At 38.6% G+C, this 72,089-nt stretch overlaps 1 protein-coding gene across 1 annotated transcript; it reads left to right on the forward strand.

The window, feature by feature from the left end:
* Positions 1-2,403: 2,403 nt before the first annotated feature.
* Positions 2,404-36,209, forward strand: TTC8 (tetratricopeptide repeat domain 8). Its single transcript, XM_087952056.1, has 14 exons — positions 2,404-2,709; positions 10,815-10,935; positions 15,480-15,543; positions 16,827-16,986; positions 17,928-18,017; positions 19,921-19,965; positions 22,315-22,400; positions 25,115-25,202; positions 26,115-26,225; positions 29,413-29,552; positions 31,780-31,954; positions 33,308-33,430; positions 34,371-34,454; positions 34,935-36,209. The coding sequence occupies exons 1-14, from the start codon at positions 2,596-2,598 to the stop codon at positions 35,049-35,051; spliced, it is 1,518 nt and encodes a 505-aa protein (XP_087808182.1). The 5' UTR covers positions 2,404-2,595; the 3' UTR covers positions 35,052-36,209.
* Positions 36,210-72,089: the final 35,880 nt, after the last annotated feature.

The following is a 72,089-nucleotide window of genomic DNA, read 5'->3' on the forward strand; positions in this document are numbered from 1 at the left end:
ATAAGTATTATGGTACAAAGTGGCCATTTAAATGCTGCTTATTTTCATACATTTGAAATAATTTTTAAATATTTTTTACTTAAAATATGAAGGAATTTCAAAAATATAATACATCCTTTCTCAACATTCTGTAATGAAGTAAAAATCAAGTGGTAATTATAAAAAGTAACACTGAACACAACGCATACAAAAAATAAAAATATAACAAATTGACACTTGGACATCACTTTACAAGTCTTCATACTTTACTTGCTAAGAATTTAGCAGCTGATACAATCATATTCTGTTGATATCAGCTGATGGAAACACAGTAAATTAGATACCTATCCAGAATCCTTCCAGTGAATGAGTTCAATTTCACTTGATTGTTCAAACCAAATTCAATCTATAATTAGTACAATGATATAACCATTAAGGTATTCAGTACAACTGTGATCATTAATGACAAAAACAGCTTGATACACATACACACTTTTCTATTCATCCCAAAAAAAATTCAAGAATATATTTCCATTCCAAAAGGGATTGCTATACTAATCTGATGCAGGGCTGTCAAAGTGGCAGCCCGCGGGCCAGATGCGTCACATGCAGGCCATGCCCACCTCAGCTCCGCGAAAGGGAAAAACATTCAATATGTCATGTGACAGCAAGGTGACACTGAAAGTTTGACATCCGTGTACTAAATTATCATAAACATTAATAAAGTATTATATTGAGAAAATCCTGTACAATTTGTCAATCTAAGATTGCAAACATCAGCTGAAAGAAGTCCTGGATGGCTTTTCCTTTTCAAAAAATGCTCGCATATGCACCTGAGTGTCATTTAGACACATGTCTATATATACCTGACAAAAGAAACTATTAAGATTCTCCATTTATAACATCAATGGACCCCAATTATCTCTCACATATGGAAATATAAATACACCCATATGTATACAGTATTTTCTTCAGAAAGGAAAAAAGAAAGGAAAGAGAAAGAAATGGAAGAAGAAAGAAGGAAGGAAAGAGAGAGAAAGAAAAGAAAGATAAATTTAATTAGTTTTGGGGTGGGGGATTAAATCCAAATCCTGTTTGACAGACTCTTTGAACTCAGTTCTTGTTTTTTTGAGCAGATCATAGTTAAGGAAATTGCACTTTTCTTTGATGTGTGAAACATCACTAAGTTATTAAGTAGGGCTCAGATAGCGGTAAAGGACTGTTTCGGAACAGGACAGAATAACAGAGTTGGAAGGGACCTTGGAAGTCTTCTTCAGGCAGAAAACTGTACCATTTCAGACAAATGGTTGTTCAATCTCTTCTTAAAAACTTCCAGTGTTGGAATATTCACAACTTCTGGAGGCAATTTGTTTCACTGATTGTTCTGTCAGGAAATTTCTCCTTAGTTCTAGGTTGTTTCTCTTCTTGATTAGTTTCCATCCATTGCTTCTTGACCTGCCTTCTGGTGCTCTGGAGAACAGTTTGAGTCCCTCTTCTTTGTGGCAACCCCCAAGATATTGGAACATGCTATCATGTCACTCCTAGTCCTTGTTTTCATTAAGCTAGACATACCTAATTCCAGCAACCATTATTTATGTTTTAGCCTCCAATCCCCTAATTGTCTTTGTTGCTCTTCTCTGCACTCTTTCTAGAGTCTCAACATCTTTTTTACAACATGGCAACCAAAATTGGATGCAGTATTTAAGTGTGGTCTTACCAAGGCACTATAAAGTGGTATTAACATTTCACATGACCTTGATTCTATCCCCCCCTTAAAGCAGCACACTGCTGGCTCATATTTAACTGATTATCCATTTAATTTTGTTAAATAGAGCGCAATGTTCAAGTTGGTCAAGATCCTTCTGTATATGAAGCCTATCTTCTGGAGTGTTGGCTATTCCTGCCAGCTTGCTGTATTCTCCCTGTTCCCACCCCTTTTTATCCATAACAATAGCATTAAGCAGAGAAAAATTATCCCCCGATTTTCCAAGGATTTTGCGTAACACACTGAACCTACAAATTAACCACACAGTACATTCTCATATCATACACCAAGCAATAGTTTCACGAGTTCGACTTAGGTAAAAGTAATAAAATGTGTTTATCTTCCTAATCAAAGACAATAATTAACGGCTATTGCGAAATAAAATTATGTTAATTCTATTTCTCCAAGTAATTTCCTCTGCAGTGTTTGTGAAGTTCAAATCACGAACTATCAACATATGAAATTTGTTGGTTCTGCACTCTACAAAAAACTGCAACTTTAGCATTTTTCATGCCACATAACGAGAGGAAACAAGTCAGAAACCCCTAATGTTCCCGAAAAAGAGAAGTGAATCAAGAACGAAGGCAGATAAATCAGACGTAACCCGCAACCCCGGAAAGTTTCAGCAGTGATTGCTGGCGCTGAAATGTTTGAGTTTCCTTGCTAGCCTGTTCTCTTCTCCGAGACAGGCGAGAAACACCCTCTCTGGCCCTTCAGGCAGTTGCTTAGTCGCCTTTGCTTCGCCAAGGACCTTGATTAGCGTTGCTGGGCAAAACTAAGCCGAGACGCCGGGCCTAAGTAGGAGGGGAGGGGGAGTGTTATCGTGGCGTTATTTGTCGTTTTCCTCGCTTATGGGGCTGGAAATGGACCCCTTGCTCCACGCCTTGAGTTATTTCAGGCGGAGGAAATTCCAACTCTGTTCGGATCTGTGTTCCCAGGTGCTGGAAAAGGAGCCTGGCGATCAGGTAATGAGAGACAGGGCAGGAGCTGGACGCGTGGATGTGATGTTTGCGAGGTCAGGAAAAATGTGGAACTGGGCCTTGGGTGGATGCCTTGATTTACTAACCACTCTCTCTTTTTTTGTATATCTGCAGATCTTTTTGCTTTTCGGCGCGAGCGTTTTTTAAAATCGTGTGTCTTCCTTTCATTTCGTATTCTGTGTGGTGAATTAGCTGGAATAAGATAATAATCCATAGGGTTTTAACTCCAGCAGTGCTCATAACTGGAATCCCTACCTCCCAATATGTCAATTCATAAAGGAAGAAAGATTCTAGTTTATTAATTTATAAAAAAAAAAAAAAAAAAAAAAAAAAAAAAAAAAAAAAAAAAAAAAAAAAAAAAAAAAAAAAAAAAAAAAAAAAAAAAAAAAAAAAAAAAAAAAAAAAAAAAAAAAAAAAAAAAAAAAAAAAAAAAAAAAAAACAAAAAAAAAAAAACCCCTGGCCGATGCCCCTTTAACAACCACTCATTCAGCCACGGTTCAAACTTGTGATGACACTGAACAAATGGTCAGTCCTTAAAATTCCAGCTGTTGCAATATCCTGAGGTCCCATGGTTTCTGGCTTCCTACAAGCAATCAAGCAGCAGCAGGAGGTTGCAAATGATGATCGATCACATGATGTCCTCACTTAACAGTGATGCAGGGTTTAACTGGCAACTGGAAATGCTACCCTGTTTCTCCAACAATGCGGCCTCCCCCAGTAGGAAGTCCCAGCATGTTTTATAGGCATGAAATGAAATTAAGGCCTATATTAAAACATGCGAAATGGGGGGGAATGGTTTGCCATTAGGAAGTACTTTTGTTGCACACCTGGATATGGTGCTGCCTGCATTGACCCCGATACGAAGTCCCCCACCAACGCCAAGGTCAACATCCAAGCCGTCGCCGCCCGCCCACCCAAAGATGCAAGGGGGGGAAATTAAGTCACCCCCGAAAAGACGCCCTAGCCATTTTTTCAGGACTCAAAAAAAAAATAAGACCCAGCCTTATTATATGAGAAACACGGTAGATATGCTGTCACTAAGCAGCATGGTCATGTGATGTGCTTTATGACTTGCTTAGTGACAGCAATGTCAGTTCCGAGTTATCATTAACTGATGGTTAATGGAATGTGTGGATGACTGGGCGACAAGGGAAAGAAATACAGCCTATCTGATAAGAGAAGGGAAGCCTGCAATCAATTAATGATCAGACAAAGAAACTTAGGAACCCTCACTCCAATTGATCAGACTCTTAAAAGTGTCTGCAGGCAGTTTGTACTTTTAGACTTGCAAAACTGATGTCAGCCATCCCACGTAAACCAGACAGGACACACAACTAGGTGAGCTAAATGTACTTTATTATGAGGCTAAATTAACAGAACCTGGCATGTCTGAAGTTACAAACATACTATAGTTTCTTGGCCTATGAGCTCTAGTTCTGTGTTAGGCATGAAAGCCAGCTGAGTGACTTTGGGTCAGTAAATCAGCCCAACCCATCTCACAAGGTTGCTGTGGGAAAAATAGGAGGAAGTAATATTAATATGTTTGCCATCTTGAGTTATTTGTAAATTAATAAAGGTGGGATGAAAATCTAATAAATAAGGATAGCATGTAAGGCAGGTGCAAAGTATTGCCCCACCTGTTGTATCACAAGAAGTTTGTTCAGAGGCCTTTATTAGGACTGTCAGATCTAAACTGCAAAAATCCAGATGATCATAGAGAGGAGCAGAGCATTATCAAAAACTCTTACCTGGCCTCTATGCAATAATGCTAAACGGTGGTTTATTTAACTGTAATTTTAATAACTGTAGTAGTCTGATACAAACAATGTTTTTAAAAACATACAAATTACAGTTTCTTTATACTATCTTACTCTATGTCAAAACCCAAACCAACCACATTGTATCTGAGCTTGATGTGTAAACTGCAAATAGGTAACTATCTCTCATGATGTAATTAAAACTAAAATGTTATATATGATAAAAGCTAATTACTTGCATATCTATAGCAAACATTGAAATTGATAAAGCCAAAGTAACAATATGTTTATGATTATGTTGTCATTTTCCACCTAGAGATTCTCATAAATTTGGTTAACTGAAATGCAGAACCATATTAAAAAGAGCCACAGGCCAACAGCATAACCAGGTTTTGATGGCCTTACAAAAAAATTAAAAGGGATGTGGCTAATCTAATTTCAGGAGTAAGGATGTTCCATAAGGTGGGTGCAACAACAGAGAAGGTACTTCTGGGGCTCATCAATGTAGGTCTTTAGCTGTTGGTACCTGCAGCATGCCTTCTCTGTGAGATTGAGGTAGTCCGTTGTAACAAGGGGGAGGCAGTTCCTCAGAACTCTATTTAAACGTATTCTGCTGAAAAGACAAAGCTATTTGTTGCAGAAACTGGTTCCGAACTATAATTCTTTTAAATATATAAGTGACTTATCCATACTACAGAATTGCTACATATCTTACAAGATCTTCAGAGCGTTAAATGCTGAAATATAAACATAAGCACTAGATCTATTTCTGATGATAGATAGATAAAGATAGATAGATAAATTTATTGTCATTGTGCTCAGGAACCTGAGAACAACGAAATAAGGTGCTCTTTCGCAACATACAACTAAACAACACCAAAAGACATATACAAATAACAATATAAAACAAATTAAAACAGATAACAATTAAAAACTGTACAACCAGGATATATATATGTTAAGACCGCCAGATTCATAACTCTGCATTTAACCTGATCACAGCACTTGGGTAAAAGCTACGTTGAAATCTACTTTGATTGGTTATGGATGGGTGGTGCCTAGTGCCAAGTAATGTATTATGAATTTGGAAAGAAAGTGAGATTAAGCTGCTCTTCCTAGAGTAATCTTCCTTTTTTAGGCCAGCAAGCTATCTAAATCAAAACTGCCCTCACAAAGACAAAAGCTCTGCCTTTAGCATGCTGTAATGTTCATTCAGTGATTATTCCTGTCCTGTACACAATAAGATTATACACTTTTGATAAAGCAGTGTTAAATCTATGGCTCTCGTATTATATCACCCTTTCTATATGCATAGAATGCATACTTATGTTTCACCACTTTCTTTTAGGAATTGCTAAAAAAGGGCATTCTGGTTTTTCTAAGTGTACTGTTTTAATGTAGACTTGCTATTTGTCTTTCTAATTCAATTTTGTTTTTTGTTTTGTTTATATTTAGTATACATTCTAATTTTATATATCTCTTGTTTTCAGCAAAAAGTCCATAAGGGATTTCCAGTCACTGATAAATATAATTGTTGATCTTTTTCTAAGCAATTTTGCCATCTCTGCTAAGTCCTCTCACCTTTACCAATCATTTCTCTGTTGTGAATATTTAAGAATCTTTCCATTTTTTCCGCATTGAATAGTCTGGCAGGGTTTTGGGGTTTCTTTCTTCATTCTCTTTCTTTATACCTTCATCCATTTTGTCTTTCCATAGCTTTAATGACATAGTCCTATTACATTTATCTTATTTTGTAAATCACATTGGGTCCCCCCGCTTTTGATATCAGACAATCAACATAGGCCTGGTCTGTTTATTTTATTCCACATAATACCAAAAGCACTCTTGCCAAAGTCTTTATCTTTCTTTCACATTAATACTGTCCCCTTTATCCATTTATAACATTCCTAGTCAATATTTTGCTGTTTTTTTTTTAAATTAAGGCTTTAAAAAATGTATGTACACTGAGAGCATTTGCACCAAGACAAATTCCTTATGTGTCCAATCACACTTGGCCAATAAAGAATTCAGTGTGTCGGTGTGTAAGGCGTTGTTTTCCTCTTTGTTTTACTTTCTGAAATTCAGAAAGAAGGCTGACTCATCTAGAAGCAGCTATATGAATCCATTCTTAAGCATGATCATGTTGAAGAGTGCATTGTGACTTCAATTAAAAGTGCTTCTGATACTAGAGAGCAGGATTCAGGAAATGTAGCAGGATTTCCTTTTAAGTAAACATACTTTATTTAAAATTATTTTTGTGAAAGGATCTAAATCAGCTATTACTGCCAGTAATAATCTTTCATTAACCTTACTAAACTCATTGTAGCTTCTTTGTTTATAACTGTAGCATGACCTAAAAGGAACATGTTTCTGTCTTAACTATCTTGGTTGATCATCCTGATCGCTTGCCTAATCTGATTATTGTTCTTTATGTTCCATGTGTCAATTTAAAGACCAGGAAGCAGTACTGACTTATAGTACTGGAGTACATAAAGAAAAATAGGTGAAGTATTTATGTTGAATTGCATAATTTTATGGTTTTCTATGCAAATGTACATGTTTTTATTTTCAGATTTTGATTTTAAAGTTTCTTAGCTCATCCTAATATTTCACTGCTGATTTTACTTTCATGCCTTTTGAAGACAACATGAGTAATAATATACAATGAAAAGGTGGAGAGGCATTACCAGACCCTCACTTGACACCCCCCCACCTGACCCGTCACAAGACCTGCTGACCACACGAAGCCCTTATGAACAGAAGCACACTGACACTGACATTCCCTAAACTCTGCTGAAGATGTTACCTACCCTGGTAACAAAACGTTTGGAAACCAACCCACAAGATTGGAGAACAAATCTTCATTCTTATAAAAGACAGTTAAATGCTTTACTACTTAACAAATGTTTAAATGTATTTCCCCAGCATTTTGTTCCCTTATCAAAACCGATAAAATTCTTTAGATTACTGCAATGCTCTCTTGCATGAGTCTGCCCTTGAATTGCACCCAGAAACTTCAATTAGTCCAAAACATGGCGGCAGTTATGAGTGTCCTTAGGTTTGCACTTATAACACCTCTGATGTGTCAGCTGTATTGGCTCATAGTTTCCTTCCAGATGCAATTTAAGGTAAATATCACATTCATATTAAATATCACATGTGGCCTAGTTATCTGCAGGCAGGACCACCTTTCCGTTAGGATACCGATCCATCCTGCTAGGTTAAATATTGCCACCTTGTGGGAGGTAGGAAGTGAGCCTTTTCTATGGCTTCCCTGCCCTGAAGTGTTGGCAGGTGTTTACTTCTCCAGCCTTCCATAAAGCACTGTGTCAACCCTGGAGCCATCTGAAGATTTGGCTTTTCTAACAAGCACTGGGATAACATGAGGTGACTGTATATTGGAAGCTTGACTTTGGTACCAGGTTTTTTTTAATGTGTTTGGTTTTTATAATTTTAATATGGTTTTTATATTTTAATTTTTGATTTGGAGCCCCAGAGTTTGTTATAAAATGGACAGATACATAAATGTTTTAAATAAATATATAAGCCTGTGAGAGATCTTGCAAATAGTATCAAATTCATTTGATACTTCTTTGTTCCTCCAGACAGACTAGTATTTAAAAAAAACTTACCTAGTAATTTATACAACTTATGTATTCATTTTCTAATAAATTCTGGGAAAAATATATGAGATTAAGCACTTCATTTATTATATTTTATTGATTTAATATAAACGTTTAAAATTGTTTACTTAGACTTAGAATAACTTTTATTGTCACTTTGAATGTACACTGATCAGCCTACATTAAAATGAAATTTCATTGCACACAGCTCTCAAAGGATCACCACTTCCAATATACATTGCATAAACCTGACAAAATAAATCAATAAATAAAAAATTATGCGTATACCCACATAATGACACTACTTTCAAAATATATGTATTTGAATCTGCATTACATCTGAGTTTATATTTTGCCAAAATATAATTTTTGTTTGATTTTTCATTATGTGAATACAGCTTTTGTGGTCTGTTAGTTATGATTTATGACAGTACGTTGTGTTTTATTCAATAAACCATTTTTAAGGAAAACTGGATTAGTATGTATGAGGCCTAACTATATATATAAAATTTATAAATCAATAATTGTTACTTACTCAGTGACTGAGTTTATATATAAAACTAAATTAGGACATTTGGTAAAAGAAAAATTAGTGGCCAAGTTGCACATAATAAATCACATTATGGCTTAGGACTGAGAAATAACAGGCATATATATATATCATCAAGCTGCCTCTTTGCCAAGAGAAAGGAAGGCCTCTTCATTTTTCGTTTATATTAGGTATACTTTTGTTTTAAAAAGAAGCAAGATTCACTAGGATTCTGTATGATTCCCATTTCACAATTTTAGTATATATTCGCTGCCTTGAGTTATTTATAAATATAAAGGTGGGATAAAAAATGTAAAAAGCATTATACGGAAGCAGGGTTTTTTGGCTATCAATGTTTTCATATATTGGGACTATTAAAATCCTCTCAACCTTTTGGACATATTTAAATGACTTCATATAATTAGAATTGTATTACAAAATAAATATTATATAGGCTCAATTTATTTTGATACAAAAATTGTATTTTCAGTAGTGAATGAATCAGTACAATAAAGCAGGCCTGTAATATATGCTCTTCTCCAACCAGGTCCTTTATTAAATTTGTTATTTGTGCTTAAAGCAGATAAATGTCCACAGTGCCAGGATAAATTAATGCACAAGATCAGCATATTATTCCTAGATTGATGTGTTGTTTCTGAAGATGTCTGGAAAGAATGGGGGAGGAGGCAACTTGGGATCTTAGTTGGCTTCATTGCTTCAGAATCTGGCTGCTAAAAAAAAGCTTACTAGGAGTGATCACATGATACTGTATGAAGCAGCAGCATGCAACATAAAGTCAGACTGATTTGTATGGAGTTCTAAAATGCATATATTTATTTATCTATTCAATTTCTATGTCAATTCATTCTCAGTCAATGACTCCTGGTGGCTTACAATTCAAAACATATGACAGATATATTAAAAACATTTCAAAACAATAAAACAGTAAGACCAATAGCAACTCTAAAAACATCCAAATTAAATATACATATGAGGAAGATGTTTGCCCAGTTAGCAATATAGCTAGGAAATGGGACCCTTGATGCATTCAGCACCCGAGGGTTAGGAATACAGGTAGTCCTTGACTTACAACAGTTCACTTAGTGACCAACGTTACAATAGCACTGAAAAAAGTGACTTATGACCATTTTTCACACTTAGGACCGTTGCATGATCATGTGATTTACATTCGGATACTTGAAACTGACTCACATTATGGTTGCAGTGTTCCAAGGTCATGTGATCACCTTTTGCAACCTTCTGACAAACAAAGATTAACTTAACAAACATTACTAATTTAACAACCACAGCGATTCACTTAACAAATGTGGCAAGAAAAGTCATAAAATGGGGCAAAACTCACTTAACAAATTTTTCACTTAGCAACATAAATTTTGGACTCAATTGTGATCATAAGTGAGGGAATACCTGTATAGCCAGGTTTTTAGGGCCTTGAGAAAGGTTCTCCGGAGGGAGAATGTTCCATAGAGCAGGGGCCACTGCAGAAAAAGCTCACCTTCCGATCCCCATAGCCAACATTTTTGGCTGACGGGATCTGCAGCATGCTCATTCTTCTCGGCTTCGTTGGATGGGTACAGATGCTTGGAAAAGGGTGATCTCTCAGGTACCCTCATCCTAAGCTGTGGTGGGCTTTAAAGGTAACCATGAGCATCTAGAATTGCACCTGGTGTTACCTATGCCTTGTACCCAGCATCATTTACTTTCTGCTCAGCTACACAAATCCTTTTATTTCCCTATCAATATGTAATTAAATATTCAGTAGTATCAACTACAGATTCTGCCTAATTTGAAATGGAACACTTTCTATTGCTTATAGGTAAGGGAGGAAGTAGAGTACATGATAAAAACATCCCCCCCTTCAAATTTAATATTGGGAGTGGCTGAGCGTTTGTGAATGCGTTCTTTGCATTCTTCTTGAGGTCCTCCTCACATATTTCTCTAGATGTTCTGAGATGTTTTCTACATAATTGCCTTGCATTGAAGACTATAATGCAGCCAAGACTCAATATCCCAAAGCCCATTTGCTTTTTTTCTTTTCCCACAAGTGTGAAATAATCTACTGCTGGCCTATTGTGTTCTATTTGAATTTTAAAACATTGAATGTATTTTGTAGACATTTTAGTTTACTGGGCTTTGTTTCCTCTCTGTCTTTATTTTAGGCTGCATGGTGTTTAAAAATGCGAGCGTTAACAGAAATGGTTTATGTGGATGAAATTGAAGTGGATCAGGAAGGCATAGCTGAAATGATGCTGGATGAAAATGCAATTGCACAAGTTGCACGTAAGCTGCATTTATATTTGCTCCAAAATATCTTACAAGAAGCAATTCATGATTCCCTCCTGATGATACCAACATTCCTTTTCAATGGTTCATTTCTTTTTCCCCTAAAGCTGATCTGTGAAACGAGTGGCTGCTATCAATTAAACCAGTGGTTCCCAAAGTGGGCGGTATCACACCCTGGGGGGCAGTGGGATGCCTTAGGGGAGGTGCTAAGAGGCAAGGGGGCTGGCAGGGGGGCACTAAGAGGCGGCAGGGGGCGTTCGAGACTCTGCAGGGTCACCCCATTGACTGTTGCACTGCTCAGGAGCCGCCGCCTCGAATGTGGCAGCTCTGCTGCACCGCATTGTAATGGGCTCCAGGAGGAGGAGGAGGAGGAGGGGATGGAGTGAAGTGCAGTAAATTTGACTGTGCTGCACAGGTGCTGCAAGAGCAGCAAACAGCCATGGAGCCGGCTGTGGTGGGGCCTGGAGGGTGCGCACGAGAGGAGAAGGAGGGGAGAGGGAGGAAGGAAGTCTCCGCCTCGGCTTGCGCTCATTCCTCAGCCAACCTGGATTTCCAAAAATTCGCCAAGAAGAAAGAAAAGAAGCTTCTCACACTCTTGCAAAGCCCTGCATGCTCTACTCTTCGCTATCCTTTTTTCTTCCTTCCTTTTGGAAATCCGGGCTAGCTGAGGACTCCCCCTCCTCCTCCTCTTGTTCTTCAGCCAGCCCAGATTTCCAAAAGGAAGAAAGAAAAGGGGACAGCAAAGAGCCCAAGGAGAGCACGCAGGGCTTTCCAAGAGAGAGAGAAGAGACACAGACAGGGAGCGAGAGAGAGCGAGATACACAGAGAGAGAGGGAGAGATACAAATGGAGGGAGAGAGATTTGGCTCAATTCAGCTCTGTCTGCTCCCCTCTCTCTGTCTTTGCCCAGTTTTGCAAGGATTCAGCAGCGATCTTAAGCAGCAACCTCGTAGCACTGTGAGGTAAAAGCCTGACTGTCACTCCTTTTGGAATGCAAGGTTTCCAGAGACAGAAAGAACGTGGCCAAATTTCCTTACAGTTATTCCCTGGTTGTGGGAATTGGGAAGAGGGGTGGGGAGTGGGGGAGAAGGAGGGAGGAAGAGGCATAGAGAGAGAAAAAGAGAAAGTTAGAGGAGAGAGAGAGAGAGAGAGAGAAGGAGAGGGAAAGAAAGAAAGAGATGAGAAGGAGGAAAGGGAGAGGGAGATAGAGGGAGAAAGATAGAGATGGGAGAGGGATGGAGGAGAGAGAGAGAGAGAGAGAGAGAGAGAGAGCAACCTGTTCCCCATAGAAAACACAGAAAACCACAAACCTGGGGGGGGGTCATGTGACTCAGTAGGAGTGACATTGAGTTGCCATGCCCACCCATGTCTTGGGGTTCCCGGTGTTTTGTTTTCTGTGGGAAACAGGTCCAAATGGCTCTTTGAATGTTTAAGGTTGCAGACCCCTGACCTAGGGGGAGGCAGAGGAAGGGGGGCTTTGACCACATGCCCAATATCCAGGATCCTGCTCAGCCAAGCCCGCCCCTCTTTGTAGTTGCCTTGCCTGACAGCAAGTTCACAGGGTGCCCCTCCTGCCAGGGATCAACCTCCCAAACTGCCCCCCCCTCTCAGGGCACTCACGTCGTAGAGGGCGGTGCTGTTCCCTCGTTCCTGGAGCAGGGCAGGGTTGAGGAAGCCCAGGGCAGGCAGCTTTGCTTTACTTTCCCAAAGTGCCGCCGCTGTTGCGTTCTGTCTGTCTGTCTGTCTGTCTGTCTGTCTGTCCGTCCGTCCATCCAAAAGGTCTGTCTGCCTGCCTGCCTGCCTGTCTTTCTGTCTACCTACCTACCTACTCACCTACCTACCTACATATCTACCAATATCTACCCACCTACCTACCTACTTATCTACCTACCTACCTACCCATCCATCCATCCAAAAGGTCTGCCTGTCTGTCTTCCTACCTACCTACCTACCAATACCTACCTACCTACCTACCTATCCATACATCCATCCAAAAGGTCTGTCTGTCTGTCTTCCTGCCTGCTTGCTTGCCTGCCTACCTACCTACCCATCTACCAATATATCTATCTACCTATCTATCTATCTACCTACCTGTCTCTCTCTCTGTCTCTCTATCCATCCATCCATCCATCCATCCATCCATGTTCAAAGCGCCGGCCCTGCAGGCACATTGGGAAAGTAGAACAAAGCCAGTCTGGGAGGGGGATATATATATATATATATATGGATCTTTGGTTATTGGGTTTCTCCGTATTGAGTATCTAATATTGATATCTCATTATATCAGGCTTGTGTCTTCGCTCTGTGCTTCTGAGGTGATTTTCCCACTTCATTATAGTTGTGCTTTTAAAGTTGTAGCAACAAGATCCATACAGAATCTCATCTGAAAACATATCATCAGGCTTATGTATGTATGTATGTATGTCTGTATGAGTCAGACTTTTTACAGTTATATATATACAGAGAGAGAGAGAGAGAGAGAGAAAGTTCACAGACTCAAATGCCATCATCACTGATTGGAAATGAGGATCTCTAGTTTAGTCTGAGGTCCTTTCCACATTGAAACATCTTTGCCAGAAAAATATATATATATATATATATATATATATATATATATATATATATATATAACACACACACACACACACACACACACACACACACATGGTACCATATATATATATATATATATATATATATATATATATATATATATATATATATATATATATATATATATATATTACCATATATATATATATATTACCATATACATATGGTATTCGGCTTTGTTTGGGTATTTTCCCACGTCATTATAGTTGTGCTTTTAAAGTTGTAGCAACTTTTCGGCAGAATCTCATCTGCCATCATCAGGCTTCTGTATTGTGTTCGTCTGCGAGTCAGACTTTTACAGTTATATATATACACAGAGAGAGAGAGAGAGAGAGAGAGAGAGAGAGAGCGCACACACACTCCCTTCTAATCCTGCTGGAGCAGGTGATTGGACTAGAATAGATATCTCGTTATCTTTCTCCTCCCTCTCTCCTTCTTTATTTCTTTTTCTTTCTGTCCCTTCCATCCCGCCCTCTTTCTTCATCTGTCCCTTTTTCTTTCTTTCCCTTTTCTCGTTCTTTTCTTCCTTCTCTCTTTCTCTCTCTCTTTCTTTTCTCTCTCTCTTTTTCCCTCTCTCAGGCTCACCCCATTGACTTGGTGCACTGCTTCGCTCAGACTTGCTTGGGCAAATCCCTCCAGTGCAGTGGGCTCAATGGGGTGGACCTGCAGGGCTGGCACCTAAAACGCGACAGTGGTGGCACGTTTGAAAAGTTGAGCAAAGCCAGAGGTCGGTAATTTTTCCTGCAAAGAATCACAAAAGTTTCTGGGTTGTGCACAAGAAGGGACACACATGTCAATGCAATTCAGCAACATAAAATAAAGAAATACAAATAAAACAAATCAACAAGAATCGGCAAAGCATCTCTGATTAGATTTTATTCACTGCTAGAATCTAATCAGAGATGCTTTGCCGATTCTAGTCCAATGACCTGCTCCAGTAGGATTAGAAGGGAGTGTGTGTGTATGTGTGTGCATGGCTGTCAAAACTCCAAAAACAGATCAAGTAGCTCTGGGGAGGCCAGTCAGAAATTAGAACACTTGCTAAACAACCCGCCATTAAGTGAGGACCACTTGTATTTGGTTTGCCAGTCACCTGGCCACGCCAACCCAGTCACATGACCACCAAACCACACCTACCCGGTCATGTGACCAGCAAGCTACGCCCAGCCAGCAAGCCACGCCAGTCAGTCACATGACCAGCAAGCCACGCCCTCAAATTAGGCCACGTCCACAGAAATTTAAATCCCACCCCTGGGTGGGGGGCACTGAGGATGAGTTTCTAGCACAAAGGGGGCGGTGGACTGAAAAAGTTTGGGAACCACTGAGTTAAACTAATATCTTGTATTTTCTTTTCTTTAAAATTATTATTTTCAGTTTTGATAAAGTAATATATTTTTATTTCAATTAATATTGCAGTTTTAGAATTCAAGCTTTCATTTTGTGTTAAAACGTTCATATGCCTATAAAATATCAGTTGTCTTTAGTGAGTAAATAATCTTCATGTATACTTTGTATTTGATCAATACAGCAACAAGCTAAGAAATTGATTTTCAAGAAAAATCCCCAATGCACTAATGAAAATGTCCAGTTTTAATTACTTTATTATGAATGTAATTCCAGCACTTCACAGGTAGCATTTTGTTTGCATAAGGGAATTATCTTCTCTTTACAGTTTTGATTCTGAGTCCAATTATGATGTTGTGATTAAATGAAGCAGTGCTTTTTTAAACAAAAACAAAAAAATAGCAAATAGATTTTATTTGTGGCACTTCACTATTGATCTGTACTTTGCATCTTCTCTCTTTGGGTTTTATTTAAAAAAAACCTGGGAGAGGTAACCAAAAGATAAATGGCAAAAGAAACATATATAGGAAAGTATCTATAAATATCATGATTTTGTTTGTTTTATTTTGTTTGTTTGTTTAATAGGACCTGGTACTTCGCTTAAAATACCTGGAACTGGTCATGGCGCTGGGCCTAGCAAAGCTATCAGGTACTATACTTAGTTTCTTAGTGAGGTTAACTGAGTTATTTTTTCCTTGTACTTAAGTGATAAATCATCACACAGAATTATAACAGAGAAAATAGATGTATTTTATTTCTTATGTTTTGAGACTAGCTGATTTGAGCTTTTTGTAATTGTCATCCTGATGGCAACTACTATTAAGTTCTTTTCATTTGAACTGGTTAAGATAAGCTTTAAGGGCTGGTGTTTTTTTCTTTCTCCCTCTTGAGCCCTTTTCATTTTGCCCTGAATTTTGTGTATTGTAAGCCTGAGAACAGACAGGAGTTATCTAATTATTTATATTTTTAAGTTACTTTAAAAGTCTTCTTGCCAAAGAATGGAATTAAAATTTTAAAAAATAGTCTCTTTAAATACATTTTATAGGAATCATAGCAGTTCTTTATAGCTCCTTTGTGGTTTTTCCTATATATTCAGAAATGCCTGTCAAGTTATAGTCATGGACTGAACTTTGGGTCAAGAAATTACTCAGCTGTGTTTTATTAAATAGACATATAAAATACATTGTTAATTTTTTTTTAACCCCCCCTCCCAAATTACAAGTGTGATATCTAGTTTGAAATCAGTTTTCCAGACTACATTCTATGAAATACCATCAGAAATTTAATAAAGTTCTGTGAAAAAAACCATCATTGATTGCTTTTTGTATTATAAATGGACAACTAGCTGAAGGAGAGATTCAATCTATTTATTAATTTTTTTCTTTAATGTTTTTTCTTGCTCTAATAGGATGCAAACTTAAAATTATTTTTGTTCTCTATAGTGGGACAAAAAGTTCTGGGATATTTTTCTGTCTCATTATGGATGACAAACCCACAATTTTGTTGTAGTCCTTAATGAGATAAGAAGCTACTCAAGGACTAATAGGTGTGCATTTTCTCAATATATTCAAAGCCCAACATGTTCTATAGCCAAATAAGTTTGGGAATACATTACAAGCAGTAAAAATGTGAACAAAAATAGCAATACAGAAAGAGGTATCACATTGTAAAAGATAACATTGATGATCTCCCTCAAAAAAATAAGAATTATGTAAGTGCCATTTACTGGGGTAGTGAGTAAATCCTATAGGAATGTCTGCTTAATAATGAGAAATGTAATATATGATTTCGTGCACAGAAAATGGAATTATATACACATGCATCTATATTAATAGTTTCATATGGCAATCCGTACTTTTTGATTTTGCAGATAGTAATAAGTGCTTCTGTTTTATCATTTTATCATACTCTTCCATGTTTGGATCATTTCAGGCCAGTGACACAAACAGGGCGACCCCTGACAGGTTTTGTACGACCTAGCACACAGGCTGGGAGACCAGGTAGCATTGAACAAGCCTTAAAGACTCCAAGAACTGCTCACACTGCCCGTCCAATGACTAGTGCTTCAGGGAGATATGTCAGGCTTGGAACAGTAAGGATCCTCCTACATTTGTACTCTTGGAAATTGGAACTACATGTATACAGCATAGGAAGATTATTAGGGTTATTTTCCCCTTCATACTTTTTTTTCTTCCTGCTATATTAATAACTTACTAAAACTAATAGCATCTTTGTTTGTTTTCATGATCAGACTTTTGAAAAATATGTGTATTCTATATAATACTAATAGACTTTGCTTATTATTGCTTAAAGATCAAATGTTCCACAAAATACACAAACAGCCATTTATGCACAGTAGTGAGGAAAAAATAAAATGTGGTATTATAATCCTGTAAGCCCCACTGTATTTAGCAATACTTATATCACACATCTTTGATTAATAAATAAATGAACATTCTTTCACGGTTGCCTTTTCTTGAATTTTCAAACAAATTATAGTTGTTTTTTTACAGTTTGGTACCTGCTCTACATGTTACGAATAACAAATGATATGTTCCATATTTTTCTGTGCCCTTTATTATTTCTATTTTATTATCCTCATTATGTTGATTAATACTTGTAATAACTTTTTAAAAAATTAGTAACTTTTCATTCCACCCCAGTGACCTTTATTATTGGGTAGCTTAGACATGTTAACAGTAGAAGGAAAATGTGAAGCGAATTTTTTTTTTTTTCCAAAAAGGGAGATGCCTATTGATTAAACTTTACTGAGGGTTGTCCGAGTTATATGACTCTGGGTGCGTACTGGAGAGTCAATTTCTTATTAAGCTCCATCGCCGCTGTTGCTTATGAGGAGTGGATAAGAGTCTAGTTGACTCAACTCTAGGAGCAGTGGCAAGAGCTGGGAATTGTGCAAGTGTCACAATTTATTCTCGTGTATTATTTTTTATAAGGACCATATTGGTTTCTCAGAGTTGTATATTTCATTCAAATATGGTCTGTTGTTTAGTTTGATACTTTTTCCCACTATAGGCCTCCATGCTCACAAATCCTGATGGTCCTTTCATCAATGTGTCTCAACTGAATTTAAATAATTATGCTCAAAAACCAAAGTTGGCAAAGGTATGTGCTTGTTTAATATTGATGTGTTCATTTTAAATCCTTTCCTGTTAATTAAAACAGATGTTAATAGCTTTTGTGTTTTTACTTTTTTTTTTCCAAAAGAGAGATGCACAAATTCAGTATAGTGCAATTTCTCAGCCATGATAAAGCAATTATCAGCCCCTGAGTAGAAAGACGCATGCAGCCTGCACTAGGCCTCTCAGGGCCTCTCCTATACTCCTGAGACCCCTGTATTTCTTATCTTACCGCCTTTCCATTCAGGAATGAAATTCCTTCCTGCCAAAATCCAAGCAATATTTTCAGCCCCTGAGTGAGGAAAGACACTTGCATGCATCCTGTGCCAGGTCTCTCAGGGCCTCCCCTACACCCCTGAGACACTCTGTACTTCTTACTTTACTGCCTCTCCATTCAGGGCTGAAAATGCTATTTTGATTTCAATTCCCTGCCATCTCCAGAGGCTGGGTGAAAGAGCTCCCTCCTGAAGGATTTCAGTTCCATGCCTACTTAAAGGATTTCAGCTCTGTCCAAGCAGGCACAAAGGATTTCAGCTCAAACTGGAATGCTTCAGTAGAGAGCTTTCCGCAAAAGGATTTCAGCTGTATGAAAGCAGACATGAAGGATTTCAGTTCCATGAAATCAAGCATGGAGCTGAAATCCTTCTGCAGGGAGCTTTTTTTCAGCCAGCCTCCTAAGATGAGAGTGTATTCTCTTGGCAGGTTGCAATAGCTTGCACCCTTCCCTACCTGTTTTCCCATTGGTTTTCTGGAGAAGCTGGCAGAGAAGATTGTAAATGATGATCACATGATTATGGGGCACTTGGCAAGTTATTGTAAGTGCAAACAGAACAGGTTGCCAAGTACCCAGATTGCAATCATGTGACTGCAAGATGGTGATGTGACCTTTGGCAATGACTGGATGTGCTTTACAGCAGTGATCCCCAACCTTTCTTATGCCGCGGCCCGGTATCCCCAACCTTTTTTATGGCGCGGCCCGGTACCGGCATTAGCTGGGCGCTGCCATCTTTTTTTGATGAAAAAGTGCTTCCGGTGACCTCACCGGAAGCACTTTTCATCAAAAGATGGCGGCTAGCGCTTCAGTGAGCTTTTCGGGTAGAAATGGCTTTCTACCCGGAAAAGCTCACGAAGCTACTAGCGCCGCCATCTTTTTGATGAAAAAGTGCTTCAGGGAGCTTTCTACCGGAAAAGCTCACCGGAAGCACTTTTTCATCAAAAAAAGATGGCGGCACCCAGCAAACCAGCGGCCCGGTAGGACTTGTTCCACGGACCGGTGGTTGGGGACCCCTGCTTTACAGGGCATAAAACACCCTTTCTTAGGCTGTTGTTAATTTGAACCATTGTACATTGAGGACTATCTGTATTTACAATATGATCAGTTGTTCAAAGCAAAAGTTGATCTTCCAAGATATTTTTTAGAGTTTCCAGTAATGAACACCCCCACTTCTTTTTTGATAAATAAAGTAACAGCAACACATAAAAGATATCCCATTTCCCTGGCTTTCTCCCAGACTTTGGAATAGAATGATGTGTCAGCCTCTATCAACTAATTGGTTGCTTGATTTTGGGATTATATATTGTATTTTCCTTTGGGGTGTTTATATTTTGGTATTTGCACATTTTCCTTTTAATTGTAAACTGCTCCTAGTCATTGGGAATCACATGGTTTATACGTTGTAATTAATTAATTTCAGATGTAAGATTAAGAATTCTTGCCTAATAAGGCAGTAACATTACATAGATTTTTAAAATGTGAATTCTTTATTGCATTCAATATTTTTATTAAATCTTTTAATTTTAAATGAGCTAATAAAATACTTATTTCTAAATGTAAGTAGATCTTATTTGCCTCCAATTTGATGACATATTTTACATTTGTTTTTTCATAGGCTTTGTTTGAATACATTTTTCATCATGAGAATGATGTTAAGAATGTAAGTATGCTTATTTTTAAAAGGTTAATGTTCTTTCTGTTTTTATTTTGAGTGTGACATAAATATGTAAGAGTTGAAGAAAATAGTTCCTTATTTCTTTCATCCAGGATAATGGTTATTGCATTTTCTTACTTCAGAAAAATATACAATGTATTGCTTTTGGTTGAGTTCAATTATTCATGTTAAATAATTTAAACTTAATTTATTTTTCAAATAATTTTGGTTTCCCTAAAAAACAGTGGTCAGTTGAAATCAACAGATGGTTTCTGAAATCAACTGGTTTCTGAAAACAGTTGCCATTAAATCAATGTCAGTTCAGATAAGGAGGGAAAGATACAAAACAATATGAAAAGAAAAAGGAAATAGTATTGGAGTATTTTCATGAACTCTATAAACAAGAAAATATGAGTAAAGAGAGAATTAAGCAGTATTTAGAGGAATAAAATATTCCAATACTATCAGAAGAAGAAAGGGAAAGATTAAATGAAGAGATTACTATAGAGGAAATAAAAGAAGCAATTAGTAAACAAAACAACAACAAAACTCCCAGAACAGATGGTTTACCTGCAGAGTTATATAAAAATTTAGGTGAAATTCTTGACCCAATTCTTTTAGAAATTTATAATGAAATACTTCAAGGGGCAGAGCTACCAAGGTCGTGGAGAGAAGCATACATCATATTAATACCGAAGGAGGGCGCAGATATCACCCACATAAACAACTATAAACCAATTTCTTTGTTGAATGCCGACTACAGAATATTTATGAATTTAATGGCTGAGAGACTAAAAAAAATATTAAGTAGATATATACATACTGATCAAAATGGTTTTCTTCCAACAAGACAACTTAAAAACAATACAAGAACAGTACTAGATATCCTGGAATACTATGAGGCTCATCCAGAAAAATAGGCTACACTTGTTTTTCTGGATGCTCAAAAAGCCCTTGACAAGGTAAATTGGGAATTGGAACAAGTAAAGAAAATGAAATTACACACACTTGAATAGACATATAATTAGATGTTCATTATTAAAGGTGTGGAAAGAAATTAAACACAAACATTATATGAAGATTCCAGGATGGGTTTCTGTCATGGAGGCATTGATCCACCCCAACGCACTAGAAACTGGAAGAAAAATTATGTATTATGATGTACTAAATTCCCAAGGAAGATTAATGATGAATCAAGAAATTAGAGAGCAAGGGATGAAAATAGAATGGTGGCTATATTTACAACTCAAGGCAAGATATAAAAAAGACATGGAAGAGTTTGGAATTGAGATAAAACCGAATCAATTAGATAAAATATTGGAGGGAACAGATGAAAAATTAATCTCAAAAATGTATAACCGCACAGTACAGCTTTATATGTCCATATCATCTGCATATAAGCTTCTGCTAACTCCCTCCTTACTTATTTTTTGTTGAAAATTAATTCTACACTACTGATATTTAATTTCTATATAATTGTTAATAGGAATAATACTGGGAACTAGCATTCATTCTTTACTTTCTGATTCTTAATTGTCTAGAAATAATCTAATTGCTTACATATCTAAATATGACATTGAATACTGGTAGTATATTGATACCTGATGGTATCAATGCTGGTTAAATGCTGGTTAAGTCATTAAAAATCACCTCCCAGCCTTATCAGTATATAAAACACATAAGCAATTATATGTTAGTCCGTCCCTTCTTCCCCAATTCCCATCCAGGATTTTAATCCATGGTATCATTCAGGTTTCTTGATGCTTTTCTCAAAACAATTTATTGTATTAAAAAAAGTGGTTCATTTATCTAAACTGTTGTAAGTTGCTTTTCATTAAGGACATGCTTTATTTATATAAATAGAGGAGGCTATAGTGAATTATGGATGTGATGTGTTCCTTAATGAAAAATTGGAGCAGATGAGGGATTAGGCAAGTATTTATGCCTTTGCACAAAATGCTGAATTTGTAATTAACTACACACAATTTGTAAACCTTTTCAGTATTTAATTATGCATGTACTAAATGGTTGGAATGATCCAATTTAAGAGGAATCCAACCCTAACAGGAATTAATACTAAAAATGAAAAATATTAAATTATATAGGTGGTAGAGCGATTTTAGCAATTTTTTAAATGCCTTGATCAAGAAAGCTGCCAGGTTTGAATAGATTAAAATTATGGCATCAGTAATTCTTTTGCCATTTCAACTCATGAGGCAAATTATAAAAGGGGAAAATCTAGCATATTTATCTGATTTAATCTTATAGTTTTTTTACAACTTGCTAAATATTCATTGTATATGTTTTTTCTCCCAAAATTGAAGATGACCTTTGTAAATTTGCTTCCCTTTCAAGGCTTTAGATTTGGCAGCATATGCTACACAGCATGTCCAATTCAAGGACTGGTGGTGGAAAGTACAAATTGGGAAGTGTTATTACAGGTAAACTAGGAACCGAATTTGTCTACCTTTTTATCCCATCCAATTTTATGTCATATGTGAATTAGATAAATGCTCCCTCCACCATTCATCTAAATAATTAATAAAAGTGTTGAAGAATACAGAATTCAAGATTGAATCCTGTAGTATTCACTTTATATTTTTTCACAGTTGGATGAACAAACATTAATGAGCACTTTTTGAATGGAATGTTCAAGCAAATTTACTAAATTATCATCCAACCAGCCCATACTTTGCTAACTTGCTAATTAGACTGCCCTGGGATACTTAAGGGTACCTCAAGTGATTTGCTGAAGGCGGACTATTCTGTAGTTTACTAAATTCCCACTTTTTAAAAAAACAATGGGAACAATGTTTACCGCCTCAATTGTTTAGCACTTCACCCATTTCATAGGATTTCATAGGATATATAAAGTTCAGCTAAAAGCACCAGCAAGTTTTTTCAATATGTTATGTTGTCATTTATCTAACCCTGGAATTTTAACTCATCTAAATACATCTGAATACAAATATATTCTCAACTTACAACAGTTCATTTTGTGACCAAAGTTACAACAGCACTGAAAAAAGTAACATGACCTTTTTTCAGAATTATGACCTTTGCAGCATCCCCATGATCATGTGATCAAAATTCAGATACTTAGCAACTGGTTCATATGACCACTGCCGTATCCCAGGGTCATGTGATCAATGTTTGTGACCTTCTAACAAAGAGAATCAGTGGAATTTACTTAACCAGGTTAATAACTTATCAACTGCAGCGATTCCCTTAACAACTGTGACAAGAAAGGTCATAAAATGAGGAAAAACCCACTTAAATGGGTTTAGAAATTTTGGGCTCAATTGCCGTAAGTCAAGGACTACCTTTGTGTGTGTGTGTGTGTGTGTGTGTGTAATTATGTAATTAATATATATAAAATTATTATTTGTTTTCTTAAGTTTTCGCGGGTACTTACATGTATGGTATTCAGCTTTGTTCGGGTATTTTCCCACATCATTATACTTGTGCGTTTAAAGTTGTAGCAACGTTTCGGCAGAATCTCATCTGCCATCATCAGGTTTCTGTATTGTGTGTGTGTGTGTGTGTGTGTGTGTGTGTGTGTGTGTGTATATATATATATATATATATATATATATATATATATATATATATATATATATATATATATGTGGATCTTTGGTTATTCGGGTTTTCTCCCACGTAAGATTGGAAGTATCTAGGCAACGTTTCGATGAAGTCTCATTCATCATCTTCAGGCTTCTGTCTTCAGCTCTGTGCTTCTCAGAGTGACTCTCTCAATAGGCTGCCCCAAATTCAAATCTGAAACTACTGTAAAGTCTGACTCACGAGCGGACACAATAACAAAGCCTGATGATCAGAAAACAAATATATATATATATATATATATATATATATATATATATATATATATGTATGTATGTGGGAAAATATGTATGTTGTATGTATGTATGTATATGTGTATATATATATATATATATATATATATATATATATATATATATATATATATATATATATATATATATATATATATTCTGAGGTTCTCGCGGGTATTAAAAGAGATGACACCTCCCGCCTACCAGCCATTTGGAAACCCGCCCTCATGAACAGACGAGTACCTAACATGAAGAATGGCACCAGACCCACACCCACCAGAGCCACACAAGATGCCACCACCACACTTCCACGTAAAAAGCAGACTCACACCCACACAGAAGATGAGACACGACCACGGACCAGAAGCCGCACTGCAGCTGCATCACTACCCACGTCAAACCCCTCCGAGCCATACATGAAGCGAACTGACCCCCACCATGAAGATGCAGCACGACCACGAACTCGAAGCCAAACAGCAAGATCACAGCTCACCAGCTCAAATCCCCCAGCAACTAAGACTAACCTGAGCACAACCAAGCCCCACCTGAACAGAACACACCTCCAGCCAATCAGAACACAGCCAACCCCCAACCAATCAGAACACAGCCAAACCCCTACCAATGAGAACACACCCCACCCAATCAGAACACAGCCAAGCCCCCACCCAATCAAGTCACACCCCACTAGCAGTTAAAAGGAAGAAGCAGCTGCAAGCTCACATCACTCTGAGAAGCACAGAGCGGAAGACACAAGCCTGAAGATGATGAATGAGACTTCATCGAAACGTTGCCTAGATACTTCCAATCTTACGCGGAGAAAACCCGAATAACCAAAGATCCATATATATATATATATATATATATATATATATATATATATATATATATATATATATATATATATATATATATATATATATATATATATATATATACACACACACACACACACACACACACACACTCAATTGCAAGTTTTTATATTGCCCTTTCATTTTACACTTCATAATTGTTTGGTAACATGTCTCCTTTTTAGAAGAAAAACAGCTAAAATAGAAATTATATCAATTCTTCATTCTGTATTTTCTTTATTTAGTAGCTACTTTTATATTATTTGGAACATAAAAAATTATCTCATTTTGATATTTAGCCTTTCTAATTTCATTTTTACAAGTCATGTAAATTGTAGAATATATATTCTCATTTTTAGTGGTTATAATGTATAATTATTATAAAATATAACCCATTTACTACTAGCTTGTTGGCTTTAACATACTTTTCATTAAAAATTTCTCCAGACTAGGATTATACCGTGAAGCAGAAACACAATTTAAGTCAGCTCTCAGACAACAAGATATGGTAGATACAGTATTGTACTTGGCAAAAGTAAGTTGGGATTTGTAATTAAAAAAATATTATTTTAGACAAATGGTTTGGAACTCTTGGGTTATAATTTATAATTTATAGTTTTTGCAAGCTCATTAAAATAATTAGTTTTTCAGTTGCTAATGCTTTTTTAATATCCCATAAGAATGAATAATTGGTTAGCTTTTTCTACTGCTGTTTGCAACACCTGGGTAAATCTAGTTTTAGAATGTCATTGCATTGCCTGTTTAGCTGTGATGCTGGCTGCAATAGAAATATTTCTGTATGGGTTTTTTTAATTTGTTCAAGAATTTGGAAAGGATTGTAGTAAAAACGAATTTCTTTAGGAGACTGAACTCAAATACCTAACATGCATATACATGGGGTGAGCGACCCCATGTATATGCATGTTAGGTATTTGAGTTCAGTCTTTTAAAGAAATTTGTTTTTAATACAATCCTTTCCAAATTCTTGAACAAATTTTAAAAAAAACAGCTGATAGTCTACCTTGTCTCTTTACAAATGGCTAGAATACCGTTAAAAGTCAATATGTATACATTGGGGATAGTACCTATCCTTAGACTTAGTAACCAGCATTTTCTAGCTGGCATCAGCAGGTGCCTTTGACAAGACTATACTACTGTCCTGTCACTCTTGAAAGTTCACTGCCTGCCGTGTCCTGCTGAAGGCCTAACAGAGAAGCCCGTTATCTTGGGGCTGGGGGCTGGGATGTAACTGGTGATTTCATGGGTTGGAATGAATGAACTAGTTCTGCAGATGGACACAAAACAGTTGCATTAAATATTTTTAGAGAAGTAAAAAAGAATGGTGGTATAGTGTTGTGGCATTATCTGAATTTTGTCCTGGAACATAAGTAGAGGTAGTGTCAAAATGTCTTAACATTGATGGAGCTACACCCATTTATTTGCCCAGGTATATTCCCGCTTGGATCAGCCTCTGACAGCTTTAAATGTTTTCAAACAAGGGTTAGAACGATTTCCTGGAGAAGTTTCCCTCCTTTGTGGTATGGCCAGGATTCATGAGGTATGCAAATCAGGTTTTTCTCCTGCATCAAGAGGACAATTGATAAGTATGCCTTCAAATAGTTTTTTGCTTTAAATTCCAATACTAGATGTGCAAATAAGTTAATGCTAAGGAGGCAGAATGTGAGAACAACTTTAAGACTAGGCTTGTGGCTTCTTTGTTCTAAAATGTAAGAATAGAAGAACTGACCCATTCTCTAGCTTTAGCAATTCCTCCTAGTATTTCTAAAACTGTTGCAATAGCTGTAGGTATAAAATCTAAATACAAGGACTGAAATTTGGTATGTTTTAGTTTATTACTGAGTTATATCTCTTCTAGCTTCCACTGAAGTAGCTGCTTATAGTTCAGTTTCAGAGAAACATCCATGCTTGGACAAAGGAGTCATTATCAGGTCTTTTTCTAGTATTCATTGTTTCAAACAATAAAGACAGGTAGAACTTAACAAACTAGTTGATTTTTTTTGCAGCTTGCTAATGATTTCATGGGTATTGGGAGAATGGAGGGCCGCAAGTACATTAGTAAGAATTATTGCACAGTACAATTATTTCAGAGATTACAAAATGGTTAAGAGAATCCTTGTGTGTGGGACATGAGATGTTGGATTGGCACCAGGGGGATTTGTGTTCTAGTCTCTCCTCAGCCAATGAAACTCCCTGGGTGACTTTCTCTCTTAGCCCAAACTACTTCACAGGGCTATGGTTGTGGGGCAAAATAGAAGGAAGTATTGTAAAATTTAAATATAACAAGTGCATAAATTTTTTTAGAGAAGCCTTGTTCTTTCAAAGGTTGTTGAAATGAAGAGTTATGCAACTAAAGTTATAATGGAAATTTAGAAAGCCTTGAATGTTTTTCAGTTAAAAAATTTTTATCCAAAAAAGTTTGCCTTCCCACATATATATGAATGTCAATATTTTCTCCTTGTTAGAGCTCCCAGGCTTTGGGACTGGGAAGCACTTAGATTTTTCAGAGAATATTATGAATATGCTTATAAAGTGAGTGCTTGGGAAGGAGCACGTCTGTTCTGACCTAGGCTTCCCCCAACAGCACAAAGCTGAGTCCATGTCCCAATAAACCACTTTTATTTGATTTACAATGAATTTCCTCCAACAAAGTCCTGGCCAACAGTCTTTCAGGATAGTTCCCAATTAAAAACCTTTATCAGGCTTGGAGAGTGTCCAGGCCTATATCTTTCAGATGCCAAAATACTTGGCAACATGCCGGAGTGAACTAATTGTCTCCTGCAAAGCCCCACTCCCCTTTTGCTCCTCTTTTATACTCTAGGGGAGGGGGCATTCACCATCCACTTGTGGCTTTACTCCCGAGTCGTGGGTGCGTGCCTGCCTGCCAAGCAAAAGAGCTGAGCCGACCCGAGCTTGGCTTCCTTCCCAAGTCCCTCTAGCCCGAACCCGAAGGGGCCACCGGGAGAGTCCGCCCGAGGCAGTGATAACGCCCACCCATCCGTGGACAGGGAGGCGAGGCGACAGCAGCGCTGCTTCCCTGGCCGGCAGGTCCGGGGGAGAGAGCCCGAAGCCGCCCATCCTTTCCACCCCTCGCCCAGCCTGTCCCCATCCCCACGCATCTCCAAACGCGCCGGCATCTCCAAACGCTGCAGCGGCATGGGCATCGGGCAGAGGCGCTCACTCGGGGTTCAGCTCGGAGGACGCGGTGCAGGCCTTCGCCTTGCCTCCCTGTCCACAGATGGGTGGGCTCTATCACTGCCTCGGGCAGCTTTTCCCAGTGGCCCCTTTGGGTTCGGGCTGGAGGGACTTGGGAAGGAAGCCAAGCTTGGGTCGGCTCGGCTCTTTTGCTTGGCAGGCGGCCGTGCACCCACGGCTTGCTTTCCCGGCTCTGCCCAGCCTGCACGTCTCTGGCGGGATGAGCGGAGGGTCCGGCGGGGAGGCGCTCGCTGCCTTGGCGAGAGCTCCGCCGCCAGGCAGGAGGGCCCGCCTGTCAGCTGCGCTGGGCGCCCCAGGAGAAGCTCTTCGCGTTCTGCCTGGTGCCAGGCAGGGATGGCGGCTGGGCACTTCTCCCGGGGTGGGCCGATCCTGCGCTGCGGCCCCGGGAGTTTTGCCTCCCCACCTGGGGTTAGGCTGCCCTCTCGGGCAGGGGACTCTGTCGTACAGTAGTAGGGCGTCGTTTTTAAAAGAATTGGCTTTGCCTTCGAAGGCAAAGGGAAGGCAGCGACAGGAGCGCCTGAAGCCGAGTGTCTCTGCCGGACTCCGGTTGCAGGGAGGAGCCCTGGCTGGCCGTGCATGGCTGCACCAAACGCCGCGGCGTTGCTTTAAATGCCACGGCAGCACGGGGAGAAGGGAAAGCAACAATGGCAGAAGGTTTCCCGATACGAAGTGCCCCACCAACGCCGAGGTCAACATCCAAGCCGTCGCCGCCTGCCCGCCTGAGGATGCAAGGGGGGGGAATTAAGTCACCCCCGAAAAGACGGCCTAGCCGTTTTTTGGGGGGGTCAAAAAAAAATAAGGCCTGGCCTTATTTTGTGAGAAACACGGTAGTAATGTTTTACCCAACAGCAATCCATAAACAGAAGTAGGAAATAACCAAAAACATATGGCTACTTACTTTGAGTAAGCTAGAAAAAATGGTGAACACATAAAATAAAAAATTATAATTATATGTGATTAACACATATATGCACCTTTTCAAGTATATTTGTTCTTGTTCAGTAAAATTAGAAGAGATGTATTTTTATTCACCCTAATTACTTTTGAAGGATATTTTCATAACCAGAGCTGTTAAATTCCAAAGATAATTTCAAGTTGTCTTTCTCAGTTACACTGTAATTCATTCAGTACAGCTCCAAAATTTTACCCAGATATGCTTGATGCAGCAGATATCTGAGAATTATAATAAAAGCTGTAAAGTTGGATATTCCAACATTTCTGTGCATAGCTGTTTGATGAGGACTATTGGTAGGAGCAATGTTATATTCAGTCTAAATAGAACAAGGAACATAAAATTATTAGTGGAAAACTGCTCTGAAAATATTGCAATCATAATCAAAGAATTACAAAATGACGATATGATACGAGAAGCATTTATAAGATAATATGCTAGCCTGTAGTACTATAGAGGTAACAGAGCTACTGATAAAATTTGAATTTCATTCTATATCTTTTTGTTTTTATTAATCATGTGTAATTTAAAATACTTTTATCTTTTCATCTGTTTATAGGAAATGAACAACATTTCTACAGCTGCAGAATGCTATAAAGATGTCTTAAAACAAGATAATACCCATGTGGAAGCCATTGCATGCATTGCAAGTAATCATTTTTACTCTGACCAGCCAGAGATAGCTTTACGTTTTTATAGGTAAGAAGATAGTAAATATATATTTTTTTTCTGAAATAGTAAAAAAGTAAAAATAAAAAATAAAATGGATGGGTATATGAAAAATATGTTAAATCGTACACTATAACTCAATGGGTTGTCTGTCAAACTTAAGAATTATAGCCCTGATAGGAACCTAGAAACTACAGCTTAATTTTTTGTTTTAAAATATCCATAATAGGTGTTTGTAGAAATATAAAATTCACACAAAAATAGTTTGTTGCGAAAACAACTGCCTGCAAAGGTTCCTGGCTTGGGGCTGAAAGGCGAAAGCAGAAGCAATATGCTCCGTCCCATATTTGAGAAGACCAGGTTGCCCTGATAGACTGGTCTCACCAGAACATTGTTTGTAGAAATATTTAAAATACAGAAGGGAATCTTGAATTGCTTCTACATATCTACTAGTTCTGTTCCACAGTCTCAAGGTAGTCAAAAACAGATTCAAGGTCTCCATCATTTCCACCAGTGTTAATAACCCTGGGAACACATGAACTGATTTGTGGTCTGTCCTCAACTGATTAATCAGACAACATAAAAATGGTATTCAAACATTCACCCATCCATCTATATTTTTACTTTGTGCTCATTTGCCAAGAGATTTTTACCATCAAATTTGTTGCAAGAACTATAAAGCTATTAATGGACTATTCTCCTACATCTGAAATACTAATGTATTAAAAAAATCTAACATGGGAAATAGGGAAAGACAGACACACACATGTAAAATAATTTTATTACAATGCTTCATGTGTTTCTGATAATACCTCCTGAGAATGTGGCAAACATATTTTCTGTTAATTTTTCAAAATTATATATCTATTTTCTTGTCCAGAGTATATATTTGCTATCTAAATAATATATTTTATTTTCACCTAAATGGAGAGTTTTTCTGTATTGATTTCTCAGTTACAGAAGTTAGTTATTTGTACTAATGTCCCTGACTTTACAGAACAAGAATCAGTCTAGGCTAGCTCGACTGCATAGCCTGATAATTAAAAAGAAAAGTATTTTATTATATCTGTCAGATAGTCAAAGGCTATGAAAACTTAAGGACAGAATAATGGTTAGACTTTAAGGTACTACACAGTGTTTTGAACAGCAAGTTCCTTTATAGTAGGAGTGCTTTGTTAGAGGGCTAAATTTAATAGTTCTAGTCCAGCGGTTGCCAACTTGACTTGAGCCTTTTGGAACTGGGCTATGAAGGTGGTGGGTGACATGCGCATGGAGGTGCAGATGCCCACCACTTGTGCAAATTGAATACACGCACACTCACCCACCACTTGCATGGAACCATCCCCTCTACCCACCCCTCCTACCAGTCTGCAAAGCCAGAAAGGTTGGGGAACTCAGTTTTAGACTACAAGGCTCAATTCTTGGGGAAAGGAGAGAAAATGCTGATCATATTGAAAATGAGGGTATAAGAACTATTGCACCCTGGTTTCTTCTTATGTTCAGTAAGAAATACAGAGATCGTGTACCCTGAAATGTTTTTTCCCTGGTCCAAGGGAGGTGACACTTGTAAAAAGACGTACTGTATATATATTCTTACTATGGATTATAATTTGTGATATTAAATGAGATGGGCAGAAACTGCCATGCCATGAAATAATTATATAGAACTCCTTTTTGACTTTATCTAAAGATGGCAGCCTTCTTGAGCTAGGATGCTAAGAATGGTGAGACCTTGGAAGTATTTTATTGAAAGATTACAAGGAATGCTAGATTGTAGATGTCTGCTTTGCAAGGCAGACCATTCTAAGAAAGGAATGCCATATAGATCAGGTAACAGTTATAGTAACAGAATCTTGCACATCTGAATGCCCTCACCCCCTCCTTCATTTTCTATTAGTGTGAACTAAAGAGTGGCCTGGCACATTTATAAGAAACTAGTTTCTTGGAATGGGCTCAAGCCATGCTTGCTTATCATTGCCTTGGTAGCAGCTCTTCCTCCTGTCTTTCAAGGGCATTCTTTATTCCCATTACAGTAGGCTAGACTGGAAAATCAAAGCTATCCTTGAATAGGCAGGACTGTACTGTTCCTAAGAAAACTTCATGGATGCCTCAATGAAGTCAGCATGAATCAAGCTACTGAGTGTGTGTGTGTGTGTGTGTGTGTGTGTGTGTACAGAATTAGCATGAGCACAAGAAACTTTCAAGAAGCATGCTCCAAAAATACAAATTGACTTATTTACTTTTTATGTTGAACTAGGCGGCTCCTGCAGATGGGCATTTATAACAGCCAACTCTTTAACAATCTAGGCCTCTGCTGTTTCTATGCCCAGCAATATGACATGATTCTCAGTTCATTTGAACGTGCACTATCTCTAGCAGAAAGCGAGGAACAAGCTGCAGATGTGTGGTACAACTTGGGACATGTAGCTGTGGTAAGAATAATGCTTGTTAAGGATACTTTGATGAAATATTTATGCAGAAATGATTAGATTATAACCCAGAAAGCGTTAGTGGCCTATAACCTACTTATCAACTACCAGAAAGATGCAAGAAGAAATGTTTTTGCATGCTGTATATCACAATACATTTATTTCCTCTTGGAAAAGATAGAAACAGTCTCATTGGAGGGTTCTTATACAGTATGTTGCTGTAAGGAAGACTGATGTAGCCTGCCTGAAGATTTTCCAAACAAAACTTTCACATCATGTACATTTCAAGGGTAAGACTTCTCAAGGAGAAGCAGCCTTTGAGAGGAAGTCTTGGTTCAGTTAAATTTGAAAGAAAGTGACTTCTGAAAACTTCCTTGTAAAAATATATCTCATTTCTGTGTGTTGATAATTGAAGTGAAAGATTGAAAAATGAAAGTAGGCTAACATAAGGATTTTAATACTGATCCAATAAAATTCTCATTATAATTTGCTGAATTCACTTTACTAATTAAAAAATTAGTAAAGATTTAAAGATATTTCTCAGGGACGAATAACCTGCAGTTTTAGTTACTTTTTATTTCACCCCACAAAATTCACCAGGAGGGCAAAAAATGTTCGCCCTACTCATTCAAAGGCACCCTGTAACCCTGCAAGAGGCATGATGACAGTACCACAAAAGGGAAGGAAATATGAGGATTACAAATGATGTAAATAATCAAAATGAAGACCCAACTAAAGGAAATATGTTCATTCCAGACTTACAGGAATTAGAATAGGATATTTCTCTGCATGACTAGTTCTAGTGGTCTAATTTCCCAAGTTAAATGCATGTTCACATCCTGTAGCTATAAACAAATTCTGGCAAAAAGTGGTTATCATTTGGTAATTTTGTCAAATACCTTCCATTTAAACAGAAATAATGCATAATATTGCCTCCTTTCTTATTCTTTCAATAAATTTAATACAAGTTCTACTGAATCCAGTAAAAAATCCAGATAGTACAACACTGTTTTCTACAATAATAAAATTAGGAATCATTTTGTAAAATGGGCAGCAATATAAATTTGAAAAGTAAATACAAATGAAAGAATTTAATTCCATTCCCACTTTTTTTACAGAGAAGATTTGAATGGAAGTCCCCATCCTTAAGTGTTGTTTTAAAAACCCCACGTGTCACAAATCTTGCCAAAATTACACTCCCATTGTATGAAACATCTTTTTTGACACTCCCAATTCAATCCTTTCAGGACTAAGAAGAAGCAAGAGTGACACATATCCAGATTTATAATATCTGCATAGGGAAAAATTACCTGGTATATAGAAACTATGGATATATTCTGTGTTTTAACTTCTCAGGGAATAGGTGATAGAAACTTGGCTCATCAATGTTTCAAATTGACTTTGGCTAACAACAATGACCATGCAGAATCCTATAATAACTTGGCTGTGTTGGAAATGCAAAAAGGTCATATTGAGCAGGTTAGTATCTAATTTAAAGGAAGGTGGGTCTTTAAGTTTCTATAGCTAATGTATTTTAGGAATAATATTCTTTGAGGTGAATGAGAACCATGGTAATGCTCATAGGCTGTATCAATGATAGGAAAAGCAACTGTGCAAATGCCTTTAACCAATCCAAAGTAGGGCAGGAGAAGATTTGTTTAAATTTGGTATGTACAAAATGTAGTTTTGCAGCAGCAGAACATTCCACAGAGTTACAAAATGTTCCAATTCTGCTTATAGGCTGTACCAATACAGCCGAAATGGGTTTTTTCAGTTCTTTAATCCTCTGGTCTGGCCTAAAACTGTTTTGGTTGAAACACTACAAATGTTTTGCAATTTGGAAAATTAAATTCTAGAAAACCAGAATGGCCAGTACAACATAATATGGAGAAGAAATTTAAGCTATCCTCATTGAGTCAATTTATGTTACAAACACTGTAATTTGGTAAAAAATATGGTAGCTGTAAAGGCCCACTGAATCAGTCATTCAAGAAAAAGAGTTGCATATACTGTAAAGTGCATTTGTAAAGTAAACCCACTGGCAGAGTCCTGGAGGTTGTGAAACTTGTATTTGTAGCATTGGGTGCCATACCTAAGCCAAAAAACACTGTGGAAAAATGAAATCAATGTAATTCTTTTTTATATATGAATTTCTCTGAATACTTTTAACCAGTATAGAGTTTAAGGTTTGCTCTTTGGATAACTATGAACAAATTAATTGCAGTGCTCCTCAACTTGGCAACTTTAAAATGTATGGATATAAATTCCCAGAATTCCCAGCTAGCATGCTTTAGTTTAGCAGATGAACCATAGCATAAATTAAGTTTCAAAAACATTTACACTGTCCACAGAAGATGTTGGTTGTTAGTACAAATGTACAAATTTTGATGTACAAATACAAACACTTTCTATGTTTTAGGCAAGAGTGTTTCTGCAGACGGCTTCATCAATAGCACCTCATATGTATGAGCCACATTTCAATTTTGCTGTCTTGTCTGAAAAGGTAATGTCATCACCCTTTTTTTTCATATGTATGTTTATTAGTTTGTATATCTTAAGTGTTTTTGTCCTGAAATTTGTCTGAAAAGAAGTCTGTAGATCAGTTTACAAATGAAAGACAAATCTGAAGTACCTAGAAGATTTGACAAAAAAGAAAATAGGTTGGAAAGGAGAAAGAAAAGCAATAAATTCACAAATTAAACTTTTACTGCAGAAGTCTTATATAATTTGCCCATTTGAAATATTTGTTCCAGTCTCATCCTAGCAGTCCATGCATCTGTACTGTGTTCAAAGACAGCACTATGCAGAGTGCCTTAGAGTTCAAAATGAATAGGACATGAACTTTTTGAAGCTAAATTAGGGTTGTGCCTTACTATATATGTCAGAATATAAATATTTTAAAAGGGAATCATTAGATGAAATCTTAACATATTAGGCTCTTAGTAGCATTTCTATGTCATTTGGTCTATTTGTTTTTCTGCAGGTTGGAGATCTCCAAAGAAGCTATATAGAAGCTCAGAAGTCCAAAGAAATTTTTCCAGAGCATGTCGACTCTCAGCAACTTATTAATCAGTTAAAACAGCACTTTGCCAGACTGTGATGTACTTCCCACCAAAAAAAATTTTTTTTTCTTCAAAACTGCAGTCTTGTGCAAAATTACAAAGAATTCTCAGAACACTTTTACATTTATATGCTGATAATTTTATTTAAACTGGTTGCAAACTGAAGATTGTTATTCTCTTAGCTGCTTTAGTAGAATCTTATCTTTTTAAAAAAGAATTCCTGACTAGTAGCAGCATTCATTTTAGGTATGTTAAGTGAAGCAAGGCAAATTTTAGTTTATCTCATAATGAGTAATGGGAGTATTTCCATACAGGAAACTGCTTAAAAATGTACCCTTATTGATTCATTCCTTTTTCAAGGAAGGATGTATTTCTTTATTTAATGCTTAATTGTAGTGGTTTTATCTGGTTACAGTAAGCAAATGAAAAATGAAGAATTGTTTAACTTTTTGTTGCACCAGAGCAAGTTTAGACTAACTTTTATTTAGGAAGATCACAGATTATTATGTGAAAAGCACAAGTGTTAGTGTTGATGAATTAAGGAATGTATATGTATACCTGTACTCAAAATCTGGTATGTGCTGTCTCCAGGTGTCAATTCATGGCACTCTTTGCTCATGATTTTGGGATCTAATGAAGGCTCTATACCAAAAGGAACGATTGGTATTTGCAAACAAGAGCCTGTTTCTTTCGCTGTCTAAGTGGGTATTAATGGGGCAGTAGAAACAGAAATAGAGCTACAGTTGTATCTGTAGCTTCAAAGCAGTGAAACAAATCTGAATATCTGATTCCAATGGAATAGGTCGTCTTGAGAAGGAAAGGCAAAAGCAGAGGCTATGAAATATTTTTCCTCCTTAGTTTTCCTTCATTTCTGAATCCAAATTGAATTCTGGACATTTGTATTGAGAGTTTTGAGAAGCATATAGATCTGCACTAAATGAACTTCCATCTCATATCATGAATATTTTTGACAACTGATGCATCTTCTGGTATTTTTCCTAATGTTACTTTCAGTGAAGGCTCATTTGTTTTAAATTTTAAGGGCATTTGATCCTTAATATGTAGATAAAAATGTATGGTTTAACTTTGTTTTACATTACTTCTCCATATCTTTTTATTGTTACAAATTATAAATGCCATTTATCTTTGCATCATATGTACACCCATAAAGATTATTCAAGTTTGTTAAAATTAAATAACCTCTTTTTCCTATATAACCATGTCAGACTAAGAAACTATTATATAATCCAACCACTTACAGAAATTTCCAGCATATTTGCCTGAAGTTAAAATGGGCATTGGTATATTTACCTGAGAACGCCCTTTCTATACATGCTGCTAGAGAGTCCAGGAATGGTTTAGACCCCTCCCTCTGATGTCATCAAGCTGAATCTGCCATAACATAAAAAGCCAGCCTCTGCTGTTAGCTCCAGTTTTTCTGGCGAAGAAACTTGACAGACATAGAGTGTCTCTGGAAGATAAAAAAGTGAACCCTCCCCAACCAAGACCAGACAAACACAGGGTGGGACTGGACTCTCTAGCAGCAAAATGGTCACAGAGGTGGGTTGCTCAGGCCTAGATCCTTCATCCTCCGATAGATTGGATTACCTAAGCTCACCTTCCTCCTACTCTGAAATGGAGAACTGACTATGTTTGGAAGAATTCATAGAATCCCTGTCCTCATAATCCCCCCATTCAGAATGAGTGGCAGGAAACTTATATTCATGAGACCTGGAAAACCCCCGCTGGACAGGAAGATAACTTGACAAAAGGCCGGGAGCCTGCCTTGGCGGCCACCCGCAGGGCAAAGGAGTTGTTGAAACCCCTCAGCAATCCCCTGCCTAATGGCCACCAAAACCATATCCTTAAGATCCTCTGGCTTGCTGCTTAAAGGAGGATCCATTGGTCGAAGGCCAGCAATGGTGGGAATAAAAAGGGCGTTGGTACTTACCTGATACGCCCATTCTCTGTGAGCTGCGACGTGCATCCAGCAGTGGGAGGTGCTTAGACTTAGCTCTGATAGGCTGGGTTTGATTGATAGGACACTCCTCCACGTACTCCTCCTTAGCGTCCCCCAGTTTTTGCAAAGACGAAGAGATGTAACCCTCACCTTTTTTTTTTTTTTTTTGGTAGTCTGGCTGGACCAGGAACCCACCAGACGGAAATTGGATGGGTCTGGATGCTCGTCACAGCTCACAGAGAATGAGCATATCAGGTAAGTATCAACGCCCTTTCTCCAATGAGCTGCTCCGAGCATCCAGCAGTGGGACATACCAGAGCTTGGCTTGTCCTATGCGGGGGTCTCCGTCTGGAGTGGAGTCCCCTCATGGTCCCTGTGGACCCGTTGCAAAACTCTCCTACCAAAGGAAGCCTCAGCTGAGGCAAATACATCAATTTTGTAATGTTTAATGAAAGGCGATGGGGAAGCCCATGTTGCCACACGACAAATTTCTGTTATTGGTGCTTGTGCGGCCCAAGCTGCTGAAGTTGCGGCACTCCTGGTTGAATGCGCTGTTATGTCACTGGGCACTAGTAGTGATTGAGTCTCGTACGCCTTAGCTATTGTGGCTTTCAACCACCTGCCTATAGTTGAAGGTGATACCTCATGTCCCTGAGTGGTTGGCTGAAAGGAAATGAAGAGAGCCTCAGTCTTTCTGAAGGGTGCAGTTCGGTGTAAGTACATATATATGGAGAGCCCTCCTGATATCTAGTCGATGCCATTGACGCTCTAGCCCCTGAGACGGTCTCGGACAAAAGTTCAGGAGGACCAGTTCTTGTGCCCTGTGAAAGGCCAAATTAATTTTTGGGATGAATGTTGGGTCTGGACAAAGAACCACTCTGTCAGAATGAAAAATGCAGAGGTCTTGTCGAGCTGATAAGGCTGCTAGTTCTGAGATATATTGTGCTGATGTTATTGCTACCAGGAAAACCACCTTGTAAGTGAGAAAGTGGAGACCAGTGGTTTTTAGTAGTTCGAAAGAAGCCCTTGTAAGAGCTGTGAGGACCTTGTTAAGGTCCCAGGTCGGGTAGTGGTGCACCACTGGAGGGCATAAATTCGTGGCACCCCGAAGAAAATTCCGTATGCGTGGGTGGTGTGAGATAGATCTCAGACCTTACCATGTCACAACCAAGGCCAGAGCTGACACCTGTCGTCTCAAGGTGTTCAGTGAGAGACCCTTGTCAAGACCCCCTTGAAGAAAGTCCAAAAGTTGTGCCACTGACAGAGAAAGGATCAATGTTGGATTTAATGCACCATTTATAGAAAATGTTCCATGTGGCATTATATGTGCAGTTTGTTGAAGGGCATTGGGCCGCTTGGATCGTGCTGATTACTCTGTGCGAGAGATTTTCGCTTCTCAGATGTCTCCGCTCAACCTCCATACAGCTAGGTGAAGCCATTGAGGATCCAGGTGTTGAATCGGACCCTGGGTGAGCGAGACTCTTTGCGGGGGAATCCTCCAAGGATCTTCTGTTGACAGATCCCTAAGGTCCGCAAACCACAGCCTCCTAGGCCAGTATGGTGCCACCAACAACAGCTCCGCTTTTTCTTCCAACAGTTTTTGGATCACCCCGGGAATCACTGGAAGAGGGGGGAAAGCATATAGAAGTTCTGGGGGCCACCAACAATAGAGAGCATTGATATTCTCCGCCCCTTCAGCTGGGTACCTCGAGATGAACCTCGAAAGCTGTGAGTTCAGAGGAGAAGCAAATAGATCTATGACCGGCTGCCTGAATCTCTACCGCTTCCTGAAACAAACTTGGGTGCAGGCACCACTCTGACTGGTTGACTGTGCCCCTGCTCAGCCAGTCTGCCTATGTGTTTGACAAGCCCGAGATGTGCTCTGCTCTGATGGAGATCAAGTTCTTTTCTGGCCAAAGGCACAATCTCTCCGCTTCCCTCATGAGTTGTCTCGAGTGAGTACCCCCTTGCCTGTTTATATGGGCCTTTGTCGTGATGTTGTTGGTAAGTATGAGGATGTTCTTTGCCCAAATATGTGAAAGGAAACTTTGAAGAGCCAGGTGGATTGCTCTGAGTTCCAACCAGTTTATACTGAGTACCCGTTCTGTTGCTGACCAACACCTCTGAGCCGTGAGGGACTGGAAGTAAGCTTCCCATCCAAACAGGCTAGCATCTGTAGTGATGGTGAGTCTGTGGGGTTCTTTGAAGGGACAACCCTTGTTGATGTTCAGAACGGTCCACCAGTGCAGGGATATCAGAACCTTCAGTGGCACGATGACACGGGCCTTGGAGTTGCCTCTTCCCGACCGTTGGTACGGAAGTAGGTACCATTGGAGATTTCTAGTGTGGAACCGAGCCCATGGGATGATAGAAATACAGGATATCATTTCCCCCAATAATGTAGATAAGTTGGCAAGAGGAACACGCTTAAGGGTTCTAATTTCCTGAGATAATTTTCTAGTGCTCTCTAATCTTTCTGGGGATAGAAAAACTTTTTCTTGAACTGTATCTGTAATAGTGCCCAGGTGACTCAAACTAGTTGACGGAGACAGATTACTCTTTGCCCAGTTAATGGAAAAACCATGATGTTGAAGGATTTGTAAGGTGATTTGAGTGTCTATTTCAGCTTGTCTTTGCGATGATGATAATAACAAAATATCTAAGTAACACTGCAACCTGACAGGTATACCCCTAAGGTGTGCGGCCAGAGCTGCCAATACTACTAGTAGTATTGTTACTACACCAACCTGCTTCAAATTAACATTTCATCAAAGCACAGCAGCCACTAAACGTATCCTGAAAAGAACTGAAATGGCTTTACTACGGAACGAGCTCCACAGTAAGAGATTCCGATTAGATCAGTTAAACAAAGATTTGCTAGCACTACACCTGGAACTGAGCAGCAAAATCCACCCTCTACTTTGGGACAAGATAAAACAACTTACAACTTGGAGAGCTGATTCTGAAGGCATTTACAAACAGGAAAAATTATTGAAAAAATTAAAGAAATTAGAACATGACAAGAAAACCCCCAACAACTCACAACAACACCTGAAACAATTAGTGCACAATGTTTCCAACAGAGAACTCACCAAAACAGAAACAGATGTTCTAACCAAAGGATTCAATTATGCTATAGCACCCCAAAAAATCCCCACAGAATCCATCATATGTGCAGTAGAATCCAGCCTAACTAAATTAAATACAGATGAAGCTGATAAAATAAGACACCAAGTTACCAATATCCTATGCACAAGCAAGCCACCCAAAAGCAACTTACAGAAAAATGAAATTAAAGCACTACAAACCCTGAAAAGAGATAGCAGCATAATCATCCTCCCAGCAGACAAAGGAAATGCCACTGTAGTAATGGACAGAAAAGACTACGAAACAAAATTGACAGACCTACTCCAAGACTCCACATACAAACCCATAAACACAGACCCAACCACATATCTGGAAAAATTAACCAAGAAGAAAATTATAACCAGCCACATAAGCAAAGAGATCCAACACACGATTATACCCAGAGAGAAATCTTCCAGATGCCCCAAACTATACGGCCTCCCAAAAATACACAAAGAAGGCATACCTCTCAGACCCATAGTCAGCTCCAGAGGAGCACCACTACAAAACCTAGCCAAATACCTAGCAAAGCAGCTACAGCCCCATGCTGAAACAGCAGCTTCACATGTACAAAACTCATACCACTTCTTGGAAATGATCAAAGATCTACACGTGGAGCAAGAAGATCTGCTTGTAAGTTTTGACGTGGTTTCCCTATTCACTCAAGTCCCGATAAAAGAGACCCTTGAAATCATCAAAAATAAATACCAACCAGCCAAACACCTCATGGAACTAACAGAACACTGCTTAACCAACACATATTTCATATACAAAGGACAAAGATACAAACAAATAGAAGGAGCCCCCATGGGATCACCACTGTCACCTGTCATTGCTAACCTGTTCATGGAAGAATTCGAATCCAGAGCCCTGGCCAATGCCATCCTCAAACCCAAACTATGGTTAAGATACATCGATGACACATTCGTGATTTGGCCCCATGGACAAGAAAACCTAAACAATTTCCTAACACACCTAAACAGCGCACACACCCCAAAATCAAGTTCACCATGGAAACAGAAACAAACAAACAACTACCATTCCTAGATGTACTAATCTACAAAAAAACAGATGGCACACTAGGACACACCATATACCAGAAGAAAACACACACCAACCGCTACCTCAATGCCCAATCCCACCACCACCCAGCACAGATAAACTCCGTGGCTAAAACACTAATTACCAGAACCAAACGCCTGGCAGACAAGACACACATTAAGGCTGAACTATGCACCCTGACTAAAGTACTGACAGCCAACGGCTTCCACAAAAGCAAAATCACCAGCTTGATCCACAAAAACACACTGAAACATAATAGAGACCCAGAAGATGAACAGACCTATGGAACAGCTGTCCTGCCCTACATAAGAGGTACTACAGACAAAATTAGTAAGGTACTACACAGACATCACATCAGGACTGCCTTCAAAACAGACAGAAAAATAGCAGCCATCCTTAGCAACCCCAAAGATAAAATTGACCTGGAAAACCAAGGCATATACGAAGTCCCCTGTGCATCATGCCCGGCCACATACATTGGACAGACCAATAGAAGAATAAGTACCCGCCTGGATGAACACAAAAATGCAGTCAAAAAGCTGGAACACACTTCCTCACTAGTCCAACACATGGAAGCTACAGGTCATAGCATCAACTTCAATGGCACCAAAACCCTGGCCACTATGGAAAACCCTAGCCACAGAGTCATCAGAGAAGCCATAGAGATTGAAAAAAGACCAGAAAGCATGAACAGAAGAGATGATTCCACCAGGCTGTCAATCATTTGGAAGCCTGCACTCACAAAAAAATATCCACACCACAAGCCAGGCAAACACCTGGGCACAAACAGATCCCCCCTGATACCTCCAGCTCAAACACACCCCAACCAGGCACCCAGATGAAACCCAGCTTCCTAACTAATGATAGCCGTCCATTTACCCGAGCCAAGCTGCACTAAAGGCCTCCATTAAAGTAACACAATGCTGCCAGCCAATCAAGATACAAAAAGAGCCAAAAAACAGACAGAAGATATCAGAGACACCCATCAAGCAGAACACAGCAAACTCCGAGACCAATAAACACAGACCAAGACTCCCAACCAATCAGGATGAAAGAAAAAACCATTCTGGCACAGCAATAGGCTGCCCCAAATTTAAATCTGAAACCACTGTAAAAGTCTGACCCACAGACGGACACAATACAGAAGCCTGATGATGGCAGATGAGATTCTGCTGAAACGTTGCTACAACTTTAAAAGAACTACAATGACGTGGGAAATATATATATATATATATATATATATATATATATATATATATATATATATATATATATATATATATATATATATATATATATATATATATATATATATGGATCTTTGGTTATTCGGGTTTTCTCCCGCGTAAAATTGGAAGTATCTAAGCAACGTTTCGATGAAGTCTCATTCATCATCTTCAGGTGCGCAAGAACCTCAGAAAACAAACGTATGTATGTATGTATGTATGTATGTACGTATGTTGTGGCCCCGATTCCCAAGCCTATGCTGTCAGAGGAAGAAGACCTGGAAGATGAGGAGGAGGAACTGGGAATGCCTTCCTCCCCAGGACCTTCCTCCCTGATAATGCCTCAGGTTCCATCAGACAACCGAGAGGAACAGCCTGAGATTAATCAGGAGGAAGGCATATCGGAGCAGCCCCTGACAGGGAGTAAAGAGGAAGAGTGTTGGCTTGATCCTAAGCAGCGTCGTAGGGAGCAGCAACCTAGGAGGCGTGGGAGGGTCAGAGAGTGAGCTGAGTCATTGAGCCACACCCCACAGGGGATAAAAGTGGGTGTGTTTTCTCCTGAAACTTTGTACGGGACAAAGTTTAACCTTACTTCAGATTTTCTTCGTGAATAACTATTTTTGTGGACTGCCTTGTGATTTTCTGTGAGTAAAACTTTATCAGTTCGGACTTGGCAGGCAGGACATGTGGGAATGGCAAGAATATTATCAGTTCCAAAGAATTAACTCTGTGATGTCCGAGCCAGCTTGCCTGCCTATGTTGGTGTGAGTTTGTACTCTTTCATATTTTGGGAAAGAGGAAAGGCGAGACAGAACATATATACATATACATATATGCATACACACACACACACACACACACACACACACACATATATATATATATATAAAATCTGTGCACAAATATTGTATATAATATGCTGTCACCAGTCAGATAATCTAATGAATGAAATGTTGGAGCCAAATTGTTAAAGCCAAAATTGAGAACACCTTTCAGGGCCTGTATTTAGAAATAAGTGATCCTGTTGTCACTGGCCCTCAACAGCTTCCTGCACAGGCGGACATCGGCCTTGGTGCTCGCTGTTGCTGTGCTGCTAACTTCTGTGAAGGCTGCCAACTTAGTTACTGACAATAAACCTCAGAAGGAGGTCAAAAAGCAGAATAATTTGTCCCCTGAACCCTCACGGAGAGAGCCTTGTGAGGGGAAATGGCCTCTCAACAGATAATATAGAGATAGCGATCCCAACTGAATTTCTGTGAACAAAATGGCGCCGGGAGTTATTTTAGGCGCCAATGTTTAGCAGCAACCGTCGCCTCTTTCCACAAGCCGATGCAACACTAGCAATTAGAGGCAATAAAAGGAGAATGCGAGCTCAGAAGCCCCCTCCCTTTAGGTGTTCTATTAGGGGAAGGAAAAAGCCTCAACAGTTTAAAACTGACTGCTCAGTTTTCTAAAGCGGCGCAGCAGCAGGGCTTCGCAGTGTCAAGTCGTTCTGAGAGCTTCCAGGAGCCAATCTGTGTTCCAACGGCAATCTTTGCCAATTTGCCATCAGAATAATATTTCTTTTGAAAAAGGATCCAGAAATGATTTTTAAGCTCTAATTCAAACCTGTTCAATTCCTCCTAGTCCAGCCAAGGAACAACCAAGCTGCCTACCTCATGAAGGCTGAGCTAAAACTGGGGGACACTAAGGAGGAGTACGTGGAGGAGGAGAAGTGTCCTATCAATCAAGCCCAGCCTATCAGAGCTAAGTCTAAGCAACCCCCACTGCTGGATGCTCGGAGCAGCTCATTGGAGAAGTGGCCTCCGCCCTAGGCCTATGGCCACCCTGTGGTAAAATGCCCTGAGGATTAGAGGTATCAGGAACCCAGTCTGCTTGTCTAAAACTAGGCCCAGACCTACTAAAGTTCTGAGGGAAAAAGGCCACATCCTCTCTTAGGAGACCATGCCCGCAGATGACTGATAGAACTATTTTCTACTCCTCTGGCTCTGGAAACTGGCTCTGGGGCAGCCTGCAACTCTCCTTGATTGAATTTGGCTCTGCCCTCTCAACTGTTCCAGATTCTTGACAAATTGCTTCTCCAATGTAACGTGCCTCCTTTTTTCAGCTCTCAGTTCAGATTTTGAGGTCTTCTTAGGAGCAAAGTCCTTGGCTCTAATTTTTGCTGCAGCCTCCCTGTTAGCAGAATGAACTCGCTGCCTCCTCCTCTTCAATGACCTCTTTAAAATTTCAGAGCCATGGGCTTCTTCTAGGCTCGATTGACCAGCTTGGGCCTAATTACTCTCCATCTTACTAGGCATGACATTAGAGGTGATGACAGCTCCTCCCAAATTGTATCATCCTAGGTGTGGGCCAAGTGAGTGGGATCCCTGCTGTAAGGCCCAAAGAAAATGGCGCTGGTTAATGGCTCAATCCAAAATGGCCGACTGCCAGGTGCTTGGAGGCCAATAGAAAACCCTATTCAAAGGGCGGTCTACAGACCTGGCAACTGAGGCTTTGCCTTTAAGAGTCCCAGTTGAAAAAATGCTGAATAGGTTCCCCTGAAAAATAGCTGTGGAATGCTGAGAGTGATTTGGGCTTGCACATCAAGAGGTGCATGGGAGGCTTAGCTGGGCTCAGCCGAGCTCTCCCGGCCCGCACTCTCCAAATTCACTGTCAGGGATTCCTGGGCTGTGCGCCAAGCAAGGGCTGCGTGGGAGGCCCAGCCGAGCTCTCCCAGCCCATACAGTAATCAACGCCAGAGCCTTTGCGATCGAAGATCAGACTTTGAAGGGGAGAGCAGGTCCCCGCTCTCCTAGAAGGCTCAGATCTACTGGGTCCCTGGGAGCTGCGCTTGTGATGCTTGCTTCCTTTTTTGAAGTTAGGTAGCTGCTGTGTAACTTAGCAAGACTCCAGAGACACTAGCTCTGACTTCAAGGAGCTGAGTCAAAAAGCTGGGGCTAACAGCAGAGGCTGGCTTTTTATACTGTGGCAGACTCAGCTTGATAACATCAGAGGGAGGAGTCTAACCCATTCCTGGACTCTCGTCGCAGTGTGGAGAAGAAGAAAAAAACTGTCATTTTTCAATTTAAAAATATTTAGGTTTTAAAAAACAACAGAACATAGGCAATTCTAGGCCACTATCCATACCAATTTCCAATTGCAATTTCTCCTGTAGATTATTGTGCAGCTAATATTAGCAATTTGTCACAACCAAACTCCTTCATCTCTTTGAAAGGAGACATTCCTACCACTCAGTTTTCATCTAGTTCCTTACTGGAGCCTACTTACTCATTCTCCTGCTTCATTTGCTAAAGCAAACAAAACTTTAATATTTCTGCTCAAATCAGATGATAAAAAATGGCATAAAAATTAAGAGGTTTTTCTAAATTTGCAAAGATTTAGCCTCATTCCCATCAGGTTAAGTTGTATGAAAATGGATCTTGCATTCATTCATATATATTTTTATATACATGTATACATAGAGATGCGGTGGCTCAGTAGCTAAGACACTGAGCTTGTCGATCAGAAAGGTCGGCAGTTCAGCAGTTCAAATCCCTAGCACCGTGTAACAGAGTGAGCTCCCATTACTTATCCCAGCTTCTGCCAACCTAGCAGTTCGAAAGCATGTAAAAATGCAAGTAGAAAAATAGGGACCACTTTGGTGGGAAGGTAACAGCGTTCCATGCGCCTTTGGCATTTAGTCATGCTGGCCACATGACCATAGAGGTGTCTTCGGACAGCACTGGCTCTTCATCCCCTAGAGCCGGAAACAACTAGCACGTATGTGTGAGGGGAACCTTTACCTTTACCTTACATATATACATACATATATATGAATGCAAAAATTCATATATAGTCATCATCATTTTAGTCATTGTCTATCCATTGCAGGATGAAGGCCTCTTCCACATGTTACCAACCAATACAGTTCTGAACTTCCTTTTGCCAATTGGGCCTGCAATACTTGCTAATGTCATTGATCCATCTTGTTTTAGGTCTCTTTTGTGGATGCCATCAGTTCTTGCTATGTGACACCCCATTTCCATTTCAATTTTTTTTTTACTCTCTTGATGATAACCTATACTTTTGCTTGTTCTCTAAGCCATGTGGTTTTCAAATCCCAGTAATAATGGAATTGTCAATAAATGATTCAATATTATGGTTATTGGGTCCAATCTCTAACATTGCTCTGTAACACTATCACACTATCACTATCAACTCATAAACAATTTTGTTAAAAAATAAACATATGAATGCACCAACAAGCTTAATTTTTTCCACATTTTTAGAAACACTGCTTGGTTCAAAGGAAATACTATAATAGTTGGGTCATTTTTGATTTGGAAGTAAAGACAAATTCTTTGTTCCCCAAATGCAGAACAAAAAAGCAAGGAAATATCCATTTTAAAATGACTGATAAAAGATGGAGGATTTGGAGGTGGGTTAATTGTTATGGAATGTATCCATAAGAAAACATTAAGCAAGTGGATCTATTCTTGGGTGATAAAAAGATAAACTATTTGAACAGGAATTTCAAGATGTAACCTTTAACATGCTTGCCACACTGCATGCAGAATTTGTTTAATGGGATACTTGGTTTTTTCACCCTTTCTGTAATCAATGGTATTTGAATATTTGCAAACAGTTACTTGAATATGTAATATATTAGTATGTTCTTGTTATAAGAGATTAACAAGAACATCAGATCAATAAGCCAGAATCTTATTGAAGTAAAGACTTATTGAAAGTCTTTAGTTTTTCTGTAGTTTGTGTAAACATCAATGAGCAAGCAAATCAGCTAAGCCTGAAGTAATCCTCCTTTAGTTCATTTGGTATGACAAAGCATAATATGCTGTGAAGTTCTATGGGAGATTTCTAATAGGGCAAATTAACCACTTCGTATAGTGACAGTCTTCCTGAAACATAGCAGCATGTGTATGACTTGTAACCCTGGGCCAGTGTTCTTTAGTCAGCATCCTTTACTGATAATATCTAATTGTCTTTGCCAGTGGGGAAAACGGTACTAAGTTACACTGCTGCAACTATAATAATCTAGTACATCAGAAGAATTGTTTTGAAGCTGCCTATACTTGTACCTTTCTACATATAAGCAATTGTTTTACATTAAAAATGTAGAAAAATAATATACAGAAGCCTGTGTAGATCATTTCCTTATTAAGTTCCATTTCCACTAAAGTCTGCAGGATCGACTGCAATGTCTGATATAATTCTACTACTTTCAAAATAATTGATTTAACTGCTAGTTCCAAAATTAAAAACACAGCTACAAATATAACTTTCAAAGGCAGTCTTACATCAAAGAAACCTGCAAATCCATCAAAGAAGCGGAAAATCCAATTAAAGACAGGACAATATTGGATGTTGCTGTTTAAAACCATTGTAATCTACCTTCATGCCCACTTTGAGATAGAAAAGGATAGAAAAAGTCAATTTTGCTAGATTTATGATTAGAACGGAATGTATGAGATTGTAAAGAGTCCACTCTTCATACCAACTGTTGAGCAGCAAGCAGTTTTGGCCTTTTTACAGGATCCTTCTCAGCAGATGTGCTTCTGGACTATTGCTGAAATCACTGTGATCATTAGCTGTAATAGACTGCTGTAAGGGTCTATTTTGTTATATGTTATTTGTACTGATTAACAACTTGGGGAAATCATATTGGAGGCTTGGGTTGAGATGCCATATCTGTGCTCAATGCCCTATCTGATATCTCTGCAAATGACATTTGGCATGTCCTATATGTTCAGCTTCAGTACAGTTTACAGTAAAGAGGCTGCAATTAAATGCATATAAAATAGTGGTAGACTGCTGTCCCAACCATTTCCCCAATGTTGCACTTCTCCCAAAAGACCAAGTATGCAGCGTAGTGACTTTAATGTATAAGAGCTAACCAAAGAAACACTTTCAAGAATGAATAAAAACATTTTATACTACTGTAGGGCTAGTAATCTATACCCTAGTCACATCAAGGCTTATTGTAACTTGCATAAATTTGCCTGAAAAATGGTTCCAAATACACTGCATAAATACTGGTAAATAAGAGGTGGTTCAGATCTTGTGGTTTTATTTGCCACATTTGTACTTCTATAAACCTGTCTTGGTACAGCAATCAAACAGGACAGGGTGCAGACTCCAACACATAGTTAAGATTGCAGAAATAACTATTGCACCCAGTCTGCCTTCCACAGAAGATCTGTATATTGTGTAAGTCAGAAGGAGGGTTGAGAAGATATAAACTGACCTCTGGACATAAACTCTTTCAACTCCCCCTCCCCTTAGAGTGCTGCTATAGAGCATTGCGTGCCAAAACTATTAGGCACAGGGACAGTTTCTTCCCTCTGCTGAACACCTAATTCTCACATCTAATGTCTATGTACATTTATCCATGTTGTATGGCTGTAGCATTATTATCCTTATCTTCCTTACTACTCCTTTTATTGGTGGTATTATAATTATTATTCCTTGCCTTGCAAGTACACTGAGAGCTTCTATGCCGCAGATAAATTCCTTTTGTGTCAAATCATACTTGGCCAAATAAAGTTCAGTTCAACCCTTTTTCAGGTAATCTCAGACACTTGGAAGGAGAATCTGGAAGAAGCAAAACCAGAGACTGGGGAGAGAGAAGAGAAAGAACCCATAATAACAATCTGAAAAATGAAGTAATTAAAGTCTAGGAACTAAGCTGTAAATCAGCCAAAGAGTAAAGAAACTGTTAACAGAGATAAATAGGTAGGAAGGATTGAAGAGGGGAGGGAGAACTTAATGTTCGGGTGGAGAAAAGAAGCTTTAAGATTAAAAACTTTATAGGACATAAAAATAAAAACAGAAATCAACAGTTATCTAGAAACATATAGAAAGAAGGTTTAATAGAAACATGAATAAGAAATCTTGGTATACTTTTAACAATTGTATAATAAAGCACATTTTGTAGTAAAAAACTGATCTCCTGTGTGATTGCTGGCATCTCTCAGTGATAGATTATAGACCACTTCCCTCCGCACTTAGCTACACAGCCATTTACAATATCAATGGAGGAACATACAAATAAACACCTGGAAAGGAAAAGAATTATAATGAAAGAGAAATGAAAAATCAGCTAGAAAATAAATGTAAACTAATAAAGAAGAGGAAATTGTAAATGCTGTATTTGCTCCAAAATGTTTAAATTTTATGTTTTATTTGCTTGCTAGTTCTGTGGGAAATTTATTATTTCTGTCAACTGGGTCTTAACACAGGAATATTAAAATGCAGGTTTAAAATTAGCTGTGATTGTGTGTACCAGGCAGATGAGATTGTACCAACTGTTATCAAATGATGAAAGTAGGGGGAAAAAGGAATTGGTGATTTATGAGTATGCTGTTTAAAAAGGATTGCAAAGGAAAGAAAAGGTAACTATGTAATATAATTTTAAAGAGGAGAGAGACTAAATGTAACTGCTGTAAAAATCCGAAGTCACTTCTTTTAAAATATTTTTATTGCTTCCTGCACTTCTTTCCCTTTCCTTCATTTTTTAAAATATATTTTCATGGTTATCTTTCACCTATATAAAGATATCTAATAAAATTGCAGGATAGTGTGTCCCAGCTGGACACATGGTTGCACCCAAGTCTCAAGAATCAGAGCCTACAAATGTGCAGCCAGTTGTAAGGGAGTTTGGGCAAAATGCTGATTAAAGAAGGTGAAAGCAGAGGTCAAAATCAGTCAGTTGTGAACAAATCTGCAGTTCATCGTCCTTTCTGCAGACTTGCAAAAAAAGAGATGAGCTGTGGGTTTGTTCAGTGAAAGCAACCAAGACAAGAAAGAATGTTAATGCCAGCTAATATGCAGAATGATTTAATGCAGGGGTGGGGAACCATGGTCCTTTTATGAATTGTGGACTTCAACATGGCTGGCTCAGGAATTCTGGGAGTTGAAGTTCATAAGTCATAAAGGGGACATGGTTCCCGATCCCTAATCAAATGGAATAGGATCACTGGTTGACTTGGTGAACAGAGGGTAGATTTGAAAAGGACAGGATAGTTATTAAAAAGTTTGTTGTTTAGACTGAAAAAGATTTGTCAGACAGCAATTAATCAAACTTGAAAGAATACTGAGGTACCTAAGATACCACCCATTTTTACTTCTCATTTCTTCAAAAGCAGTTTTATTATTCATAACTTTATTGTTTCCTAGTATGTTTTCTGGTATGATTTGATTGTTGATTGTACCCTATGACTATCATTAAGTGTTGTACGTTATGATTCTTGATTCTTAACGAATGTACCTTTGCTTTATGTATACTGAGAGTATTTACACCAAGACAAATTCCTTGTGTGTCCAATCACACTTGGCCAATAAAGTATTCTATTCTATTCTATTCTATTCTATTCTATTCTATTCTATTCTATTCTATTCTATTCTATTCTATTCTATTCTATTCTCATAAAGTTGAGAATGAAGAATAAACCCATCAGTGTTCAAATTAGCACATGTCCTGGTTAAAAAAACCTTCCCTCACTCTGCTTTGCACAAGAAGAACATAAATTGCTGTGCTGGAATCATGTTTGTTTTGAAGTGGCAGAGTTTCCTCTGCTTATGTTGGGGACAAATAAATATAGTTTACAATCTCTCACCACCCCTATAAAATGCCTCTCTTAAAATTTTCTCTTTCTGTTTCTTCTCTTGGTAGAGCAGGAACTTAAAAATAGGGAGAGTAGTATATTTTGTCATATATATATGATAAAATTATTATGATAAAATGATAAATTATTTAAAAGCTAAGACAAATTTATTTAAAGATAAAATTGTATGAACAATTCATCTGGATATAAGTTACTTTTATTTAGAGCTAAGGAACAAAGTTATGCTTGTACTTGCAACTCAGTTTATTATAAGAGCCAGAAATCATCCGTTTTTACACATGCCAGTTGATAGCTTTTTGCTCTGACTTCCTTTTAAGAAAGTGTCCAATTAACTCTACAGTTGACATACAACTGTGATTGAGTCCAAAATTACAATTCTAAGCCTTTAGAGTTGTAAATTGAGGCATCATGTGACCAGACCCGTTTTTTCAACACGTTTTGCAGTGATTATTTAGTGAACACCATGGTCAGTAAGCAAACCCATTGTACTCAATTTTTCCTCCCAGCATTTCTTTTTCTGGAAATTGGAATTGAAAGCTGAAAACTGTCAAAAAAAAATACTGAAAAAAACTGGTTACATGACCGCGGGATACTGCAAATGCCCATAAAGGCAATTCAGTTGCCAAGTGCCCAAAATGCAATCACAGGACCACAGAGTTTGTGTGCAGCCATCGTAATTTGAAAACAGTTTATAAGTAGCTTTTTTTGGGGGGGTCCGTTATAATGATCATTAAGCAACTAGTTGTAGGATGTGGACTACCTATACTAGCATTATATAAAAACTGCTACCCACCAATTACAATCCATATCCTTGTTTCACATTGCACATATGTTTGGTTTTTATGCTACATAAAATCTGAGCATGTCCTCTAATTTCTCCTGAAAATAACCTGTCAGAGCAGCTGAAAGGCAAGGGACAAAACAGGCAAGTGTTCTTACAAATAGTGAAATGTGCTACCAATAAGCTTCACAGAAATGCAGCCTTTTTAAAGTCTTGCTTTGTGGTGGTGCCAGATACACATTGAGTCAGAGCTGACCTAGAAATGCCATTCTCACATGTTGCCAGTGCATTGGAGCTGTTTTCAAACTAAAATAGAATTCTTGCATGACAGTATCATAAATTCAGTTGAATGGTTCAGTGGTAACGTTGCATTTATAGATTTCTCATGGTACTATACATAAAACTCCAATCAAATGTTCCATTAAAAATTAATTTCTGTTCAGTAAAAATTATGAGTTAAATTTTTAGACAAATAGGGCTAGGATTGCAATTTAAGGGAGTTAAAGCCACATGTCATGCAGAAAAAAAGAGGAAAGCAAACACCATTTTTCAGATGCTATTCTAAATTACAGACAAACCGAAGATTTTTGTGTATTTCTTTGCTCTGACAATCCATTTTTCTACTATTAGAAGTACTATTCTTAATCAACATTACTTTAAGATAAAGTGACCACTTTATTCTACTATTAGAAGCACTATTCTTAATCAACATTCTTTTAAGATAGGGTGACCAATTTATCCAGGTCTTGTCCTTGAAAAAGACAGGACAATTGTATGGGTTGTTTAGTAAAAGAAGCTTCTTTAATTGTTGGAAACTCTTGATTTAACAGTTCCTTACTTCTGAATAGACAGACAGAAGAGGTCATTTTCTCCTACTTCTGTGGAACATGGGAGATGCTGCATTAAGGACTGCAGAGAGATAATAATTTATGAAAATGCCATATTTTCTCCTATTAGGAACATATTAAGTACAACAAAAACTTTGTCTCCAAGCTTTGAAGAAGCATACTAGACAGAAAGTTGCTATTTAGACTTGAATGTTGGAAATTAGTCAGAGATGCTCAAGTTGTAGTTTATCAACTTTTGGAAGGCTACCAACAATTGTCCTTATGCATTTCTGCTTATCAGCTTGATATAAGGCATACTCATGCAATGTATACAGTGATCATATAAAAGAGTATTTGCTTATATAGGTAAATAACCATTATTTTTACTCTTAGAAGATTAGACAGAGGCAGTCAAGATGGAAAGAGGAGAAAAGGTAGGGAAATAGAAATTTCTATGGGGATTCTAAATCATCCAGGTCATGGTTGTACCAAAGATGTTTTTCAAAAGGCAGCTAGATTTTCTTGTCTTTTTTTCCTTGAAAACATTTCACATCTCATCCAAGAAACAAATAGAAATGGCCTAATCCAGAGGAATAATGAACCTGAGATGCTAGCAATTCTGAGCAGAACCATCACAAAATGTAACAAAGAAATATGGAAGGGAAAAAAAGACTTGGAAGATAAGGGAATTGGGGAAAGAAATTCACTCAGCTAGAATGTAGAATACAGATTGTACTATAGAATCATAGCGAGTGAAAAAGCAAACATGCTTCTGAAAGTTTTTCTTCAACATAGAAAATCCTCAAATACCAACAACTGCAATGCGGACCTAGTAACTGAGGCTTTACAAAGGATAGAACCTCAGGCAAATGGACCCCAAAGCATTAACGCCATCTGATAATAGGGAAATATTAGATTTGTCTTGCAATATCTGTGGGTAGTTTTGTGACATCTGGTTTGAAATTTATCTGCTTTGACATCCTTTGGGAAGTAACTTGGACTGCCACATTCATCATTTTTACTACTGTTTTATAGATTAGATTTTATTATGGAGATGTTTTAATGGATATTGTTGCTTAATATATTTATATATTGCAGCTATCATTTTGCTAATTAAAAAGTATAAAATAACGGTCTCCAAACAAAAACCTATCAATTTAAATGAGTAATGATTCACCTCTGCTTTGCCAAATTCTGATTTAATTAGTTAATTGTCTTTTATAAGTCAGAGGTGCTTTTAAGGTTTACTAGCCAGAATTCCAACAGCAACTTAATTAGGGTATAGAACTTATCCTTGTTTCCAAGCTTAAATGAAGCTGAGCTTATATCAATGATATTCTCACCTATACCCCTTTTGCTTTCACGAAGATACTGAAACTGCTGTTGTAATGCAGACCTGTTCCGCTCATAATAGTTAGGGTAGCAGATTCAAGTAATGCATTAGCTTACCTATAGTATAACCTACTGTGCAAAAACATCGGCCTTTTTTTAAAAAAACTAATCTCTCAAAATTTCAGTTCAACAAGATATGACATTTAGAAGAATACCAAGAAAGTTGCTGAGTGCAATATTTTTGAAATTCAAGTACAGTTAGATTCATTTCCAGGATAAAGTTACAGAGGAAGCTCTTCAGTACTTAAAGAAACCAGGGAAAATCCAGCCATGGAGTTTTCTACTGCACTATGAAACTGCTGGTTAGAAAGGATTGAAGCTAGCAAGAAGGGACACTGGTTAGAAGTGATTGAGATTAAGTTGAGGAATTAAGTAAATAGAAGGTAATGTGCCAAAGAATACAAGTATGAAATTCATGCTTCAGTCTCTATTTCTAAACATTTGATTTATTTTGTGTTTTTTAACCACATTCAATATGTGGTTAATCCAACACAAAGGAAGTTATTAGGGTCTGCAACCAAAACTTGGATTTTAAAAAACATGAACATACATGAGAACTACTGAAGCTTGTGGTTGCAATCGTATTGGCGCTCGTAAACACATGGCCATTCTAGCATGTTCTGCTTTTCCCACAGTTATGCTCCCATTATAAACACAATGGTTATGAAGCTGTATTTTTTTGTCTGTGCCTACTAGCATATTGTGTTCTAAAAAAAACCTCCATCTACCATAATCCCACATTCAAGGAAGAAGCTCCTTCTGCATTTTATGCTACAGAATATACTATATTGTATTTGAACGTTTTTTAGCATATACTCAAGAAATAACAAGGCTAACCCAAAATATTGTGCATCCCTGGACAAAAGAAAATGATGTTAACAATAAAGGAGAATATTTGTAGCTCAGGATTGAAATGTGGGGTCCTTGCTGCCCTCTAAACATGGTTGTTTTCCTGCAGACATTTCATTATCCAAAAAAACTTAACTGATGATCATACCTAGTTTGGGTAATGAAACGTCTACAAGAAAACAACCAAGCTCAGAGAGCACCAAGGACCACTGCCCTCAAAATGATGTTATACCTGAAACTAAATTGTAATCACAAGGTATTAAGCCAGAAGGAACCAAAAGACAATCTAGGATGAAGGATTAAGGACATAATCAGGATGATATGTGACCCGACCATAATTTAGGATGACATTGTTGATCAAGCAAAATTTAATAGAAGAAAGAGTTGTCTTATTTTTCCTGGATAACATTTACTAGACTGCTTGGTACTTCCTGGTTCACCAGATGCATAAGCCAAATTTAGACTCAGGGGTTTTCTGCTTTGAGGCATTGACAATTGCTTTCAATAATAACTGAAAAGCTTTGCTATCTATAATGACAACACTAAGAAATTCTCTTTTTTTTAAAAAAAAAAAAAGTTGATTAAAAAGAACTCTCCTAGAATCAAACACACTGACTGTCACAGTGTATAGTCCCTTTAAGTAACTACATATAAAGTAATATCAGTTCTAACTCTAAAGAAATATTAACTGTACGGTTTGCAAAAGCTGCTTTCTTCAATTTGTAATTTTCCATCCTTCTTTTTATTATTCCCTTTCATGTATAAGATTGCTGTACTAAGAACAAAATCTTGACATTTCACATTTTACTTCAGGGCATGATGCCAAGATGTCTTAGATCACGGTGCTATATCTTTGTTAAACAGAAAACTGGAAGTGAATGTTATATCTTAAGTAAGTGCATTCTCAGCATATGCTGACTATACCTACCAGAATTTTCGAAATGGAAAAATCCATTACTGGCAGTCTTGAAAAAATGTATCAGTATTAAGGACTATGCAAGGCTATAAAAGTATTTTAATGTACAGGTAGTCCTCAGCTTACAACAGTTTGTTTAGTTACAGTGGCACTGAAAAATGTGACTTATGACCATTTTTCACAGCTACGACCTTTGCAGCATCCCCATGATGTTGTGATCAAAATTCAGAGGTTTGGCAACTGGTTCATATTTATAACCGCTGTTGTGTCCCAAGGTCATGTGATCACCTTTTGTGACCTTCTCACAAGCAAAGTCAACGGGGAAGCCAGGTTCCCTTAAAACTGGCTTATTAAGTTATCATCTGCAGTGATTCACTTAACAACTGTGGCAAGAAAGGTAGTAAAATAGAGCAAAACTCACTTAATAAATGTCTCAGTTAAATGGGCTGAATTGTGGTCGTAAATTGAGGACTATCTGTACTCTATTTGTGTTTCAGTGTTTATCTTGTCATTAAAAAAAACCCAGAAGCAAAGGGAAATGTTTTCTCTAAATAAGACAATCTTATTTTTGGTACTATATTTGCAAAGGTTTCTCAGTTGTATCCTCAGTTCCCCAAGACTGATAATCCATATTCCATTTCATCTAGACTTTTGTACTCAAAAAATCCAGCTTAAAATCAGACCTTTTGCTTAAGTGATCAGTTGATTGCTTTAATTTAAAATATCAAAGCAAAATAAGCTGCGAGATTCATCTGAGAAGGTGCATAACACCTTTTATTCTGCTTCAAAGAATAAAAAACAAATACCCAAAGTATTCCTCTATTTGATAATATCACAAGTCATGGATGAGCAATTTTAGTTCACCAGAAACTGCTGGATATCAGTCTTATCCAGCAGGGACAATGTTGTGGATGTAAATTGCTGGGAGTTATAGTTCAGCAATAGCTGGAGAGCTACTGTCCATGCTTATTAGAAATTAATTAGAAATTAGGTAGTTATGAAGCCTTTTCTGTGGCTGATGTTTACATATCAAATATAGAAGGAAAAGCTGACTATTAATGACAAAAAAGTATGTTGCCATTGCTGACTGACACCCAGTATACATATGAGGATCAATGCTTCTGCATTTGATCCTCTCAATGTCTCATGAAATTAATTATTTAAACTTCAAGCTGGTAAAGAGAAAAACAGATTTTTTCATCTAAAAATGTGTGAGGCATACTGCTTTGCAGCTCATTCTCTTGTTTACATAGCACTCTGGATGACTTATAATTATCTTAAACTCCAACTTATTATTTACTTAATTTCACTGATTGTAAAAGATAATTAGCTATTAAAGTGCTATATTTTCCTGTGTATGCCTCTAGATATCAAACAGTATAAGTTTTTGCTTGCAAAACAAGTGCTACCTATCAGCTACTAAGCTTGTGTAAAACCTTCAGGATGGAGTGGGAAGAGCTGAATCTTTAAAAAATCAGAACAAAAGTTTATAGAACTCAGTACTGTATTACAGATAATTTAAATATTCAGACCTCAAACTCTAGCCCTGTATTATCTATACCAACGTGGCTCAAAATTCTATTTGTGTTGAGAGAGCAACATACAGAACTCCTACCTTATCTGGTCAAGATTTTAATGCATCTGGATTTGAGAGCAGAGTACCACACAATATTGAAGGAGGCTGGTCTAATTTGATGAAAATTTATAAAGAACACTTTTTATCTGGAAATTGAATGTTGAAAGTTAAGAGAACAAAGTATGTTCTCTGTCATTAAGTGAAGTCTCCTCCCTCAAATATGCTAACCTTTATGGTTTTATGGTCATCAGAATATAACTTAAATATATGCAAGGTGAAACACATCCAAACATTCAACATAGTTTGTTGAAGACTTTATAAATATATGTTTAGCATTTTCCTCCTTTACAACTGATTTTGCTGGCAATCTTTCTGAACTATAATGTTAATTTAACACAAGCTATATAATTAAGATAGCATTAAAACAACTTCAATCAATAATACCTCTTTTGCACAGAGAGAAACAGAAAACAGGCTGACAATCCAACATATTATTTTTATTCATGGAAGAAGAGGAAAAAAGACTATTTTGCTAATCCTTCCTCCCCTTCATAAACTTACTTTCTATGCCTGACACAGTTCTGGAGAATCCTTCAATCCAGGTCTACATGAATAAACACGAAACACGATTTATGATGCTGAGATTGGAAATGACTGGTATATAAAAATATAACAAAAAAGGGAGATGCAGTAGAACCCATTACACAACTTCCTCATGCTAATAAACTTTGCTTTAAATCATACAAAAAACAATAGCGCCATATATGGAGAACAATGTGCAGGGCAATTTAACAGGATGATGGATTTAGTAGCTTCACATAGATTTTATTGCAAAGGGAGTAAAGCATTAATATTTAGAGTATGTGTTTCCTAAACTATTTTCTTGTAAAGAAACCAGAATGGTCTATAAATGTTGCAAGCAGCTGTATCAGAATGCCCGAACCTCCAGGATTTAAAGCTGAAAGTCTCATTTCTCCTCTCCCATCATCAGCACATATTTCTTTACACTTTGGCCTCACCTCCTGTGTTGAAGGAGCAAATTGACAGTTTCAGCTGCTACACCTATCTTCAGGAATGCCTCACTTAGTAACATCCACCTAACCCTGACACATGAAAGATATAGAGCTCTCACAACTCTGCTGCCCTTCTGATGATTAAATATATGAATATTCTTACTCTTATTTATAAAAATTCAAGATAAACCAAACTCCACACAGGATTAAAAAATGCCTTTATTAGAAAAGGAAAACTCCAAACGTCCCCACTCCCCATCTTGAACTATAGATATTGAGCATATAAAATTATACATTAATTAGAAAATCACAGGATGGTGATGGTGTACTGTAAGTAACAATTTCTCTGGCAGAATCTCAAAAGATGCTGCAGAGATTTTAAAATTCATCACAAGATTGCAATATATATACAAGTGATATCTTCATTTGTCTACCCATTCTGAAGAATGAATAATGGCTGATGTTAGACAAAATTCACTAGGTAAATAAATAAAATGCATTCACTGCCCAATCATACGCAATGATGATATCATCGAGTTAGGTAATGAATGTCTGCATGAAAACAACCAAACTCGGAGAACACCAAGGACCCCACAAAACTATTTCATTTAGTAATACACGGAAAAGGAATATAAAGGGTGGAAGGATTTATTGCAGTTCCTGACTATAATGTGTATCTATTTCTCCTGAAATAGAATGCTCTTGAAACAAATGTTTTTTTCCTGTTTTAATCTTTGTTGCATTCCTTTCTTCTGGAAATACCTAATTTTAATCTGGGACTTCCAGGAAAGAACTGGTAAACTGGTAAAGTACAGCTGACCCCCACAGTGGAATGAAGAAAGTAGACCGGTTCTTCAGTAAATTCTTTCCAGACAAGGAAAGAACTTGAGATCACCCACAAGTATTCCAGACAGTTGCTGTTCACAAGGAGACAGCAAGAGAGGCATCGTAGACCTCTGAAAAATAAGGGAAAGCTATCTTGCTTAAACAATGATACAAGGACACTGGATTCGCATACTTCCTTTTCTAATCACTTTTGGAAATTGCTTTTCTAACTGCTTTTCAGCTATTAGGAACCTTTATCAACAAGTTTTATAGCACAAGATTGATTTTCATTCAATCCTTAGCAAAATAAGCTTTAACTACACAATATAAGAATTTTTAATGGGAATAAATAACAAAAAGATGGTTAAAACTTTGATTTTATAAAGTTATAAATGGACTTAGGGTCCAGATAAATTTTTAAATAAGATTTTGGAATTAAATATTAAAGGACACTAGAGGGAACTAGAATGAACTAAATATCTGTTAGGCCCAAAGAATCAAGAACAGCATGAGGAGTTACTTCTGAGCAGTTTCTTTATTGTGCTCACCTACAGACAGAAATCTTGCCAGACTAAAGCACTTAACTGCATAACTACTAGATATACCCTGCAAACTGCTAGTGGTCTACCCACACTCTCTGTGATGACCCAGGGTGGGATACAAAATAAACACAGTCAGCTGAAGCCCCTTTTATTCCTTCACTTTGCTTCAAAGCTCCAAATATCCTTGACTAGAGACAAAAAACTCCCCCACAAGCAGTTACAAAAAGGAGGAAATGCCGGTTAAACTAAAAATTCCTATAAATTATAAAGAGTAAAAACAACACAAACCATACTGAAGCAGTTAAGGGAACCAGGCAAGATAAGAGCTTGAAGACATCCACAGATATCGGAACACACACTGGGAAGGACACCAAACTCAGAGAGGAATGACAGACTTGAGATATTTCCATGCTTTGTTTCCAGCACTGGCCCATACGCATGTCTGTCCTTTTAACCAGTTCTCACAGCTGCAGCCCATGAAGAGGCTCAAGGCCCTTTCCTCCCCCATAGACACTGCCATTCACATCTCTCCCTTATCCTCTCCTCCCTACGTGTCCTAGGATGGAGAGGGGATGGGCCTGGGTCTTCCTCTGACTGCCCAGCCAGCCTCTGCCCTTCCCCAGCCTCCTCCACAACCTCTGGAGCCACACTTCTACTCCCTGTCAGCTGTTCCTCCTCTCCCTCGGAGTCAGTCTCCAACAGGGGCATGACACTCTCTTTATATGTACCAGAGATTCCAAGTTTCTTTGACTCTGCTTGGTGGGAAAGAGCCTCTCCCTCCTGTCACTCTGCCCCACATTCCAAAACAAAAAACGCACAAAAAAAAAAAAACAAAAAAAAAAAAAAAAAAAAACGAAAAAAAAAGAAAAAAAACAAACACCCCCAGGAAACCGAAAACACAAGGGCAAACCCGGAAAAGAGAAACCCCCCCCCCCCCCCCCCCGGCGCGGGGCCCAAAACAAACCAAAGGGGGGGGGGGGCAACGGAGGGCGGCCCGAGCCGGGAAGGGCGGGGCGCGCGCCCCCCCCCGCCCCCCAGGCCGCCGCCCGCACAGGCCCGCCCGGCGGCGCGCGCCCCCGCCCGAACGGGGCCCGGGGGCGCGGGGGGCGCGCGCCGCCCCGCCCGCCCGCCCCCCCCCCCCCCCCCCCCGCCCCCCCCCGCGCGGGGGGGGCGCGGGGGCCCCCCCCCGCCCGCGGGCCGGGGGGAAGGGGGGGGGGGGGGCGCGGGGGAGGCCGGGGAGGCGGGGCGGGGGGCGCCCCCCGCCGCCCCGGGGGCCCGGCCGCGCCCCCCCCAAAGCCCCAAAAACCGCCGGGGGGGGGGGGGGCGCGGAGGGGGGGGAAAGGGGGCAAACCCGCCCGCCCGGAGGGGGGGGGGAAAAAAGGCCCCCCCCCCCCCCCCCCCCCCCCCCCCCCCCCCCCCTCCCCCCCCCCCCCCCCCCCCCCCCCCCCCCCCCCCCCCCCCCCCCGCCCCCCCCCCCCCCCCCCCCCGCCCCCCCCGCCCCCCCCCCCCCCCCCCCCCCCCCCCCCCCCCCCCCCCCCCCCCCCCCCCCCCTCCCCCCCCCCCCCCCCCCCCCCCCCCCCCCCCCCCCCCCCCCCCCCCCCCCCCCCCGCCCGTCCCCCTCCCCCTTCCCCTCTTTTTTTTTTTACCACAATATTACAATTAAAAGAAAAGAACAGGCAAACTTGACATACAATTAGAGAATGAAGCAAAATACAGTATTTAAATGTTGGACATATTAAATGATAGTTTTGAATAAATAGATCCAGAGGTTAATTTTAAGAATGTCTGTTTCTTTATATATAATTGTGTGTAAAAGATATTATGGAACAATTTCTACCAGACAAGATTGAGACTGACTTGGGAGTGGATTTTAAAATGACAGGCCACAAAAATAATACAGCAAAAGGTATTGTCCTGGACATATAAAAGAAACTGGCTGATGTCTAAAATAATTAAGAGACATCAACAAACCAAGACAGCAATAATTTTCTTACACTGGATTTATAGAAATTAGTTTGGAATTTCTTGTAACAGTATTTTATTTGGATTTATTTTAGTATCTTGGTTCTTAATTACATAGATTTGGAAAAGGAAGCTTTACTGGAGTATCAAATCAAATTTATTACAGCCTTAAGGTCAGATAGAAACAAAACATCAAATAAAAGAATATGTATATATGTATGTTTTCATTTATTTGATATTTTGTTTCTATTTGGCCTTAGGACTGCAATAAATTTGATTTGTTTATCCAGTAAAGCATTTTTTTTCCAAATCAATCTCTTGGCCTGTCAGTTGTATTTCCACTTTCAGTACTTTCTCTGTCTTGTCAGATAACATTTGTCATTATTTCATTAATATCTTTTGGACATAGTCTATCTGTAGAAGCAGAGATCATTACTGTTGATATTATAGTTACTAATTTCTGATTACTAATTTCTGGCACAATTCTTCAAAGATTTTGTGTCATTTTGTAAATCCCAGTATTAACCGAAATTAGGCTTAAAATTGTTAGTCCCCTCTAGTGTCCATTTTATGAAATTATCATTTGTCTTTTGTTATGACTTGCAATAGCCAGGATAGTCAAAATTAAATCTTTCCCATGAGAAGTTGTTTATTTTTTATAATTTCAAAATCTTATAATAAAAGTCAGTATTCCAAATTTATCTGGCCCTATAATCTGTTTATAACTTTCTTGGATGAAAATCTTATTTAGCTTTAAAAGATAAAATTTCCTAAATTAGTGTCCTTTAAAAGACTTCACTCCAGTTATGAGGAAGATGAGCTGCCCAGAGCACATGCTAGTGATCTCCCATTCTCTCTATATCCAGAGGGCTTCCAAGGAACCAGTTTGCCATACCTCCCATAGAAGTTGGATATTTCATGTTCTTTAAATATGCTTAATAGCAATGTATTCTATTTTGAACCCATCTCCAAATAAATTATCATACAGAGCACTTTTGTTAGCATCAACCTGAGCCATCTTTTGGTCCATATAGCAATAGCACTTAAATTTATATACCGCTTTACAGTGCTGTATAGCCCTCTCTAAGAGGTTTACAGAGTCAGCATATTGCCCCCAACAATCTGGGTCCTCATTTTACCAACCTTGGTCAGATGGAAGGCTGAGTCAACTTTAAGCTGGAGAGAAGTAGCCTGCAGTACTGCACTCTAACTACTGCACTACCATGATCACAAAATATAGACAAAATATAAAAGATATAAATAGTTGGAACATAAAACAATTCTGTCAAAGGAGAAAGCTGGAAAATATAGCAGAAGACAGAAGCACAAGAGAGCAGGATCCAGTTTCAATCTTTCAAATCCTTCCTAATGAATTAGAGAGGTATCTTTCAGCCATCATATTTAAGTCTTTGCTTCAATCCAAACTGTTTTGCTTCAGTAAAAATGGTCACCCTGGTCAAATTACTACTGAACTTGTTTGATATAATAATATTAGAGAAAGTGCGAAGTAAATGGAACATGTACATTAATTAATACATTAAGCAATAATCCTTAGCATTAAAATCAGTGAGAGTTTTCCTATTTTGCCCAATTCTCCATTTATGTCTTTTATGCAGTCTCTAAGAGGATACATTTATTTCTCAGTCCAAAAGAAATTATCCAAAGTTTTAAAATGATAAAAAGTAGAATTTTAGGTACCACAAAAAGTAAAATGGAAAAGAAAGTTTATCCCTTAACCCAGGAATGGGGAACTATGGCCCTTTTATGACCTCTGGACTTCAACTTCCAGAATCCTTGAGCCAGCATGTCTGGCTCAGGAATTCTGGGAGATGACGTGCACAAGTCATAAAGGTTTTCCACCTCTGCCTTATCCCAAAGTACTACTGTGCTGAAAAATAACTATTGTTTTAATATTTATATCTTGATGTTGTTCATGGTAAGCATCAAGGTCTGACATTCACAACCACCCAGTCCACGTGTCCAACATTGACACCACATCCATTTGCGAGATATGGCTCTTAGTCTCATACAAGGTTGGATTCACCCAGCCCCTCCCTCTGCTGGAAGTAGAAAATGGTTGGTCTGTTTAAAAATCAAGGGAAAAAGCTGGTGGGCTGTGGAGGTGCAGAGGTTAGAATGCAGTATTGCAGGTTGATCTGCTCACTACCAGGAGTTCGATCCCAATTGGCTCAAGGTTGATTCAGCCTTCCATCCTTCCAAAGTCGATAAAATGAAGACCTAGATTGTGAGGGGATCACTGTATAAACCACTTAGAGAATGCTGTAAAACACAATGAAGCAATATATAAATCTACTGCTATTGCTAAGGAAAGCTGGGAACATCTCAGAGCAGTGTTTTTTAATAGCAATTTTATTAAAGATTATAATCACAACAGTAAGAATTAATATAAACTAATAAAGAAGAATAAAAAGAAAAGGTAGAAGGTACATAAAAGAAACATAAAAAGAGAAAACAGAAATTTAAAAAAAGAATATAATAAAGAAAAATTATAAATACACACACACACACACACACACACACACACACCATGTTTCCCTGAAAATATGACCTACCCTGAAAGTAAGCCTAGCTTGATGTTTATATGTGTGCCCAATGTAAGCCCTACCCCCAAATTGAGCACTAATTAAGACCCTGTCCACCTCCGGGCACAGAGGGTAGGATGAGGTGCATAGGAATGAGGGTGGAGCTGTCCTACTTATCTGGCCTCGCATACCCTGACACCTGCCTCGCCTTGCAGACCCACTTCTTCTGAGGCCACTTGTTGCCACTTGCATATGTCACTCCGGGCCTCCATTTTGCCATCTGAGGCCTTCTGGAAAGCCCTCTGCAACCAAGAATCGAGGTCCAGATTGATGCGTGCATCGCCCCCGGCCTTTGTTTCACCATCAAAGGCCTTCTGGAAAGCCTTCGGCAGCCGATAACAGAAACAGCAAAACAGAAGCCAGGGGGCAATGAATGCATCAATCCAGAGCCCATTTCTCAGCTGAGGAGGGCTTTCCAGAAGGCTCTGACAATGAAACAGAAGCAAGCAGCCACAGAAGTGATCCGGCAGCAGATTCCTGCTGGACGGGGCTGTCAGTGCCGCTGCCACGAGGCGAGTCAGACTCCCAAAAAGAAGCCCTAGCCATTTTTCATGGGGGGCTGTCAAAAGAAAATAAGACCAGGTCTTATTTCAGGGAAACACAGTGTACATACACCCACACACCCACACACATTTGACTGCCCACCTTTAACACAACTATAAATAATTTTAGTAACTTATCACTTTCTCTTAAAATACAACAAATGATCTGTTCTTCCCATATCACATCTCTTATCTATAAATAATGTAAGTAATGGTGTGGTGTATCATAAAAATGGTAGCAAAAAACTTATTGACAATATTGGATGTACAAAAGAAAGCAGTTGAAGTTTTAAAAATTAAAAGGGAAATACAAATAATTGGTTTATTTGATCAAGATTAAAATAAGACTTTTTTTTCCTTGTTTTTGCAACGGTAACATCCTCTTCCAGATTTTGATACACATGCAACTAAGACAGAATCACATTTCCTGAATGGAGATGTCACCTGGGGGTGTAATGGACTCCTAACCCCAAACAATGGATTGATCATGCGGAGATTTGAGGGAGGGCAGAAAACTTGAAGAGAGAGGGAAGAATGGGATAACATTTCTAGGGAAAAGGCATAATTGATTGGCTTAAACACTCACCAAAACTTCCACATTAAAGTAGGTCATCATACTACAGATTTTCTTGCCTGTTTCATTTACTATGACAAAAATGATTGATCTTCTTCTCATAAACTCCACAAATACATAAATATTTCTGGAAGCTGAAGCAAGCAGCCTACAAAGCAAATCAGAAAATAAAAATGTCTACCTACATATGTGAAAACATTCTTTCATCTTTGTGGATTACAAAGAGGTGGAATGACAAGTCCTATCATAGCTGATATTAGCACAATTGCAGCTTCTTTAATATAAAGGTTCAGGGCTGGTGATTGACAAGGACTTCTGATGATAGCTTTTCCGAATATCCCAATCCAGGGAAGGTCTTGTGGCTTTGGAGCAGAAAGCTGTACCATGTGAATGTGATTCAAATTCTCAAGAAGCTTATTCTTTTTTTTCCTCTGAGCAAAATAAATAAATACATAAATACATCAATAAATAAAATGGGAACCTTTTCAGAAATCAATGAATTAAAAAGAAAGAGCAGCAAATTATTCTGAAGCAAAACCAGAGAATTCAACTATCTTTTTTTGCTGAACTGCATCCAATCCAAATAAACTTTTCTACCTGTGAAAATTAGAAACTGAGATGTGTTTTTATTTCTTTTTTATTTTTTTGAAGTTTGGGTTGATTTAAAAATCAAAACCCTGTTTGTTCTATTTTGGCTTTCCATAGCACTTGAAAGGATTTAAAATATTCTTATTGAGATTAATATGTTTACTGCAGTCTACAGCAAGAAGAAGCCAGGCAAGCATACCTAATTATTTATGTTTTTAATGAATCTTTTGACTGACACATCTGTTTCTTGAGGCTAGTCTTAAGCATCTAAATCAGCAGTTCCTAACTTTTTGGCATTAGGGACTGTTTTTGTGAAAGCTAATTTTTCCATGGACTGGGAAGGGGGGTAATTTTGGTTTTGTTCGCTCACCCACCACCTACCTCCAACTGTGCGGCCAGTTCCTAACAGGCAGCTGGGGACCCCAAACTAAACCATCAGAAAAATCCTACCAGATCAGGTGTCCATTTGGTCAGAATTTCATGGCCAAACATGAAGTTAATAGATTTTTATAGCCACGTGAGATTGTCAGAGCTACACTATCTTCTAAAATGCTCCTTTACAGATTTCTTAATGATGAATAGTAATAGTTAATATAATTAACTGGCATCTTCTGTTGTACTCATTTACAAATGAATTTAATTTTGTTTTAATCCTCTGATTTCAACATTAATGGTTTGGGAAGATGATTGTATCTTATTAGCTCCATTCCTTTTGGGGTATATCAGAAACAGCTGCATCTGTTTGGTTTCTCCTTAATGCTCTTGTGTCCTAGAATCCAGATAAACAAATACTGTACATATAGTATGTAATGCATTGGATTGTATTATATAATACCTTGCAGTCTTGTACAATTCTGCATAACACTCTAGATAAGACACTGTTAGTGAGTTTCAAAGAAAAAACACTGGAAAAGTAGCCTGCACCTTCATAATCCATCCTGGCAGAAATAAGAACTCCACAGTGAATGCTGGCAAATGGTTTAAGAGCTCTTCTAAGTCTCCTTAAGCCTGAATTATAGAATATTAAAGCTTTGCAGAAAGTATTATAGATAATGGATAGAGCCTTTAAGAAAACAGTCCCGTGTGTACAAAATTATCCTATATGACAATCTGATGACTGGCTCCTACTTAAGATGCTGGGAAAGTTTGAAGGTAAGAGAAGAGAATGAATCACCAGCATAGTGGATGGGCTCAATTACAGTGGCAAGGAGACCATTTTGGGAAGACTTGAAGGCCAAGTTAGGGACAGATCATCCTGGAGAAAATGTATGTGGTTGCTAAGAGTGTCTTATTTATTTATATTTCATATTAACTGCCTATCACCCTCAGAGAGGAGCTATGGGTGGTGTACAATATAATCAATAAAGTTAACATTAAAATCAGAATAATTTAAGATTAACAAGTTTTAAAATTATAGAAATAACATTATAAAATCTCAAAAGGTAAAAAAAATTCCAAGACGAGGGATTAGTAGTTGTTAATATATGGGTTCTCAAGGGGCCAGCCAGTCCCATAGTTGTGTGTGTCTTCGTGTCCCACTTATAAGGCTGCACAGCTGAGTTCTGGCCCCTTTGAGGAAGGTCAAGAGATTGGGAACTTTCCTCACCTCTGAGGGCAGAATGTTCCACAATGCAGGGGCAGCAACGGAGAAGGCCATCTTCCTAGAGTTGGCATTGATTTGACAGCATATAATCAACCAAACAATTTATTGATATAAGGAGCTCTTAAAGCAGTTTATAAACCACATCATGTCATCCAACATCAACAGTATATGTGATTTTTCTAAATGTTTAGGGAGACTGGAGATTTTGGGGTAACAAACTTGGTGACTTAACTTTTCAACAGCTGAAGTCACCAATAACACACCTTTAAAAATCAAATATAAGCTTGTTTGTCTCCATGTTCACAAATTTTAAGGAGAAAATAAGCATCTCAGCATTGGATTAATTTTAGGTAAGATCTTTTCTGACTTGCTTGGACCCAGGATTGAAAGATAATATTGTAAATAATAATTATCAGAAAACTGATATTTTTTCTATCACCCTTCATTTAAAAAGAGATTCGACTAGCCACACATCTTAAAGCATAATCTGGGTAGCTTACAACATTAAAATTACAAAATCTTAAAATTTATTAAAATATTTAATTAAGATGGCAAGTATTAGCTGTCCTAATTAGTAGAAATTCCTGTGATAAGACTACTATAAGATACAGAATTGCAGAAGCAAGATTGATATTACAGTGATGGAGCTTTCGCCTCACCTGTGAGTTTGATCCTAGGTAGAGGCTAATATTTGGAATAAACTGTCCTGCTCAAGCAGGAGGTTGGACTAGATGACCCCCAAGGTCCTTTCCAACTCTGTTATTCTATGTATATAACTTCCTTCCACTAAGAAAATCAGGCTAATCCAGGGGTGGGCTGCTACCAGTTCGCCCCAGTTCGGGCAAACCCATAGCTAACCAGTAGCTAATTTAATGGCTGGTCCTGTCCACCCCATCCTGCCCTTCCCAGGAGTCCCACACCGCCCATTTTGGATGCCAAATAAGTGCAGAGCCCATGTGGAGGTTCAGGGAGGGCAAAAAACGGGCCTTCAGGAAGTTCGGGAAGGCCAGAAACAGAGGGCCTCCAGAGCCTGGGGAGGGTGAAAATGCCCCCCCTGGCCATGGTGCAGGATGCTGACTAGGCCTTGCCCACTGTGGCCACACCCACCCAGCAATGGGGCAGAGAACCGGTTGCTAAAATTTTTGAAGCCTACCCTTGGGCTAATCTATGCTATCTACCTGCTTCAGCAAATTTATTCTCTGAAACAACACATTTAGCTTTGGACATTCTTCACAACCTTTTCTTTTCATGAAGAAGCATACAATATATTTTGATGCTGTGGATTTGTTCCATTTATCCCTTCAAGCTCATTTTTTTTCCAATAAATATCAAAAATGTGTATCGCTTCCAGAAAATATAGTCAGTTGCACACTGGTATTATTCTTTAAAGCATTCATATATGTTCTTAGTGCTGCAGCTTCCTACACAAATCAGATTCCTTAACCACATGCTTAGGAGCAGTTTGTACCAGATCAAAAGCTGCAGGATTCTTATTTGACCTATAAATCCAACAGCAATAATGCAATACATGCTATGCATTTTCATCCCATTTACTATTTACCCTACAGGTTTTTTTTCTTACAGTGTAATTACTATATTCACTCATTTCTGCTGTATGTTACAAATACAAAAAAGAATCAAATTAAATGCATAATGTAGCCATTGACAGAATGATTTGGTTTCATATTATATACTTGAAGGACCAGATTATTTTCTATGTTTGATCACACACAAACACAGTTCCAGTGGTTCAAAACAAAGAATTAACAGATTAGCACTAACCAAAAAGAAGAAGCTATAATCCTTTCCTATGCATGTTTTTACAAAAATAAAATCTGTAGACCCAACTGAATCCTTATAAATCTTGATATAATGCCATCTTTAGTAACATAAACACACCACCTTTAACATAAACATGAGATGATGTCTAATTTCAGCAATACAAAAAAAAGCAAACATATAAAATTATTTCACATATGCTTGGCTCTTCTGCACATCCTATTTTCAAAGTGCAGAGTAATGAAGCAGCAACAGACCTGAACACTGCTTCATGAAACAGACCAGGACATAATGTGATTATTTTTTTACTTTGCTTGAATTCTGGTTTCAATTAACAGATCATAGATTAGCATATTCGGCTATCATGATTTGTGCACCTAACCAATGTCTGTGGACTTCACTATGAATGTATACATGCATGTATTGCAAATTCTGTACATAAAGAAAAATAGCTACAACTGCTTGGAGAATTTGCGGCACAATTTTATTTGTATTACATTGCACATTATTTAATCTGATTTATTCCTAGGTAAGGATTCAAAGACTTTTGCTATAAGAAAATTGAAAGAAGACTTAAAAAACATTTTGACACTTTTTAAAAGAGGATTTATGACTCTCGCAGACTTTTACCAAGCTATTTTTAGAGACTAATTGTCTGATTGCATTACATTTTTATCTATATCCTTCTTTCTGAGCTCCGATGAAATTAATGCAAATTTTAATATAAAAGAGCAGTAGGGATATAACAGTAGGAGGAAACAAAAAGTCTCCCCGCGGATAAGGACACTGAAAAGGAAAAGGGTCTGACTTGAAAATTCTGCCTTGGCTTCTCCAATGTAGTTTTTACTGTTCCTTTTATATCTCAGGAGGGATCTTCTTAATTGAAAGTATTGTGAACTAGAAAAACATGGAAAGACCCCAAAGAGGAAGGAAGCAGAACCAGGCCTGACTATGCAACAAGGACATGGGGGGGGGGGGAGAGGGAGGGAGGGAGGGAGAGAGAGAGAGGGGGGGATATGAAACTGAGTAAAACTAATGTGCAATCTCTCTTTTACTTATGGGCCTAACTGAAATGGAGACAGGATAAATGGTTAAATGCAGAGGTGGTATTCAGTCAGTTCAGATCAAGGCAATAAGCATGTTTTAATATATACTCATGAGGAGTCTTAAGAGTGGCAATGTGTGCACGGTTGCTATTATTATATTCTATTATTCTAATTCTACTAATTCTTATTTCTATTCTATTCTATTCGCCATTGTGGACCTTTCCTTGTTTCCGTTTTTATCACAAACCCCGAGGGGACCCGGGGCACGCTCGTGCTCAAACCACTGACCTATGGAGCCATCATCCCGGTCCCTTCTCAATCTTTCTGAAGCCTTTTTGTCCTATGAACCCAATCTTCCCATCTTTCCCCACTTCTTCCTTTCTTCTTCTTGCCTCCCAGAGGGTCTCGCCCGCCTAAATGGGGGGGGGACGGGACCCTCTGGCGACATGCGGGGTGGGGGGGGGGGGGGGATAATATCAACTCGCGGGCCACTTCGCTTTGGGCTTTTGTGAAAGGGCGCGCGTGCAATTCTGGAATGCGAACGAGACAGGTACTAGTGATCTATTCAGAGATTTATATATATATGGCCTCCCAGATTTATATATATATTGCCTCCCAGTTTAACGCAGAGGCAGTCTTAGGCCGGCCTTTGTCTTTGCCAACGCCGAAGAGCCGCCCCGGAGGAATCGAGTGATTTAGTGACGTTCGCGAGGAGACGCCGGGATTTTCCTATCCAGGAAAGGCGGCGTGGTGCGGGAACCGCGCTGGGCCACAGGAGGGCGCTGCTGTACTACTTCAAAGGCGCGAGGCGGGTAGCCTGAGGAGCAGTTCTGCCCTCAATCCTGGTGCGAATCCGATGGAATTTGCCAGAGAAACGCGGCAAGCAGACTTTCGCGGGAAAGTCGGTGGCTCTGGGCTTCAGAGTCGTCAGGACGGGACTTCAGGGGATCGTCCCAAAGAGCTCGCGCAAGCAAACCCGACTGCCGGCTCGCAGCGTCGCGTGGAAATACAGAAAGCGAGGCATCTCCTCACGTCAAGCAGGAGAAAGCGCGCCTAAATTTATTGATCCAGGTTTCAAAGAGATCTTCGGGCGCTGCTGCTTTTTAATCCTTAGCAGGAAAAAAAAACACCCTGACCTTTTTAGGTTCAAAGATATTTTAACCAGAATTCAACCATTGAGGAGAGGGTCCAAGTGTTGGAAGTCCTTGAGTCTGAATGGCAATATACCCACTTTAGGGTTCACACCTGCAGTTTTCATTGATTTCCCATCTTCAATCATAGGAAGCGATGCCCTCAGTAATGGGCAAAGGGGACACTGGCAACCAATAAAATGACATTTTTGTGTCCTGTAGTTTTTCCACATTTAAAACATGGACTTTTGTTCCTTTTTTTTTCCAGTCGAAAAGGCTTTGCCCATTAGTGAATTTTATGCACCAATCCTTTAGGTGCACTTCTATTGGTATTTTTGGCCCGCCGGGCCCCCACAAAAAAAAATCTCCCCCCCCCCCCCCCCCTCAAAAAAAAAAAAAAAAGCCCCCCCCCCCCCCCCCCCCCCCCCCCCCCCCCCCCTTTTTTTTTTTTTTTTTTTTTTTTTTTTTTTTTTTCCCCCCCTCTTTTTTTTTTTTTTTTTTTTTTTTTTAAAAAAATAACACCATATTTT

The sequence above is a fragment of the Notechis scutatus genome, chromosome 1 (genome assembly GCF_049901735.1).
Source record: "Notechis scutatus isolate UNSWTSFEM ecotype Mainland chromosome 1, rNotScu1.2, whole genome shotgun sequence".
In the NCBI taxonomy this organism is placed as follows: Eukaryota; Metazoa; Chordata; class Lepidosauria; order Squamata; family Elapidae; genus Notechis; species Notechis scutatus.

Excerpts from the sequence above, each read along its gene's own strand:
- TTC8 (XM_087952056.1), top strand. The coding sequence starts at position 2,596 with ATGGGGCTGGAAATGGACCCCTTGCTCCACGCCTTGAGTTATTTCAGG. Across the intron at positions 10,936-15,479 it reads TGCAATTGCACAAGTTGCAC|GACCTGGTACTTCGCTTAAA; the intron begins GTAAGCTGCATT and ends TTTGTTTAATAG. Across the intron at positions 19,966-22,314 it reads ATGAGAATGATGTTAAGAAT|GCTTTAGATTTGGCAGCATA; the intron begins GTAAGTATGCTT and ends TTCCCTTTCAAG.